The sequence below is a fragment of the Talpa europaea genome, assembly GCF_964194135.1.
Source record: "Talpa europaea genome assembly, chromosome: 9".
In the NCBI taxonomy this organism is placed as follows: Eukaryota; Metazoa; Chordata; class Mammalia; order Eulipotyphla; family Talpidae; genus Talpa; species Talpa europaea.
This window is the reverse complement of record NC_140076.1, coordinates 15,024,701-15,095,697: the sequence shown is the minus strand read 5'-3', so window position 1 is coordinate 15,095,697 and position 70,997 is coordinate 15,024,701. Positions and strand designations below refer to the sequence as shown.

At 50.9% G+C, this 70,997-nt stretch overlaps 1 protein-coding gene across 4 annotated transcripts; it reads right to left on the bottom strand.

Annotated features, from left to right (window-relative positions):
- Window positions 1-29,027: 29,027 nt before the first annotated feature.
- RPS6KA1 (ribosomal protein S6 kinase A1) lies at window positions 29,028-61,695 on the bottom strand (the record flags this gene model as incomplete). Of its 4 annotated transcripts, none has more annotated exons than XM_084241526.1 (22): window positions 29,028-29,269; window positions 29,622-29,759; window positions 30,717-30,834; window positions 31,091-31,167; window positions 31,335-31,496; window positions 36,732-36,890; window positions 37,252-37,341; window positions 37,507-37,632; window positions 38,662-38,792; window positions 40,215-40,317; window positions 40,493-40,557; window positions 41,527-41,615; window positions 41,906-41,976; window positions 42,368-42,510; window positions 42,854-42,891; window positions 43,577-43,683; window positions 44,679-44,758; window positions 44,924-45,004; window positions 46,635-46,716; window positions 46,972-47,088; window positions 55,316-55,360; window positions 61,633-61,695. In XM_084241526.1, the coding sequence occupies 22 exons, from the start codon at window positions 61,693-61,695 to the stop codon at window positions 29,147-29,149; spliced, it is 2,208 nt and encodes a 735-aa protein (XP_084097652.1). In that variant the 3' UTR covers window positions 29,028-29,146. The 4 variants fall into 4 exon arrangements, with proteins under 4 accessions (XP_084097652.1, XP_084097653.1, XP_084097654.1 ...); XM_084241527.1 differs by having other exon boundaries at window positions 41,906-41,943; XM_084241528.1 differs by lacking the exons at window positions 55,316-55,360; window positions 61,633-61,695 and adding an exon at window positions 49,668-49,727.
- Between the last annotated feature and the right edge of the window lie 9,302 nt (window positions 61,696-70,997).

Below are 70,997 nucleotides of genomic sequence, written 5' to 3'. Positions count from 1 at the left end.
CGTATTCTATGATATGCTAAATGTAAGTATTGTGGAGAAAAAAAATAAGCAGAACGGAAATGAGGAGGAGAGAGAGAAGATTTTACATTTAAAACTGAATGGGCAGGGCTTCCCCCATGGCGCAGCGGTTGAGCTTTCCACAGCCACTACCAAACGAGTTCCATCCCTGGTCAGGGAAGAGCCCCATATGGAGTAGCAGACCTCTCCTGTCTCGCCTGCTGCTCTCCTTAGCAATGTATTTCAGTGCCTGTTCTGTTCCCCACTCTGTCTCTGGTGAATCCTCTTACCCCCTCCCCCCACCTCTGGCCTGTACCCCAGCTCTTGTATGCATAAATAAATAAATCTTGAAAAAAAAAGTTTAGCTGAACATTTTATATCCAAATGCAAATCTTATCTTTGCGCTTGAAAGCCAAATAGCACTACCATAGTCATTTAGAGTTATGAAAGTCTACCCCCACCAGACCAAGTAAATAAAATTTCTTATAGTTTTCAACTGTAAGATAGTCATTTATGTTAAGCAATTACTTTACAAATTTTATTCACAGGAATAATTAGACATTGAATTTTCAACAAACTATTTGTTTAAATAATGAGAAATAGTGTCTCTCATTTGGTTCTCAGGTTGTGAAATATGCAAAGCTGGTATTACATTCAGTTTATACACAAGGATGCCAAGGCTCAGGAGATTAAGTGCCTTGCTTTAGGTCACACAACTAATCAGTGGTTGAGCTGGTGTTAAAACTCAGATCTTTTGACTCTAAATCCATGTCTCCCCTCTATCATAGCTGCCATTTTATTTCCCAGATTAGGAAAACAGCTATACCACAGTTTTACTTATAGAATTTAAGCAACCTCTAGATGCCCTGTGAAACCACATGTTATCTAGAAAAGAGAAATACTAACAGTATACTGGAAAAGCTAGTTGTGAAGTTAAATTTAAAACCAAAGGACAGACAGCTGGCATCAGTTCCTAAGCCCAAGTTTTAAAAGCTGGATCTAAATCACAACAGAAAAATTATACCTTTCTGGGCTCTGATACAAAGAATGCTTTCTACCTCAGGCAGAGTAGATGCTGAGAAGTAACACAATGATCCATTAAGTACAAAAATTTATCAATACCCAGTTTAGGCAAAAGTAGACATAGACAAAAAGAAGTGGTTATATTCCTGGAATCTGGTTCTTTCCTCCTGTTTCCAAAACTACTCTAGTCAGCGTCTTTGACATTTATTTCTCATGTTTCTGCAAAAATCAACTATCTGGTTCTCCTAACTCTATTTCTCCCCCTTTCCTGATGTCTTTCCCAAACCCTTATTGTACATTCTCCAGACTAACCTTCCTGAATCGCTGTTACTATTTTACATAAAAATCTTTAATGACTTCAAAAGGCAGCTCATTTTAAGAAAATGAGTTTCAAACTAGCATTCAATACCTTATCTAATACAACATACTAAAACTGACACAAGATGAAGTAGAAAATGTGAATTGTCCTATATCTATTAGAGAAATTAAAATTGTTATCAAAAATTTTTCCTAAATTGGTCCTCCCTGGTGGTGCTGGGGTTAAAGTCTCAGCACTCTCAAGCCAATGCAGTGTGAGTTAGATCCCCAGCCAAGGAGCTAGCCCACATGGTGCAGCAGACCTCTCCTGTCTTGCCCGCTGCTCCCCTCAACAGTGTATTTCAGTAGATCCACCTGTCCTGCTCCCCACTGTGTCTCTGGTGAATCTTCTCACACACACACACTCACATCCCTGGCCTAGACCCCAGTTATTCTACAAATAAATATAAATCTTAAAAAAAAGTCTTTCCTAGAGAAAGTTATAGACTCATATAGTTTCCCTGGTAAGTGCTATCAAGTATTCAGAGAAGTAAATCTAATCTTACACAAATTCTTTTAGAAAATTGAGGAGGGAACATTTACAATTCATTAGACCTTATCTAGCCAACCGGGTCTTTGATACTCTTTCCCCAACTACCAAAAACAATACATGTTTCCTAATTATCCCCCATACAACATTGCTGCATGCCTTTGCTGACACTTTCTCCTTTCAAGTACTTTGTGTTTTATTTTATTTTATTTATTTTTTAAAAAGATTTATTTATTTATGTATACAAGAGCTGGGATACAGGCTAGAGGTGCGGGGTGGGAGGGCGAGAGGATTCACCAGAGACAGAGTGGGGAACAGAACAGGCAGGTCCACTGAAATACACTGCCGAGGGGAGCAGCAGGTGAGACAAGAGAGGTCTGTTACACCATGTGGGTCAGCTCCCTGGCAGGGGATCAAACTCGTTCAGTAGTTGCTGTGGACAGCTTGATAGTGCTGAGATTTTAACCCCTGTGCCACCAGGAAGACCCCACCTTTCAAGTACTTTGGATGAATAAGAGTAAGAATTCTTAAATGATCTAAGCTTAGGTTCCACTCACCTGTATCTAAAGACAAGAACAGTCCTGAGATGCGAACACTAAAAATAGAAGAAATCAGTGTACTTAGTGTACAAGGAAAGTAAATCCAACATAGGGTACACAAAAGAAGAATCAAGGGCTTTTCTGATTCAACAGAGAGAAGTGTTTCCATTTAGCAATGAAATGCAATATGAATTGTAAAAGCTCCAGTGTGAAAGTGCAATTAAGAAAGAAAAAGAGGGGCCTCCCTGGTGGTGCAAGGGATAAAGATGTAACCTATGAAGCTATTCGCAGCCACTGCAGCATGAGTTCAATCCCTGGCCAGGTAGCTACCCACATGGCGCAGCAAACCTCTCCTGACTCGCCCGCTGCTCCCCTCAGCAGTGTATTTCACTCAGTCTGCCTGTTCTGCTCCCCACTCTGTTTCTGGTGACTCCTCTCACCCCCCACACCTCTGGCTTGTACCCCAGTTCTTGTATGAATAAATGAATAAATAAATATTTAAAAAAATAAAGTATACAAAAAAAAGAAAAAGAACAGCAGCAGAATACTAATAAGAGCCTTATATGTCACTCAGCCTTTCAACAAACATTTATTGATGATCTACTCTGAGACAAGCACTGTGCCAGGCATTGAGTATAAACTTGGTGGTCCATGTCATCATGGAATCTAGAGCCTTGAGGAAGATTCAGACAGGTGAATGAATAGTGTTATTAACTGGTAGAAACCAACTTTATTTATTATTATATTTTTAAAAAGATTTATTTATTTATGTATTTATTTATCCAAGGACTGGGTACAGTCAGAAGCACTGGAGGGTGAGAGAATTCACCAGAGCCAGAGTGGGGAGCAGAGCAGGCAGAAGGACCAAAGTACACTGCTGAGGGGAGCAGCGGGCGGCAGGAGAGGTCTGCGCGCCATGTGGGACCCTCCTGCGGTGGCTGGGGAGCAGCCGGGGATCGAACCGGCACTGCAAAGGCTGCGGGCAGCTTCGCAACCGAGCACTCAACTGCTGCGCCACCGGGGAGGCCTAACTATTTATTTTTAAAGATTTATTTATTTATGCATGGAAGAGCTGGGATACAGGCCAGAGATGTGGGGGTTGAGAGGATTCACCAGAGGGGAACAGAACAGGCAGGTTGACCTAAATACACTGCTGAGGGGAGCAGCGGGCGAGACAGGAGAGGTCTGCTATGCCATGTGGGTCACCTCCCTGGCTGGGGATCAAATTCCTTCTGCAGTGGCTGCTGACAGCTTCATAATGCGGAGACTTAACCCCTTGTGCCACCAAGGAGGCCCTCAGGGTGTCTTTCTTACCTCTTTTTTACAAAGTAAAAAACTGCCCAAACCATAATCTCCATTTCCTTTAATTCTGTTCTGTGATTCTGCATAAGCCTATTATTATCATTTGATTCACTATGTTTACTTATGTGTTCATTGTTTAAAATGTAAGTCCTGGACCCTCCCTGGGTTAAGTCTCAGCACTATGAAGCTATCAGCAGCCAGTGCAGCAGGAGTTAGAGCCGAGGCCAGGGAGCTACCCACATGGTGCAGCAGACCTCTCCTGTCTGGCCCGCTGCTCCCCTCAGCAGTGTATTTCAGTACATCTGTCTGTCTTGCTCCTCACTCTGTCTCTGGTGAATCTTCTCACCCCCCACACCTCTGGCCTACACCCCAGTTCTTGTATGCAGAAATAAATTTAAAAAAATGGTTAAAAACAAATAAATAAAATAAACAAAAATCTTATGATAAAGGAATAATTTAAAAAAAATATAAGTTCCCTGAGGACAGGAACTTTATTTTTATGTTCTTAGAACACTGTTTTCAGCTCCTAGAACACTGCCTGGCATGTAGTAGGTGCTTAATGAATAGAAAACAGGTGACTGAAGAACAGAACCTATTTGTTCAATGACTGAATGAACAGAAAGACAAAGTCATTCTGAGGATGGGAAAGCGTTTTGTAACTAGGAAGTGGTGGAGAGGTTGTTTTTTTTTTTTTTTCCAGTTGGTTCTTTGGTTTCTACACCTTAAGAACCACTTCTGAACATCTTAACTAAATTGAGTAGATCTAAATGATCTGGGTTTACGCAGTGCTGACTTTAGTAGGCCACCAACTACATAACTGGGTATTGCCAAAGAACCCAGTCTTTCCATCCTTGCCTTCTCCAGTTCATTGTCAAAGCCAGTGAGGACCCCTTCTCTTTTCTAAGGAATCCTTGCATGGCTCTGAAATGAAATCCTTATCATTTTTTATTCGGGGCAATGAAAGTGATGGTGGGTGCCCGATCTGTGGTTGGGATTCTATACAGGGAAAATCATTCCATTAAATCAAGCAGTATTGAATTCTTAATTGACACAAATGAGACAGACAGACAGCTGGGGGAGTGGGGGGGAGACAGGGAGCAGGTGCTCTGCATAATGGAGAAAGAAGAGGGGCAGAATGTAAATTCAAACTGACGGTGGAGAAGAGCCCTCGTAAGTCTAGGTCTGTACCACAGAACGGGTGAAATTTGCCACCGTTTACATACAGTGGGAAGGATCCAGCGCTGCCTTTGCCAAAGATAAGGCAACAGGTTCCAAAAGCTTGTGCCATTTTGGCTGCCCTTATGGCCAAGTCTGCCTCTTTCCAAGTACTGTCATTTGTGAGAATCATTTTGTGAGGTCCAGGTTTTTCAAGATAACCTTATCAGATAAGCTTTGAATAAAAGAAGGCACTTCTAAAATTCCATTTCTCAAACAAAAGGATTCTTAACACAAAAGTGAGGAAGGTGAAGGAAAGTATATTTCCAGATCGCCAAATGCCAGATACAGGGGCTATGCCTGTGGAGAAGGCATGTCCTTGACAACTCAGGAATTTCCTCTGAGAATGTTGGGACATTTTTCCTCGCTGCCCCCTCCTGATCTGAGCTTCGACTCCCCAGCTCAGACAATTCTTCTCTGTATCCATGGGAATTGCTCCCATAATTAGCAGTGTCTCCTGCCTGGAACACAGACAAGTAAATGTTCAAACCTGGCAGCTGATCCTGGGAAGGAGAGCTGATTAAATCTTTCCTGTTGAGAAGCACCTCTTTGATTTGAATGTGACACCTACATACTCCACCTCAGGTCTGTCTGAGAGAAGCGGTCTCACCCATGCCTTCACAGGAAGCCCTAAGATTTAAGGCCATGTTGAATCTTAAGTCCACTGGGGTCCTGAGTCCAATGACTTAGAAGCACGGGCTTCGCCCCTTGTCTCCTGCCCTCTTCTCCAGTAAACACTGCCCTGCACTTGGTGTGGCAAAAGCTCCTGGGGCACAGGTATCATCAATGCCAGAGACCTTGAGAAATAAAGGCATTCAAACAGCACTAAGTACACATATGTATTAACTACCCTTGGAGCAGTTAAAGAGCAGCAAACCTTTTCTTTAGAAACTGTGATAAGACAAGCTGGAACCATCAATCCCCAAAGTGAAAATATTTGGTGATATTCCATTCCAGGAAAGCTTTCTATGGGAGGAGGTGTATTCTTATCTGGATATTCCTGGGATTAGGTACTACCATTCAAACACATTTGGGAGAGACAATATCCGTTTCCCTCTGACATCAAGGCAGTCTTTTTAAGTTGATCTAGATTTATTTTGGTTAGCGAAACAAAAAAGTCAGGTTGGAGAATTATGTCTAACAAAAATAAAGCCATTGTAAGCCTAAAGGTTCTCATTGAAAGCCTGTCTGGGGCCTTCCTGATGGTGCAAGAGGTTAAGTCGCAGCACTGTGAAGCTACCCACAGCCACTGCAGCATAAGTTCGATCCCCGGCCAGGGAGGAGCCTCACATGGCATGACAGACCTCTCCTGGCTCGCCTGCTGCTCCCCTCAGCAGTGTATTTCAGTCAATCCACTTGTTCTGCTCCCCACTCTGTCTCTGTCTCTCTCACCCCCCCGCACTTCTGGCCGGTACCCCAGTTCTTGTATGCATAAAGAAATAAATCTTTAAAAAAAAAATCTGCCTGTAAGGCAGTTTCCTCTCTTTGGGCACCTCACGATACTTGCAGGCAGGCAGGTTGCCTGTGAACAAAGCAAATTTGCTTTACACACAAGTAACAGCCCTAAATCTACACCCTCAGCATGAAAGTTTCCTTTAGCCATGTTTTCTACATGGCTCTGGTTAAGGGCCATTCACTTACCTCCAACCTTTCTCTTGGGAAACAAAGGCACCTTTGGGCTGAAGTGACAAGAGAGAGTTACAATCAGATTTGTTATCGACATTGCAGCCTTCAATTTCAGTAAGAGGCTAAATCTGTCTATTTCAGCTACAGGAAGGCAGTCTTTATAACCCCTGGAGCACTTGGCCAATTATGCACCTGCAAATATACCATACAGGACATTTCAGACTTCTAAGCACTTTGAAAACCGATACTTAAACAGTCTCGAGGGATCCTATCACCCACCTCGGATAATAGCTGCTTTGGAATTTGTTGTTGGCACCAGAAAAAGAAAGAGTCCTCTGAAGTCATTCTAAAGCCATTTTTATTGTACGTTTTCAAACAAAGAACCCCACCAAAAGAACTTGTTACAAAATCAGGGTAGAAAGTCAAACTCATCTCATCCAAGAGTCAATTACCCTGGCAATTTTGTGAAGGGATGGGAATAGGGGTGGGGGGCTGGGGTGGGGGAGGGCTTTGGGGAGCGGTGGGATTGGCTTTTAAAATCCCCTGGGTGAGGAGGGTGTTCTCACTGACTCTGACTGCTAACAATACAACAGAAGGGCCTCTGTGACTTTCTGGCTATAAACTTTATGATTATTAACTGGGGAAATCTAGAATATGTGGCATTTTCACAATTGGCTTTCAATCTCCATTTGCTTCTTTCTGAAAAATTTGTTTTTGCACTATGTTAACCTAAGATTCAATTTACGTTGGTTACCTTGCTGAAAAGCCACCTTCTTGCATATCTTACTTCCAATAAAGAGGCAGATGCCCTACATGCTGTTTATCTCACTAAGGAAATACATGTGGGAAAAGAAGCAATTTTCTTCTCATTGCAATTAAATTAAGTCATGACCACCTGTTGTGGGATTATCCTGCCATCTGCTGTTCAAAGGAGGAACTACATCAGAATAACCTGACGGAAGTGGTGAAATGTTGGAAAGCGGAACTCAGGCTAGTCCCCTAGTTGAAGAAGGGTTTTGGTACAGTTAAAATCTTCATTCTTTTAAGGGTCTCTCTCTCTCTCTTTTTATTAAAGTGAGGTAGAGCAAATGTGATTAAAGACCAAGAGTGCTGCTCGAGTATCCAAGTAATGTGGGTACAATATTTTTTGAAAAAAATTGGCAATATTTCATCAAAAGTCAGAGAATGTTCTTTGCCTTGACCTAGTCATTCTACTCCTGGAAACTTGATTAATGAATGCATTAAAATTTTAGAAAAAGCGGGCCTCCATAGTGGCTGAGGGGTTAAAGACACAGCACTATCAAGCTATCACCAGCCACTGTGGCATGAGTTCAATCCCTGGCCAGGGAGGTGACCCACATGGCAAAACAGACCTCTCCTGTCTTGCCCTATGCTCCACTCAGCAATGTATTTCAGTGGATCTGCCTGTTCTGCTCCCCACTGTCTCTGGTGAATCTTCTCACCGCCCCCCCCATACCTCTGGCTTACACCCCAGTTCTTGTATGCATAATAAATGTTTTATTTTTTTTTTAAGATTTATTTATTTATTTATTTATTTATTTATTTATTTATTTATTTATTTATTTATTTATTTATTTATTTATACAAGCACTGGGTATAGTCAGAAGCGCGGGAGGGTGAGAGAATTCACCAGAGCCAAAGTGGGGAGCAGAACAGGCAGAAGGACCGAAGTACACTGCTGAGGGGAGCAGCGGGCGGCAGGAGAGGTCTGCGCGCCATGTGGGACCCTCCTCTGGTGGCCGGGGAGCAGCCGGGGATCGAACTGGCGCTACAAAGGCTGCGGGCAGCTTCGCAACCCAGCGCTCAACCGTTGCGCCACCAGGGGAGGCCCCATAATAAATGTTTTAAAAAAATTTTAGAAAAAACTACATATGCGAAAATGTTCTTCATAATAATCATCTTCTGTTAAAAAATTTGAAAGAAGCAACTCAAATGTCCACCAATTAGTAAATGGTCAAAACCAACTACTTAGTAGAATATTCTCAAACTATTAAAAAATAATCATATTAAAATTTTGTGACTACAAGATGAAATGTTTACATTATAATGCTACCTGGAAATTAAATAAATTGAAAGAGCAGATTAAAATCTAAGCATAGGCCCTCCCTAGTGGCACAGGCACTTGAGTGCAGCTCTGTGAAGCTGTCCGTAGCCTCTGCAGTTTCGGTTCAATCCCCACTGGCTGTAGAGCAACCCACATGGTGAGAGAGACCTCTCCTGACTCTCCCACTGCTCCCCTCAGCAGTATATTTCGGCCAGTCTGCCTGTTCTGTTCCCCACTCTGTCTCTGGTGAATCCTCTCACCCCACTCCCTGCACCTCTGGCCTGTATCCCAGTTCTTGTATGCATAAATAAATAAATCTTTAAAAAAAAACCCTAAGCATAGAAAACAAACAAAAGCCCTACAAAATATTACTAGTAGTTCCTTTGTGAGGCTATGAAATGTTTTTTCCTAGTTTTTTTTTTTTTTAAGATTTATTTATTTATACAAGAGCTGGGGTATAGGCCAGAGGTGTGGGAGGGTGAGAGGATTCACCAGAGACAGAGCGGGGAGCAGAACAGGCAGACTGATTGAAAACACTGCTGAGGGGAGCAGCAGGCGAGACAGGAAAGGTCTGCTGTGCCATGTGGGACCCTCACCGGCAGCCCGGAATTGAACCCATGCTGCAGAGGCTGTGGACAGCTTCACTGTGCTGTGCTCAACCGCCTGAGCCAATGGGGAGGCCCTTTTCCTACTTTTTTAGTCCCATTTCAAATCGTCTCTACAAGCATATATTAACTGTGTAATGGAGGAAAAACATATTTCCCTTAAAAGATGCCTGGATTCTAATTCCCTATATGTCAAAACAAACAAACAAAAAGACAAGAAAAACCCCCACCAAAACAAAAACAAAAACACATCAAAAAAACAAATCACTTCAGCTCTCTGGGGTTTAAGCCTTTCATCCATCAGTTGCTCCCCTCTGTCACCCAGGGTTGGTGAGGAGCAAGTCAATAATGGCTGTGAAAATGCTTTGAAAACTTATTACATATGACTTATTTATCATTTCTTTTGCCCATGGGTCTCCCCAGTCTTAGTCCTATCTCTGGTTTCTTGTCTGAATCAATGGAAAATATAAAAACTTTTATTTCTCCTCACTTTTGGCAAAATGCTAATTTATAATTTTGGTAGAAGATTCTACTTCTATTCGGTAATCCAAGCGTTATGGGTGCCTCCTTTGAGCTTTTTTTTTTAAAGATATGTTTTATTTATCTATGCATACAAGAGCGGTGGTACAGGCCAAGGGAGGGGTGGTGGTGAGAGGATTCACCAGAGATGGAGTGGGGAGCAGAACAGACGGATCTTCTGAAATACACTGCTGAGGGGAGCAGCAGCCAGACAGGAGAGGTCTGCTGCGCCATACCAGTCCGCTCCCTGGCTAGGGATTGAACTCGTGCTGCGACATAACCCCTTGTACCACCAAGGAGGCCCTCCTTTGAGCTTTTGATTGGCCACTCTAATTCTCTCCCGACTGGACTCTCCCTAAGGCATTGACTCCACTCCTGCCAGCCGCAGCATCACTGGTGCCCGTGATGGTTCTCACATGCTGGCTGGCCTGGCTGTTCTCCCGCCCAGACCCTTTCGATGACTCCAACTGTTTGATGGGAGTCTGGGCACCTGGTCTTGCCACCAAGGTCTCTGCGCTGACCTTTCAGGCCCCCTGGGGTCAGGCTGTTGCACACCTCTGTAATTTTGCTCCTGTGTATCCTCTGCCGGCACTGCCTTTTCTGACAGTCTGCTGGCAAAGCCCGCCCCATCTTTTGACTCTCAGTTTAGGTGTCAGGTGCTCTTGAAACCTTCCCTGACCCCCTACTCCTTGTTAAGACTGGACAATCTCTTCTGTGTCACTGCTGCCCGCCACCCCCGCCCCCACTTTAACAATATCGCATTTATCACTCAGGAGGGTAATTTTCTATTTCCTTATCTGACTCCTGCACTAGATTAAAAGTCCCTTAACAGTTTAGAATTTGCCTTAAGGTGTGTCTCCCATCACCTAGTACCGTGCCCAGTGTATCAGTCTAGAAACGCGGTAAATGCTTGTTGAACAAAGAAAAGAATGTATCGGACATTTTAACTTCCAGAAGGCTTTTGTTCTATTGTTCCATAGGATCCTGGTAAAGTGTGGACTCAGCTTTTCTAAGAGGGAAAAAACCTAAACCCTGTAGCAGATACTATTTTTGCCTGGCCCAGATTCTCTCAGATCTACCAGTTCCTTCTGCCTTTCCTTGGTGACTGTTTGTTTCCAATAACCAGGACCTGAGGCTCTCTGAGGAGGATGGTCCTCAGGCTACCAGAGTGGCTTTGATCCTTCCCACTTTTCTAGTCTCCAGCAAATGCCTAATTGGATGTGGGAGTTTGAGCGCCTCATTTACTTGTCTACTATTATGGTAAAATTTGCTCTCCTGCGTTCCCTTTGAGATTGAGATACTCTCTCTGGGACTGCCTGAAATCTCAGTTTTTTGGTTTTTTTTTTTTTTTTATAATGCTAGCTTTTTTTTTTTAAAAAAAAAAGATTTATTTATTTATACAAGCACTGGGTACAGTCAGAAGCACAGGAGGGTGAGAGAATCCACCAGAGACAGAGCGGGGAGCAGAACAGGCAGATGGACAAAGTACACTGCTGAGGGGAGCAGCGGGCGTCAGGAGAGGTCTGCGCGCCATGTGGGACCCTTGCCGGTGGCCGGGGATCGAACCGGTGCTGCAGATGCTGCAGGCAGCCTCGCAGCCCAGCGCTCAACCTCTACGCCACCAGGGGAGGCCCAAGATTTTTTTTTTTAAGATTTATTTATTCATTTACACAAGAACCAGGGTGCAAGCCAGATGCGCAGGAGGGTGAGAGGATTCACCAGAGCCAGAGCGGGGAACAGAACAGGCAGACTGACGATATACACTGCTGAGGGGAGCAGTGGGAGCGACAGGAGAGGTCTGCTGCGCCATGTGGATCGGCTGGGATCGAACTCATGCAGTAGTGGCTACTGATAGCTTGATAGCACCATGACTTTAATTCCTGTACCACCAGGGAGGCCCATCTCTTCTAATTCAAAATCCAGTGTTTTTCTCTTTGTAAAGAGTGCATGCAGAGGTAAGGTAAAATCTGGCTAAGGTAAAATCATTTGGTGGGCGCTATCATTTTTTGGTGTTTATCTACATATTTGGTTGACTCATTTCCAAGTTTATGCAACTTTTAGTAATGTCAGATGAAGTGGCAAAAATGTAAGAAACAAAAAGAAACCTTCACCAAAGTAGATTCTTTTCTTTTTCTTCCACTTTAGGATTCCTCTAGATTAATCACAAATTACTCTAAAGAGTGTGATGTCTGGCGAGTTTCCTAAAGAATCTAGGCTTCAATTTTCTTATCTTTAAAGTGGGGGAAATAAGACAAAACTACCCTATAGATAGATTAATGAAAAACACTTAGAATAATGCCTGACACAAAGTGTGCACTCAAAAAAATGTTGGCTGTGGGGCCTCCCTAGTGGCACAGGGGTTAAAGTCTCAGCACTATGAAGCTATCCGCAGCCACTGCAGCAGGAGTTTGATCCCCGGACAGGGAGGTGACCCACATGGCACAGCAGACCTCTCCTGTCTTGCCTGCTGCTTCCCTCAGAAGTATATTTCAGTAGATTCTCCTGTTTTGCTCCCCACTCTCTCTCTGTAAAACCTCTCACATACACCCCCAACTCTGGCCTAACCCCGGCTCTTGTATGCATTAATAAATAAAATAAATCTTTAAAAAATGTCAGCTGTTATTATTACTACTACAGCTGTCATTTATGAACAGGTTATTCTCTAAAAGGCTGTTCGTAAATCCTTTTGTTTCTATTATCACTACAGTATAGTGCTCAGCCACAGAGACTCAGGATGAAGGAAACATTAGAAATGAATCACTCACATAAGCCTTGTGTGTGACAAACTAAAAGGAGCTGGTTGCTCAGATATCAATATTGTTATTTCCAAGTGGATAGATGAAAAATATTATTACGCTCACAAACTACCAGTAAATTCCCATCCCCCCTTGTGGTGACTCCTGGAATTACCATGACCACTTAAATCATAGACAGGATAGCACCAAGCACACAAGACTTCTGAGAGGTCATATTTCATTCCAAGCTTCCCAAGTTGGAATCCCAAACCCCTGCAATGTCAAAGAAGATGCTAATGAGTATTTTCAAAATTTCAAAAAGTCTAGCTAAAACCATTCAATACCTTTCACAATACTTTCACATGCATTAATTCTTTCTTTTAATCCTCATAATAATCGTTTGATGTAGGCACCACAATTATCATTCCCATTTTACAGATGGAGAAATTGATTCATAAAGACATTGAATAACTTGCCCAGGAGAGCAAACAGCACAGATGGATTTGAACGCAGACTACCAGCTTCAGGGTCTGTCCTCAGCTACCCTGCCACATGGTTTCAGTACTACTACCGCTGTTGCCCCAGTACCTGCTGTGGGTCGGATCCAAGCTAAGCTCCCACCATACACTGTCACAACCAAGCTGCATTTTGCAGATGGCAAAGATCAGAGTCCAAGGGGCAGGAGGAAGTTTTGGGGGTAAGGGTTGGAGAGTACATCTTTTTTTTTAAAGATTTATTTTATTTATTTATGCATGCAAGAGCTGGGGTACAGGCCAGAGGTGCAGGGCGGTGAGAGGATTCACCAGAGACAGAGGGGAACAGAACAGGCGGATCTACTGAAATACACTGCTGAGGGGAGCAGCAGGAGAGACAGGAGAGGTCTGCTGTGCCACGTGGGTTAGACTTGTGCTGCGGTGGCTGGTGATAGCTTGATAGTGCTGTCTTTAACCCCTGCACCACCAGGGAGGCCCAGGACACCACTTTTAAAAATGAAGAGTGAACTAGGTGGATTAAACAGTCATATCAATTAGTCACTTTTTTCTCTTAGCTAATTATAAAATATTAATGGTGGTGATGAAAAAAATAAAGTGGTGGATTATGTGTCAAACACTCCAAAAAAAAAAAAAAAAAAAGAGTGAAGGGCCTCCCTGGGGGCGCAAGGGGTTAAGCACCGTACTATGAAGAAATCCGCAGCCTCTGCAGCTCGAGTTTGATCCCTGGCCGGCCAGGGGGCAACCCACATGGCACAGCAGCCCTCTCCTGACTCACTCGCTGCTTCCCTCAATAGTGAGCTTTGGTCAATCTGCCTGTTCTGTTCCCCACTCTGTCTCTGGTGAATCCTCTTGCCCCCCCCACCCGCATCTCTGGACTGTACCCCAGTTTTTGTATGCATAAATAAATCTTTAAAAAAATGAAGAGTGAAGCCACAGACTGGAAGAAATTATTTATAATAGGTATTTCTCTTTTTTAAAGAAATATTTATTTATTTAGCAGCAGGTGAGACAGGAGTGGTCTGCTGCACCATGTGGGTTAGACTTGTGCTGCACTGGCTGGTGATAGTTTGATAGCTCTGTCTTTAACCCCTGCACCACCAGGGAGACCCAGGACACCAATTTTAAAAATGAAGAGTGAAGCCACAGACTGGAAGAAATTATTTATAATAGGTATTTCTTTTTTTTTAAAGAAATATTTATTTATGCACACAAGAACTGGGGTACAGGCCAGAAGTGTGTGTGGGGGTGAGAAAATCACCAGAGACAGAGTGGGGAGCAGAACAGGTGGATTGACTGAAATACACTGCTGAGGGGAGCAGTGGGCAATATAGGAGAGGTCTGCTACGCCATGTGGGTTAGCTCTCTGGGCAGATATTGAACTTGTGCTCAGAAGCTGTGGACAGCTTCACAGTGCTGTGCTTAACTCCTTGTGCCACCAGGGAGGCCCTATAATAGGTATTTCTGACAAAGTAACTGTGTCCAGAAGATGTAAAGAATTCACCTAATCAGGGGCCTCCCTGGTGGCACCAAGAGTTAATACACAACCTATGAAGCAATCTGGAGCCACTGAAGCACAAGTTTGAGTCCCAGCCAGCCAGGGAACAACCCACATGGTGCAGCAGACCTCTCCTATCCTACCTGCTGCTCCCCTCAGCAGTGTACTTTGGTCAACCTGCCTGTTCTTGTCCCCACTCTGTCTCTGGTGAATCCTCTCACCCCCCCACATCTCTAGCCTGTACCCCAGCTCTTGTATGCATAAATAAATAAATCTTTTTTAAAAAAAGAATTCACCTAATCAGTAAAAAATTATGCAAAGAAAAAGAAATGATTTGTACAGATGATTTGTACAAAAAAATGATTTGTACAAATTCCTTCTCAAAGATAGAAGAATATGAAGAGATGTTTGACATCAATTAGATACAAGGTGTGCAACCACCCCAGGCCGGGTAGGTTCACCATCAGTTCTAGCAGTTTGAAAGAGAATGTTGGAGCCTTTGGCATCATCTTCACAGGTGTCAATAGTAAGCAGGGGAAGCCAGCCAGCAGGGAGACAGCAGCTTGAGCTCCCCTCCCCCAGGTGATACCACCTTTTATCCCCTCCCTCCTAATCGCAGGTGTGCACACTTGCACATGTGCACACACCATGCTCTAGGTGGCCACAATGAGGCACATGTGTTCCACACCCACACACTTTCTGCATGAACTCAAGGCCACAGGTGATAGCCAGAGGCTAGTGGCGTAAAAAACCTGATTAATTCATTTTCCCTACATCAGGGAAATGCAAATTTAAACCACATTGAAATATCTATAGACATTCACTAGAATAACTATAATTTAGCAGACTGATAATACTGATTAGGATGATGAGCAACTAGAACCCCACATGCTGCCATTTTGAAGGAGTTTGATAATTTCTTATACAGTTAAACATGCACTCAACTTATGACCCAGCAATTACACGCCTAGATATTCACTCAAGATAAATAACTACAAAACACATAACTACAAAAGTCCTGGATATAAATGTTTGTAGCAGCTCTATTCATAATAGTTCCAAACTGGAAATGACCCAAATGTCCAACAGGTAAATGAATAAATGAATTGTGCTATCATAGGATGGAATACTGCTCGGCTATAAAAAGGAATAACTACTGATAGTATATGCGGGGAATCTCAAAGATATGCTAATGAAGGAAGCTAGACCAAAAAGAGGACACTCTGTATGATTCCATTTACATGAAATTGTAGAACACGCAAAGTTCCCGTAACAGAAAGCATATTTGTGATTTTCTTCAGTTAGAGAGGTCACCAACAAAGGGAGATGAGACAATAGGTGTGGGGGGCTAATGTAAATGTTCAATGTGTTGCTTGGGATATTTTTGCATGGGTGTATGTCAAAATTCATCCAACTGTATATTTTAAATGAGTGCATTTTATAGCACGAAAATTATAATAGTACCCTTGATTTTGAATGAAAAAGGAAGACAACAGTGAGGCAAGAGTAGAAGTTAGGGGAAGAGGAAAGAGAGGGAGGGAGAGATGCTGCGGGCTCAGAAAGGGGCAATAACTAACCTGAGGCCACACAGCTGTGAACTGTGAGCTGCGATCCCAATCTAGGTCTGACTTCAAATCTCCGTGTCTTCCCATTGTGTCCATTGGCAGATGTGGTTTGACTATAGACACAGGATGAGTGAAGGAAAAATAACAAAAAGGGGGCCTTGGTGGTTTTTAAACCAACAGAGCCATTAGTTGGTTCTTAATCCTTCATTTTACAGATGGGAACCCTGACATTCAGAGACGGAAATGACTTGCCCAAGGTTACACAGCTTGCAAAAAACACCACCATTCACCTTCCATGTTCTGCTGATTTCTCTATGAGACAGCTTTTCTCCCACCACACTCCTTCATTTCTCTCTGTCTCAAAGTTAAGAGAAGTACCTCATTAAATGAGTTAAAGCATTTAAAACCCTTAGTAAAGTGCCCAGGGTGTGGTAAATGGGAAGAAGAACAGAGATTGCTTTTTAACAAACATGAAACCAAAATTAGAATTCTTCCCTCCAAAACATTAGATGCTGGGTGGGAGCCCAGGAAATGTTTGTTGACTGACAAATAAGCAGATGCCAACATCACTGCAATGTGTGGTGTAATACATATATTTCATCTTTCTAAAATATGTTGCTTCTGAGGCAGTCAAAACAATCACCTGTCCCTCATCAGAATCGCCCCTTTTCTTCAATTCTTAGGACACACACTTGGGGCAAGAAATGTGAAAACACATACGTGCACATACTTTTTTAATGTATGAGTTTGTGGCTTTTTTATTCCTCTAAATCCACAGCTTCATTTTAGAACATTTTTCAAGAATAAAAAAAGGCACAAAGAAGAAATCATTGTTAGTATTTTGTTGTCTGTCATTTGTTTCTATACATACAGCACGTGAAAAATAAATTGACCTCATACTACACATATACTTGCTTTTTTTGATATATGATAGCATTAATAATTTTCCATAACAAGATTTTATTCATCTTCATAATATATCACATTATTACCATAATGAACCTGTCACTTCATTGGTATTTAATTAAGTTTGGCCGATTTCTCATCAGTAAAATAACACTGTGGCATACACCAGCACATAATTTTTTATAATCATTCCTAATTCTCTCCTTAACATAAATTCAGGGTCTACTGGAACCTATTTGTACTGGCTCAAGAGAACCAATTGTGCTGTCTCTTCCCAACTACACATTCATGTTGAATTGAAATTGGCTGTCGTGGGAACATTTACATGGCAGAATCAGCAAAGGCTACGAATCAGCACTTCCTCTTCCTGCCAGTTGTTAAACATTTTCCAGCGTGCTGCTGTATAAGCTCCTCAAAGTGGTCTTTAAGAAGCAAAGAGTAAGTGCATTTTACACACATTTTAAAGATTTTGTTATTGCCACATTGCTCTCCGGAAAGTTGAGTCCCTTCTAACAACTTAAGAGAATGAGGCCTGGCAGAGTCGGCATTTTAATCAGCTTGGAATGGAGGGGCTAAGATAAACCTTGCAGGTTTTAAGAGCAGAAATCAATGAAATAGACAATAGAAAATACAAAAAATAGAGCAAGCCAAAGCTACTTCTTTGAGAATATTAATAGAATTGATAAACCTCTAGCCACACAAATCAGGAAAAAAAGAGAGAAGATACTAACTGTACAACCGAGGCATATGCAGTGTTGGTTTAACATCTGAAGTTAACCAATGTAATTCACCACATTAACAGACTAAAAAACAAAACACCACCTCAATAATCACCAAAAAATTTGACAAAATCCAACATCCATTCATGATGAAAACTCTCAGCAAACTGGGAAGAGAAGGAACTTCAGTTTGATAAAGGACTTTTGGAAAAACCCACAGATAATATCATACTTAGTGGTCAAAGACTGAATGCTTTTCCCCTAAGACTGAGAACAAAGCAAGGTGTTTATTTTTTTAATTTAATAATGTATCAAAGATTCTAGTAAATGCAGTAAGCAATGAAAGTAAACAAAGGACATTCAGATGAGAAAGAAATAGGTAAAACTATCAATTAGCAACACGATTGAAAATTGGAATTTAAGAAACCATGTCATTGACAAAGTTATTTCAAAGTTTCAAATACTTACCGGTAAATTCCCCAAAGGAGATGCAGGGACCGAACACTGCAGTCTAAGCAAAACGTAGCTGAGAGAAATGGAAGGAAACCCATGTAGATGAAAACAGGCTGAATTTGTGAGCCGGAAGACTCAATAGTAAGGTGTTTCTTCTCAAATTAACCTACAAATACAGTGCAATCCCAAGAAAAATTTTGTAGGGCTTTAAAATTCCCAGACTATCATCTGGTCTTAAAATTACAGAGGCAGCAAAACAGAGATGCGAAAAGTGGGGAATTCCTGAATTTAATCCTAACACTGTCCCTTACCAGCTGTGTGCCCTTGAGCAGGTTATTTAACCTCTTACTGTTTTGGTTTCTTCACCTTCTAAGTGGATATGATGATTTGCCTCTGTGCAGTCACTCTGATTAAGTTAATTAATTTATTTTTTTTAAAGATTTATTTAATTATGCATACCAGAACTGGGGTATGTATAGGCCAGAGGTATGGGGGGGAAGGCGGGTTTGGTAAGAGGATTCACCAGAGACAGAGTGTGGAACAGAACAGGCAGACTGACTGAAATACACTGCTGAGGGGAGCAGCAGGCAAGTCAGGAGAGGTCTGCTGCTCCATGTGGGTAGCTCCTTGGCTGGGGATTGGACTCGTCCTGCAGTGGCTGCTGATAACTTCATAGGTTGCGTCTTAACCCCTTGTGCCACCAGCGAAGTCCTGATTAAGTTAATTTAGCACAGTGCTTGTGCCAATTCTCAGTAGTTGTTAGTATAATTTTCATTAAAATTATGGATTTCCCTCAGAAGGAAAATTTTATAACTATTAGAGAGGTAAAGCACTTGTTAGATTGGGTGGTGGGGAGAAAAAGGAAACAAAAATTAAATTTTGAGAAATACATGAGACTATGTCAATATCAGAAACTTCTCTTCAAATGAGATGGTAAGTCACAGAGTGGAAGAAAATATTCACAATATATTTGACAGAGGTTTTGCATCCAGAATAGACAAAGACTCCTTTATCATCTGTAAGATAATTAATCTAATTTTAAAAATGGGACAAAAAGATTTGAATAGACAAAAGAATGTGTAGGAACAGCCAATGAGCGCATGAAAAGATACTCAGCATCATTAGAGAAATGCAAATTAAAACCACAAAGGAAAACCACTTTTTATCCACTAGAATGACTAAAGTTAGAAGGATTAATACCAAAGATTGGCAAGGCTGTGAAGCAGCTAGAACTTTCATGTGTTGCTAGTCAGAGTATAAGATATACTCTGGGAAAGAGTTTGGTAATTCTTTTTTTTTTTTATTTTTTTATTTTATTTTATTTTTTTTTTATAGAGGCATGTTTTATTTATTTGTTTGTTTGTTCGTTTTGTTTATACATGCACTGGGTACAGTCAGAAGCGCGGGAGGGTGAGAGAATTCACCAGAGCCAGAGCGGGGAGCAGAGCAGGCAGAAGGACCGAAGTACACCGCTGAGGGGAGCAGCGGGCAGCAGGAGAGGTCTGCGCGCCATGTGGGACCCTCCTCCGGTGGCCGGGGAGCAGCCGGGGATCGAACCGGCGCCGCAGAGGCCGCGGGCAGCTTCGCAACCCAGCGCTCAACCGCTGCGCCACCGGGGAGGCCTCTTTTTTTTTTTTTTTAAAGATTTATTTATTTATGCACACAAGACCTGGGATATAGACCAGAGATGCGGAGGGTGAGAAGATCCACCAGAAACAGAGTGGGGAGCAGAACAGGCAGATCTACTGAAATACACTGCTGAGGGGAGCAGCGGGCGAGACAGGAGAGGTCTGCTGTGCCATGTAGATCAGCTCCCTGGCTGGGGATCAAACCCATGCCACAGTGGCTGGTGATAGCTTGATAGTGCTGTATCTTTAACCCCTGCACCACCAGGGATGCCCAAGTTCAGTAATTCTTTAAATAGTTAAACATACATTCTGTGATACAGCAGTGCCACTCATGATATTAACCCAAGAGAAATAAAACCACATGTCCACACCAAACTCCTACATGAACATTCACATTAGTTGAAAACTAGGGGGAAAGCCCTCCCCTAGTGGTGCAGGTGGTTGAGCACCACGCTATGAAGATGTCCGCAGCCTCTGCAGCGCCGGTTAGATTCCGGCAGGTCCCACATGGCATGGCAGACCTCTCCTGTCTCTCCCGCTGCTCCCCTCAGCAGTGCCTTCAGTCAGTCTGCCTGTTCTGTTCCCTGCTCTGTCTCTGGTGAATCCTCTCACCCTCCCGACATCTGGCCTGTACCCCGGTTCTTGTATAAATAAATAAATAAATAAATCTTTGGAAAAAACAAACAAACTAGGGGGGAAATGCCCAGCCACAGATGAATGTATTAAACAAATGGTGGAATGGAATATTGCTTACTCAGGAACAAAAGGGAATAAGCTACTGATATGTGCAAAACTGGATAAATCTTCCCAGACATTATGTTGAATAAAGGAAATCTGACATAAATCATATATACAGTGTAGTTCCATTCATACAAGTTCTAGAAAAGGCAACACAAATTTATGCTAACAGAAAGCAGAATAGTGACTGCCTTTCATGTTTTGGGGATGGAGAAAGAGCTCAAGGGAAACCTCTGAGAGATAAAATCTGTCAGAGAGTGGCATGGGCATCGCAGGTGAACACATTTGTTGAAACTCATCCAACTGCACATGTGAAATCTACACATTTTATTGTATGTAAGCGACATCTCAGTGTAGTTGATGGAAATGTGAATGCGAATTCCCTCACGGTCTGCCAGCCTGTGCTAGGGTTTAGAAAGGGAGACCCCTCCCCGAGTCCATCCAGAACAGGGCTGGTCACAGCAGATAACCTGCCACTGGCAGGCAGTACATCAGCGTGGCCAGGAGGGGTACCCCTCACTCAAATCTGCTCCTTCATTGTGACTCCAGGGCCTTTCTTGAGCAATGCTGGCCTTGGCCAACAGAGGGAACTTGAGTGAACCACAGACCAGGGCGGGTCCCTCTATGGAGATGCAAGGTGGTCAGCTCTGTAACCAAAGACAAAGATGTAGGACTCTGTTCCCAGCAGTCAGCTTCCTTCAGAAGTGTGCGACCTTGGCTAAATCACGTACCCTCTCAAAAGCTCAGTGCTCAGAAGGGCAAGAAGATTCCATCTCCCTATCTTCATTGCCTGGAAGATGACGTCTGCTGGATGAACAGAACACAAATCTAGGACAGACAGGTTGTTCTTAATACTTGTTAGTTATCCGCTCCCCCAGGAGAAAAGATTTTGAATATTTTGGGGGATCACCACCTCCTTTGAGAATCTGATGAAAATCCTATACCCTTTCCTCCCAGAAAAATACACACATATACTCAATTTTACCTTTAATTTCCATGTTCCTGGGAAGCCATGGAGCCTGACTTCATTCACATCTCCTGGTTCTGGAAGATCGTGCTCAGTTCTGAAGTTTCTGTCCTTGCAACCCAACTGCTACTTGCTCTACACCTAATCTCTGCCAGAACCCTGAATCCCATTATTTCTTTCACCCCCTCCACAACCCTCTGAGCATGGTGTGCAGATGATGGAAATGAGGTTCAGAGAGACCAAGTGATTTATCCAAGACCACACCGTTAGTCATGGCTGGCTTTCTGGTGTCGATTTCATGCCTTCTGATTCCAACTCTCCACATTCATCCCCTTCAGACACTCTCGGAAACCCATGCAAAGAAGGCTCTGCAGGGATAGCAGGAGCGGCTTGGCCCACATTCAGTCCTGGTAAGATCCTGCCATGGGTGAGTGACTCCAGGCCCATCCCAGGTACAGGTCACATGCTCTGCTCAAACATGTGTCATCTGCCCCTTGATTTCTCAATTCTGCCCACAGCCTGGGGGGTGGGTGTGGAGCGGAAGAAAGGACGAGAAACAGAGGAAATTACTTATAAAAAGAAGTTTCAGATTGAGTCACAAACATGCGTTACAACTCAGAGAGGTTCTGGGGTAGGAGGAATGAGAAAGAAAGAGCCTATGAGAGGGTTTCCTTTTCTCCCCGTGGGGCAAAGATGCTCAGACGAGTAGGCCTCTCTCCAGGGTCTGGCCGCGGTGCCCTCTGATTAAAACAGGGAGAGAGCTAGAGAAGGATGAGAGAGAGAGAACTGAAAATTTGGAGGTTGCTCTGCAAAGAAGTGGGTAACAGCCAGCACATGTTAAGCACTTTTTTGGGGAAAGAGAAAAATACAAAAGAAAGTTTAATTATTCCATGCATATCTTTTGTATATGTGGGAGAGATCTAGAAAAACTGAGTAACTCACAAGATATGCTGTTAAGACCTTATCGTGTCAGGCTTGTGCAATGTGCTTCTGATGCAATTCCTTATTGCACCTACACCAAAGAGTAGACACTACATTAACTCCCGCTTTAAAGAGAGGGAAATCAGATAGGTGAAATGACTTGCCCAAGGTCATACAGGCAATTAGTCAAAGTTGGATTCTAACCTAGTACTGCTTATACTCCAAAGAAAATACTAAACAACAAAATCAGGCCAGTCTAACCCAGAGTCTGCATCGACCACACAGCTCTAGGCTGCTTCCTATGTCTTGGCCGCGGCTTGCTTTTCACCAGGCAGCTCTGCGGATACTTCACACAACTTTTCCTTTAGTCTTGCAGTAGCCCTGTTTGACAGTGGAGGAAACCTCAGAGCAATGAAGTGACTCGCCCAAGGTCAAACAGCAGGCCAGCATTGGGGCTGGGCTATGGTGACAGATCTGTCTGACCCCATGGCCAGCGCCCATTACCCGCTCAGAGGAGCTGGACAGGAGCAGGCTCTCGGGGGAGTGATAGCCCATGAGGCCTCCTGTTCAGGCTCTTTAGTCCCACACCTGTGCCTGCCATGCAGAGCCCCTCCCTGGGGGTTGGTGCTCATTTAGATTTCCTGCCTCCTACTATTGAGTCATTTCTCCTTCCAGTCCCGAGGAGTTGGTGGGAACCCCCCAAGAAATGGAAGCTACTCAGAAGACCTCAATTCAAAGTGGAGGAACTTTCCAGCTGTGTAAGGGACAGTCTTGTGATGTGGTGGATTCTCCAGTGCTGGTGGTATTTGAGCTGAAACTGGATCGGTGGGAGAGTCCCGTCGTGGGTGGAAGTTTGGCCTACGAGCCCCTGACTGTGAGATGTGATGAGTCACCGTGGGGTGAAGTTTAGCCCAAGTGGCAGTGTGGCACAGTATGAGACCTGGGTTCACATTCTGACTCAGCCACCTCCTTGCTGGGGGACTGTGGGTAAGTTTCCTCTATTAGCCTCAGTTTCCTGGTCGTAGATAGAAATTTAATTTTTTTATTTTAATATTTTTTCCCGCCCTCCCTAATACAGATAAAAATTTAATATGGGGACCTCCCTGGTGGTGCAAGGGGTTAAGTCTCAGCACTATGAAACAATCCACAACCCCTGCAGCACATGTTTGATCTCCAGCCAGGGAGCTACCCACATGGTGCAGCAGACCTCTCCTGTCTCGCCTGCTGCTCCCCTTAGCAGTGTATTTCAGTAGATCCACCTGTTCTGCTCCCCACTCTGTCTCTGGTAAATCCTTTCTCACACACATACCCCCACACCTCTGGCCTACATCCCAGCTCTTGTATGCATAAATAAATAAAATAAATCTTTAAAAGAAAAAAAAAAGAAATAGGAGGAAAAAAAAGAAATAGGAGATTGCTTTGAGTATTAGGTACGATGTATATGTCTATCTGTCTGTCTGTCTCTATCTGTCACTACACACACACACGCACAAACACACATCACTTCAAACACATGTATCATACTTAGTGTGAAGCAGGAACACAATAAATTGTGGCCATTCAATAATAGCCAAATTGCAAATTGGCAGGTTCTTTGGTGACCTTTTATTATAGGGTTGAGTGAGAGAATTAAATCCATGTGTTAACCAAAGTGCCAAATGTTTGGATATTTAACATATGTAGGAAGCCAGTCTTGTCTCTGAGGGCGCCTGTCTTGGAGATAATCATGGAAAGCACGATGCCTGAGTGGGGAAAATGCCAGAAATGCTCAGGGACTTTGGTGCCTGTGCCAACAACCCAAGTCTCTGACTCAAGGGGGACATGTGAGATCATTTAAACAGTCTCCAACCGGGAACAGGAATTCCTCTAAGACCTTGACAAGCCTCCTCAGTCCTCTCCGTGTGCAGCTCAGGGGTTGGGGAACTCCCTGCCTTCTGAGTCCAAGCATAACAAACTACCCAGATTCCCAGCCTGTTCCCTATTGTTTGGGAACTGGGAAATAGAACTTTCTAACAAGTACCAGTAATGACCAAACCCTAGTGTTACAGATCTCTCGAGGACCACATGGCTGGCTGGGGGGAGAGTGAACCAGACACATCTGTCGCCCACACACGCGTTCTCGGGGGCAGAGAGCTGGGACAGCAGGTGAGAGCGAGCTTTGGAATCACTCAGACTTTGAGCTCTGCTCTGCGTTTACCTGTGTGCTTGGGCGAATTACTTAACCTCCAAGCCTCAATTTGCTCATGTGTGAAATGAAATTAGTCATATGTCTACGAGATCAACTGAAATAAGGCAAGGAAAACACTTGGCATCCAGCACATATGCCATGTTCTGCCATAGATGGGAGCCAAGACTTTTTGAAAAATATTTTTTATTTCTGCATACAAGAGCTGGGGTGTAGGTCAGAGGTGGGGTGTGTGTGAGAGGATTCACCAGAGACAGAGTAGGGAGCAGAACAGGCGGATCTACTGAAATACACTGCTGAGGGGAGCAGCAGGTGAAAAAGGAGAGGTCTGCCGTGCCATATGGGTAGCTCCCTGGCTGGGGATCGAACTCTTGCAGCAGTGGCTGCCAATAGCTTCATAGTGCTGTGACTTAACCCCTGTGCCACCAGGGAGGTCCAAGGAGCCAAGACTTCATGGGAAGGCTCACCCTACTGGGCGGGGTCTCGGGGAAGGATAGTTGTTACTTGAACATGAAAGGGAGGAGTGACTGGAATTTGGGGACATCTAGATTGACCATTTATTCCCATGGGTTATTTCTATCAGTGGGTTTTGCTCAGGGAGTCAGCACCCAGAGGGGTTAAGTTCCTGGCTGAGATGCTGGTAGTGAGGAACTGAGTTTTGGGAGTCCATTGAATTCTTGGGGGGCTGCCTGACCTTGTGAAAATGATAGCGAGCTTATCGCACAAGCAGTGCTTTCCACCTGCTAATCATGTTTATGTGCTCAAGTGACTGAAATGGGCACAAAACAAGATCCCCATTTGGCAGGTGGGGAGCCTAAAGCTCAGGGTGCTGAAGGTGTTGGGGTTTAGAAACCACCTATGGACTCCCACCACGCCTGTTGCCATTTCCTGGTTCTTGAATCTTTCCTGTGGTGCCTGGGCAGGACATTAACTGCCCTGTGCCTCAGAGCACCAGCTTCCCTTCCCCTCCCAGAGGTCCCTCCAGGCTCCAGCAAGCCTGCAGGGAGTTTCTGTGCTCCCCCCAGCATGAGCAGGTCCGCTGTTGCTGCCTTCTCTCACTCACCCACTCAACATTAGCTGAGGACCAAAATGTTATGTGCCAGGCCTGGTGTTGTTCTTAGGATACAGAAATGAACAAACCATAGTCATACTCTCGAGTTCACAGATAGGTGGGGAAAAAACTGTTACCTCCAAAGCAGTGTGATGTGCCGAGATGGGGCATGCAGGTGCCTGAGGGGGTCTCAAAGGAGGGTGGCAAACCCTGGCTCCGTTGTCTTAATTGGCTTCCTGGAGACGTCATTTGAATTTTCTGCAAGGATGAGAACTTAGCGAGGTGTCATAGGAGGGGAATCCAGTGGAGGCCAGAACATGGCAAATTCAGGCTTTTAAGTTTGGGGATAAGTTATAAGAGCTGATATAGGGGCCCAGCAGGAGGCCAGACCACGCAGGACAGAGGCAAGCAAGCCTGGGCTGTCTGGTGCGAGTGAAGAGCCTCTCCAAAGCAGATGCTGGGTCGGAGTTGATTATAAATGGAAGCTGCTGGGGAACTAAAGATAAGGGAACTGGTAGGCTTTGGCAAAGGACAAAAATGAAGAGGCCTGGGAAGGTGGACAGAGATGGACTATTTAGGAAACAGAATTAATGGGGCCAGGAAGCAGATAGGCTGTGGGAAGTAGGGGGAGGCAGGGATGAGGCTTAGGGTTCCAGCTGGGGTAATGGGTCCTGGGTGGACAACCTTAGGTAGCAGGGGAACAGGAAAGGTTGGCTTTACTGCATAGATGGGGAAACTGAGTCTCAGAGAAATGGGACACATCCAGGTCAGGGGCTCAGTACTGTGAGTTCAGTGGGTATTCAGGAGGGCGCCTCAGCTCCTGGTGCTCTGACACAGCCTTCTCTGCTCCAGGGGGAGCTGCTAGCTCGGATCCTGCATGCACAGGCCAGCTCTGAAGCCCACCTACAAGCGTCATGATGGGGCGTATTCACCTCTCAGGCCCTGGCTTTCTTACCTGTGCAGTGGGGAGGCTGAGGAGAAACAGGAGCAAAGGCCCTAGTTCACAGGGCTTTGAACCTTGTCAGACTGGCAGGTCCCCTGCCCACTGGTTATCTCAGTCTCCGCCAGCCCCTCCCCCCTCCTCCAGGCTCTCTTTCAATGTTGGTAAAGCACTGGGGCTCAGCCACAGTCCCCCTTTTTTCCATGCTCTCAGTACCTAGAATAGCACCTCTCAAACCACGATGAGCACCCCGATCACGTTCGGGTCCTGTTAAAAGCAGAATTGGAGCAGTTCTGGGATGGGCCTGAGAGGCTGCATTTCTAACAAGCGCCCAGATAACACGGATGCTGCCAGACTCTGGACCACGTATGCACGAGCCCAGGCTCTTGGCTCTCTGCAAACTCTCTCCAGGCTAATGACTCGCAAATTTGTACTTCTAATCCAGACCTCGCTCCAGAACTCCAGCTTCTAATTACAACTCTTATCTGATATCTCAATTTGGATATTTAAAAGGCATCTCCCACAGAGCCCTCAAACCTGTTCTCTCCAACTTTCCCCTCAACTGCTTGAGTCAAAAATCGAGAAGAAATCCACGAGTCTTCTTTTTCTCTTAGCCTCTACATCCAAACTGCCAGCAAGTGCTGTCTACTTGACCTGCAAAGCAAATAGCAAATCCTCACCCTGTCCGCTCCCACCCACCTCCTCTCCTGCCACCCTAGTCCAGGCCACCTCATGTATCGCCTGGGCCACTGCAGTAGCCACCAACCCGGTCACCCTGCCTCCTGCCCACCTTCTCCTCTGCTTCCAGTGAATTCTCTACAGTCTTTAGTCGGGGTACAGGCCAGAGGTGCGGGGGGGGGGGTGAGAGGATTCACCAGAGACAGAGTAGGGAGCAGCATAGGTGGATCTACTGAAATACACTGCTGAGGGGGGCAGTGAGTGAGACAGAAGAGGTCTGCTGCGCCATGTGGGTAGCTCCCTAGCTGGGGACCAAATTCGTGCTGCAGTAGTTGTGGATAGCTTCACAGTGCTGATGCTTAACCCCTTGCACCACCAGGGAGGCCCCTTAGTGAAGTTCTTTTTGGAGCTTACATCTCACTTAGAAGAATCCCTGACTGCACCCTAACCTGCCATGCCTTGCATGACTGGCCCCTGTACTCCTTTCCAACATCACCTTGAGCAAACCTCTGGCCTGACATGACAGCCACATCTGCCTTCTCCCTGGAGCAAGCACCCCCAGCCTGTTTCCCTCTCGGGGCCTTGGTCCCAGCTCTGCCATCTGCCTCCTTGTCTTAGCTGGCTTCTCATACTTCCTATCTCAGGTCCCCTGATCACCCCATCTCTCGCCCCAATTTAACTGCACACGTGTGATCAGTAGCTGGGCCTTGGTTTGCTAACTGACTGTTTCCCCTATCGTGAGGTTAAGACTCATGATGACAATGACCTTGGTTCACAGCACTTGGTGCAGGACCAGGATGGGGGCTGCACGTCATTGTGTGAGACGTCATTCCTCAGTGCCCCACCTGTAGAACAGGGCTAGCAGCATCCACCTCACAGGGTGGCTAAGAATAAATACACCTACAAAGCCCATCACCACGGCTAATAACGCCACTACTGTTAGTAGCATCGCGGCGGAATCCCCTGACAGGGATGCGTGGGCAGGGCCCACAGCTCCCCAAGTGACCTGTGCTCCAAGCAGCTGGACGAATTGGCCCTGGTCCATCTCTTGCTGCTGCCAAAGAGCTTGGCACCCGACAGCAGGAAGCAGGCAGATGGGACGACAAGTGCAGGCGAGCGGGCTTCAACTCAACTGCAAATTTATTAGAAAGGCCATAGAAGATAACCCTGAGTTACCAGCTGAGGAAGAAATGAACAAAAGCCCAGCCCACAGGCCGCCTGCGAGCTCTGTCCTGTGGCCGACGCCAGCAGAAGTCGGCCAGAAAGTGCATCCGGGGCCCTCCTCCAGGACTGTCCAACTGCAGGGGACCCGCAGGGGCCCAGGTGGATACTGGTGCCTGGAGCTGGGAGCCACAGGGCCTTGTCCTCTCCCCCAGCAGGGAGTGGTTGCAGACCCCCAGCAGAACAGAGGCAGAAGGAGCAGCGCGTGGGCAGAGGAGTCCCGCGGAACAGCCAAGCGCTCTGGACAGCAGCGCGGTGGCACCTCGCCTCGGAGGAGTGTGTGGGTGGCTCCAGATGGCTAGTTGTGGGGGGTCCCCAGGGCAGGGCCACAAAGCTGTTCTAGGAGTCTCTGCCCCAAAGAGTCCTTGGGTGACTCAGTGCCCCTCCTGGGGCTACACTGGCTATTTCTGTTCCCAGAAAGGCAAAATGGATCTTGTCAAAATCCACGGTGGTTGATACCATTTTTCTCTTGGAAAAGACAAGAGGTTGTACAGTGAATTGATTTCAACCAGCAGAGCCTGAGCCGAGAAGAGTCCATCCTGGGGAAGGAGAAGGCACTTCTCACACCCATGCTGGGGTGGCCTGGGCCGGCTGTGCAAGGAGCCCCTCGGGGCTCCAGATCCCGCTGGTCCTGCGACTCAGACCTGCTGCCTCAAGGAAGTCAGCTGCCTCCATCGAGCTAGCGCCGCCCTGCGGCCCGGGCACCGGCCTCTCACAGGGTGGTAGATGGCAGCTTCCTCACCCGCCGCTGGGCCAGGATAGATGATTCAATGGGCTTCAGCTGGGGGGTGGGCTTGGAGCTGTTTAGCGCAGAGTATGTGGCCGCCATGGCTCCCTAAGAGAGAAGGTGGGAGGTGAGTCTGACTGTGAAGAGGGACAGGGGAGAGAGGGATCCATTCCAGGGCCAGGCCAGCCCCTCCCAGTGTTTCACAGCCCACCCGACCCTGCTAATCCGGCCTGGGCGGTCCCTCATGGTTCTATGTCCTGCTTCCCCCATCAGACTGGAGGTTTCAGAACCAGGGGCTGTGTCTCCCAGAGGACTGAGGGCCCAAGAGTGTACTGTTGACACCCCTGATGACAGACTAGGGCTCCCTGAGGACAATACACATGGTATCTCCTGGCTCTGCCACCCCAATGCATGCCCATGGACCTTGGCCTGAGTCCCTGGATGCCCAGGGTGGCCGAACCTTCACAAGCTGCAGATCCTGGTGGGACAGCTGGCTCTGGGGAAGCTTGTCTTTCTGGGTGATCCACGGGTGCTGCAAGACTTGCTTAGCTGTGAGGCGCTGGTGGGGGTCCACGTGTAGCATCTTGGACACCAGGTCCTGGGGGCACAGCAGGCAAGGGGGTTGGTGGGAGGGACCAGCAGGGAAGCAGATAGGTGCATCCACTGAAGGGGAACGGGCTAGGCCACCATCTCCCAACATCCAGGCATCAGCTCTACGCAGCCTCACACCCATTCCCCATACTGCTCCAGGGCCTTCCGGGGCACAGCCAAGGCACGCCCTTCTTTGGAGCTTCTTCTTGGAATGCCCTTTCCTTTCTCTTTCACCTTCTAGAAGCCAAGCAGGAAGATGGGAAGAACCTAAGGTTGGGGTTGGGCAGACTCAGGTTCCAAACTTGACTCTTTTGCTCATCAACTGAACACCCTGAGGAAGTTACTCCAACTCTCCGAGCCTCGATGAGACAGGGATAACAATGCCTGCCCCGGGAGGCTGTGTGAGGAGGTCCTGTTCATGAAGATCTCAACCCAGTGCCTGCACAGAGGCCCCATACTGGGAACCACCACTACTATTGAAAGTTCAAGAGCTCCACGCTCTGGGGCGACCTTTCTGCTTGGTGAGGTCAGATGCTCTGTTCTGCAACTCCACTGCCCAGGGCCAGGAGCACCCAGCTCTCTCCGTGGCCTCCGTTCCTTGTGTGCAACCTTGAATTTCCCCCAATTAGTTCCCACAAAGCAGGGTCTTGATTATACAGCCTGTGGTTCCCTGCAAGGCCCCGTACACAGACTGGGCCTGCACGTGATCCCCAAATTGCCCAACAGGCTGCGTATAGGGAGGGCACCTAATTATCAACAAGGCTCAGATCTCTGGCCCCAGTGCAGAACTTTCTGGGCTCAGAGAGCTGGGAACATTGCACCCGGATAAACAGCAACAGGGGCTTGGGGAGCACTGCCCTGGGGGAATGAGGCTGCAGGTCACCTGCTCAAGAAGAGCCGGAAAGCCCTGGGATCTCCCCCCTTGCCACCCCAACAGCGCAAGGCCCAGGCCTCCCAGACCCACCTTGGCTGTCTCTGAAACCGTGTTCCAGTTTCCCCCGCTGAGGGTGAACTTCCCGCTGCCGATCCGGGTCAGGATCTCCTCGGGCGTGTCGCTGGGTCCGTTGGCGAATGGAGTGTATCTGGAGAAAAGCCCCCCAGTCTGGTATAGCCTCAGGCCTCACCCTGGGGCTAGGGGTGGACGAGTGACTGTGTCTCCCCCTTCAGCCTGGGGGCCAACAAGGACAACATCTTCCTCCTCATGGGGGCCTCCCACGTGCCACAGGGCATGTCCCTATCTTTAGACCCTTTTGAGGCAGGGCTCTGCCATCACACAAGCACCAGGGTTGGAAGGAGGGGCAGGGAGACAGGCGGGACCCGGGCCAGTGGGGTGCTCACCCTGCCAGCATGGTATACAGCAGGATGCCCAGGCTCCAGATGTCGCAGCCTTCATCGTAGCCCTGGCGTTTCAACACCTGGCAGGAAGGAAGGTTGGGAGGGGGTGGGTGCCAGGGACAGTGCATGTGCCCCATGTTGGCCTGCTGCTCCCTAAAGGGTAAGACAAGAGTCCCGGCCTTGGACTGGAGCCTCCCTTGCTACTTGGTCCCCCCACCCTCGCAGCCAAAGGCGGCAGGGCACGCACCTCGGGCGCCACGAAGTTGGCTGTGTAGCAGGGCGTCATGAGCAGCCCATTCTCAGCCCGCAGCTGCTTGGCAAAGCCAAAGTCACAGATACGCAGGCACTCAGGGTTTCCGGACTCGTCCACATACAGGATGTTGCTGGGCTTGAGGTCCCTGTGCACGACCTGGGGGCAGAGGCTGGGGGGTCAGCTCTCCATGGGCGGTGGCCGCTAGTGGCCCAGGTCAACAGCCAGGAGTGGGACAGTTAGGAAGACAGAGGGAGGGACAGAAAGATCTAGAATCTGAAAGGAGGGGAAGGGGCTGAGACTGGCCTTAGTGCTGCTGGAACCGCCAACATGAAATCTCTGTGCCAGTGTCTAAGAGGCAGCTCTGTCTTCACCTGGACAGCTGAACCCCTCCTTTCTCCCTCCAACCTGCTTGTCACGCAAGCTTACCTCCTGGCAACTCCACCTTCCCGCTGCTTAGGTCAAAGCTTAAGAGTCAATTGCTCCATCAATCCAGCAGCGAGCTCCGCCGTCCCTCCCATCCAGATGTCCAGGCCAAGCACTTCTCGGCATTCGGACCCCATTCAGCAGCACTCTGACCCCAGGCCCTGGGACTCTCCCTGGGTCCCTGCAGCCTCCTCCTCACTGGTCTCCCTGCTTCTGCCTCACCTCTTGGTCGGCTCTAAACACAGCAGTCACAGGGAGCCTACTGAATGTAAGTCAGACTGGGATGCTCCAGTTTCTCCTCTTAAGATGGCCTACTTGTGGCCTCCTTTGATCTCTCCCCGGCTCCTCACCCTGTCTCTTGCACTCTCTCTTCTTCCACAACTCTCCTCCTTGACAATCAGCTTTAGTCACACCAGCCTTCTTGCTCTTCCATCAACATGCTGGCACATTCTTGCCTCAGGGCCTTTGCACGTACACTCCATCTTTCAGACATCTGCCTGGCTCATTCTCGTTTTGTTCAGGTATCAAATGTCTTTCAGGTCTCAAATGTCAAATACCTATAGTATTGCAATCTCTGGCCAGTACTCCTTAGTCTTCTCACCCTGCTTTCACCCTCTGCTCCTCCTTTCAGGTGAAACACCTGCTCCCCTACAGCACCCACACAGAGCAGGGGCTCAGTAAGCTTTATGCAGCAAATGACAATCACCCCTCTGCAACACACAGAGACCTTGCAGGTTAGCTTGACCGAGGCTGCAGAATAGTCAACTTTATCAAGATGGTTCTTTCATAATCCCAGTGAGCCCGGACCCCTCCAGCAGAGCCCAGCCCCTTAGGTGCTCTCCTTCCAAACACAACCACATGGCCTGGGGACAAGCGCAGGCCCTCAAAAATACAGACTCATCTCCCCTTGCCGAGGACCAGCCAATCTGCTCAGCATGGCTGAGGATACCAACTATCCTGTTACCCTGGTTTACAAGGTGCTTCCCTGGCCACAGGGCACTGGGTCTGTTAGAGTTCAACCCTCATCTCTGCATCTTACAAGAGCAACTTATGGCCTCATAATTTTATGGCCATTCCAGTTCAGTGTGGCACAGATAACAGTTTCGGGCAATAGCGGTATGGAGGTTTTCTAACCTTACCCCACCTTAACAACACAAAGCGACAACAAACTCCTACTCACCATGACAGGAATCCCCCCGGTTGTTCTGATACCTGTCCCCCAGGTGGGAGGGGTGAACATCATCTCAGCTCTCACTGCACTGGGAAGTGAAACAGGCTGGGCAGGCCATGAGTGCGACCAGGCCAAGCGGGAGCCCTGCCAATCTGTTTGAAGGGGCAGCTACTCACTCCACTCACAAGCACTATGTGCTAACTCAGGCCCAAGTTTCAAAAGCAGTCAAATTACCAAACCAAACCAAATCCAAAACAACAACAACAAAAAACACCCCACATCTTGCAGGCCAAACAAAATATGTGTGTGGGCCAAAAGCAGCCACAGTCAGTAGGTCGTGGCCTCTGGGAGCCTGAGGCTTCAGTCAGGAGTCAGGCAGCCAGTGCATGAATCCTGGCTTTGCCAGAGGTCGCTGTGTTATCTTAGGATGCCAGTTAACCTCTCTGGCCCTCAGTTTTCTCACCTGTAAAATGGAGCTGATAGAGCTCAGCTCCCAGGTTGCAGGGAGGTATACATATGAGTTATGTGCCAGAAATGATCTGCCCAGGGCTTGGGAAATGACAGCCTTGGTCCTAGGAACCCCAGCATTCACTAGGACTGAACCCCACCATCACGCTGGATGTTAAGAAGCACTTAAAGGCTAAAGGTCAGGAAGGACAAGGCAACCGGAGGACAAGCTGTCCAAAGCAGTGAATGGTCACACACCAGCCTGAAGCACAGACCATGGAGCCAGATTAGCTGTGATCTTTTTTCTTTCTTTTTTTTTTTCCCAAAGATTTATTTATTTATTTTTTTAAAGATTTATTTATTTTTATACAAGAGCTGGGGTACAGGCCGGAGGCACAGGAGGGTGAGAGGATTCACCAGAGACAAAGTGGGGAACAGAACAGGCAGATTGACCCAAATACACTGCTGAGGGGAGAAGTGGGCGCGACAAGAGAGGTCTGCCGCGCCATGTGGGAATCTCCCTGGCTGGCTGGGAATTGAACCCACGCTGCAGAGGCTGTGGACAGCTACACAGCGCTGAGCTCAACCTGCTGTGCCACCGGGGAGGCCCAAGATTTATTTATTTATACAAGAACTGGGGTACAGTCAGAGGCATAGGAGGGTGTGAGAGGATTCACCAGAGACAGAGTGGGGAGCAGCACAGGCAGACGGACCAAAGGCACTGCTGAGGGGAGCAGCGGGCGAGACAGAGAGGTCTGCTGCACCATGTGGGAATCTCCCTGGCCGGCTGGGGATCAAACCCATGCAGAGGCTGCGGACAGCTTCATAGCGCTGCACTCAACCCGCTGCGCCAACAGGGGAAGCCCGATTTTTTTTCCTAAAGCAGGAACTTTACTTATAAAATGGGCCAGGGAGAGGACCTTCCTCACAGGTTCACTGAAACAGCTAAGGGAGTTGACATGTAAAATGCCCAGGACTCTAGCCAGGTAGTGACGGCTGCCATCAGTGGCAGCACCTTTATTGTCATGTGCCAGGGCTGTGAGGGACAAAAAAGGGGTGAGGACACCCCCCCAAACAGTCCTGGCATGAGGGGGACTCTGTAGAGACACAGGAGGCTGGACACCCAAAGGGTTTCCAGATAAATGAAGAACTTGCAGGGCCTCCCTGGTGGCGCAGGGGTTAAGCACCACACTATGAAGCAATCTGCAGCCTCTGCAGCACAAGTTCAATCCCTGGCCAGCCAGGGAGAAACCCACATGCAAGGCAGACCTCTCCTGTCTCGCCCGCTGCTCGCCTCAGCAGTGTATTTCAGTCAGTCTGCCTGTTCTGCTCCCCGCTCTGTCTCTGGGGAGTCCTCACCCCCCGCATCTCTGGCCTGTGCCCTAGATCTTGTATGCATAAATAAATAAATCATTTTTTTTTTTAAAAAAGAAAGTTCTTTCTTATGCTTAGCTTCAGATGACCCTCTGGAAATGCACTGATTCAGCTCTGTCTTCTAAAATACTTCTTGGGGTAATTTGAACTAGTAGTCACTTGAGAACAACACAGGAAAAGGAAACACATTTACTGCCTGACCTGGTCTACTACTCTATTTGCACTGGCCATTTCAAAAACCAAAGCCACTTCAAACCTGGCCATTAAAAGTACCTGTGGTAACCACTGAAGCTCTGGTTGCGAGGTCAAGTTCCTTTTTTTTTTCCCCACAAAGAACTCCCACTAATAGGACCTCCCTGGTGGCACAGGGGTTAAAGTCTCAGCACTATCAAGCTATCACCAGCCACTGCAACATGAGTTCGATCCCCGGCCAGAGAGCTAACCCACATGGCGCAGCAGACCTCTCCTGTCTCGCCCACTGCTCCCCTCAGCAGTGTATTTCAGTCGATCCGCCTGTTCTGTTCCCCACTCTGTCTCTGGTGAATCCTCTCATCCCCTACTGCTCTGGCCTTTACCCCAGTTCTTGTCCGCATAAAAAAAAAAATGAAAAAAAGAAGCCCCACTAATAAATTAGAATCAGACATTACCATTTTTGCAAATGAAATAACTGATTCAGGCAAAGGTTCTAGAAAGATGAAACCATTATGTGAAAGGCTGGTGAGCACATTTACAATATTCTATCAGGTCCACCACCCCCACCTCCCCACCCTACCACCCCCAGAAGGTACCTACTGGCAGGGGTGCACAGTCTGTGTGCTTGGATTTGGGGCCACAGGAAGCACACTGCACCTCCCATTCTGGGACTCCCTGCTCCCCCAAAGAATATGATGCAGAATCTAATAAAGGCTCTGCAGCGCCTGGCAGTTTACAGGAAATATAGGCCACAGAGAAACAATTTAGATGATGTCATGAGGAAGCAAACAGGCAAATTCCAAAAGGGGGATATTCCACAGAACTGACCTCTTCAAGTCAGTGGCATTAAAAAGGAAGGCTTTACGAGCCTCCCCAGTGGCACAGGGGTTAAGTCTCAGCGCTATCAAACTATCGCCTGCCACTGCAACATAAGTTTGATCCCCAGCCAGGGAGTTGACCCACATGGCACAGCAGACCTCTCCTGTCTTGCCCGCTGCTCCCCTCAGCTGTGTATTTCAGTCAGTCTGCTTGTTCTGCTCCCCATTCTGTCTCTAGTGAATCCTCCCCAGTCCTTTTTTTTTTTTAAAGATTTATTTATTTATTTATACAAGCACTGGGTACAGTCAGAAGCGCAGGAGGGCGAGAGAATTTTCCAGTGCCAGAGCGGGGAGAAGAACAGGCAGAAGGACAGAAGTACACTGTTGAGGGGAGCAGCGGGTGGCAGGAGAGGTCTGCGTGCCATGTGGGACCCTTGCCGGCGGCCGGGGATTGAACCGGCGCTGCAGAGGCTAAGGGCAGCTTCATAGCCCAGCGCTCAACCACTGCGCCACCAGTGGAGGCCCCCGCACCCCAGTTCTTATATGCATAAATAAAAATAAATCTATATATTAAAAAAAAAGCATCACTCTCCATCTGCAGCTCCCTGGCCAAAAATTTCAGTCTGATATTCTGGCTCCCTTCATCCCTGGCTGCATGACTTTGGACAAGTGATACCACATCTCTGTGCCTCAGTCTTCTGACCTGTAAAGTGGGCCAATAATAGCACCTACCTCAGAGGCTTGTGAAAATCAATAGGGTAATGTAAGGAAAGAACTTGCCTTGTTCTGGTATCTAGCAGGTACTGAAAAAATGTTCCTTTTCACAAGTGGCCTCAATGTCTCCCTCTCTCCCTCCCTTACCTCCTTCTATCCACTCACCCTAGTCTCCCTCACCTGGCTGGTTGGGATGGCCACTGCCTAGGCCAGCCTGGGGGTCATGCCCTTGGTAACCTCCTCCAGACTCACCCCCTGGGAGTGCAGGTACTCCACGGTCTTGCTGATGGTGTGCAAGACGAAGCTGGCCTCCCGTTCTGAGAAGAATTTCTGCCGCAGAATCTTGTCCAGCAGCTCCCCACCTCGCATCAGCTCTGTCACCAGGTACACGTGTTTGCCATCATCATACACCTGCCAGAGACCTCACCATCAGGTCCCTCCATTCAGGCCAGGCCTGGGCCCCTCAGACACCAGCTCACAGGCCAGGCAGAAAGACACGAGCCTGGAGCGTGCATTCTGCTTGTGCTGGGTGGCCCCGGCAGGGCTTGCATCTCTCTGGGCCCATCATCCCTAGACAGGAGGATGCTGGCACTGATGGAGGAAATTCCAAGGCTGAAGTGGAGGGCCCGGGGGGCGCAGTCGGGCAGGAGGAGCTGAGAGCCTCCCCTCCCCATGAGCAGGGGGCGAGGGTCAGTGTGGAAGAAATCGCGGCCCTGAGCCAGTTCCTACACTGCAGTACCCAGTCCTCACCCCAGTCAAGAAGCCCACTCACATCTTTCAGAGTGATGATGTTGGGGTGCTGCCCGTACCGCAAAAGAATTTCAATCTCTTCTGAGGGGTCCCGCTTGCTCTTGTCAATGACCTGAGGGAATAGGGTGCATGTGGCTGTCAGGGGGACAGACAGTAGAAGCGATCCCTGTCCCGGAGTCCATACCACAGGGCCTGGTCACACTCTTCACCCACCCAGAACCTCAGGCACCTCCCCTCCCCGCCAGCAGCCTCAGCCGAGCCACACTCAGAGGCCCACCTTGACAGCATACTCCATGTTGGTGGCCTTGTGGACACAGCGCTTGCACACAGAGTAGGAGCCCACACCGATAGTCTCCTTTACCACATAGCCATCGCTGAAAACCAGGTTCTTCCCGTGGAGTTGCTGCGGGAAACCAAGAGGTAGAGCTGAGCCCCTGCTCCAGCACCCAGGGGTCCATGGTTGTCCCCCTGGCTCAGTGGAGACCAGGCAAGGACCAGAGGGCCTGGGGGAGTGTTGGCTGTGTCTCCTCAGGCAAAAATCTGCATCTCTCTGGACCCATTCGCTGACCCTGTTCTCTGCTCCCAGCCTGCCCGCAGCAGCCAGAGGGTGGCAGGGGAGACAGGTGATGGTCACAGCACGAAGTCTGGCAGGCCTGAGAGGGACACCGTGACCTAGAGTGTGCTGGCTGCCCTCCTGGGGTGTCACAGCCCACCTGAGGGGGTACCGCAGGCTTTGAGGCCCTAACAACTGAAAATGCTCCCGTGGGCCTGGTGTACAGCAGGCACCCCTCACTTTCCACGAGGGGGACACACGTCCTGTGGACGGTGCTGGTCCACACCTGCTGTCCTTGCATCCCATCTGGTTTAGCATTTGTCCTGGACTAAGAAGTCCCAGTTGGACATTAACTTACACAGTCGCCTTAACTTACACATATTAACAAATCTAATCCTCACGAGAACTCTATGGAGAAAGGTTCTATCATCACCTCCATTTGTATGGGGTACCAGAAAAGTCAGTCCCCTCCTTATCTTGTGAACTCAGAACCCACATAACCAGCTCTAGAGTCTACATTCTTGCCTCTCAGTTCCAGTTTCCCAAGGAGCCAGGAAAGTGCACAAATGGCCGACAAGTGTGAGTGCCACTCGTCCCTGGCAGCAGTGTGACACCCCAGCACCACCACCCTGGGCACCCCCAGCACTTCTCCAGGCCCTACAATGTCCTGCTTCTGCACTGGTAAACTAATACCCAAGCTGTCATCTATTTTACAAATGGGGAAACTGAGGCACAGGGTGGTTGGAGGCTTAAAGGGCTTCATCCGGCATCAAGGTTTGAACCCAGTGCTGTCCAACTCCAAGCCTGTGTTCTAGACATTCTGCCCTGTGGCTCTTAGGAGGAAAAGGACAACCAAGCAGCAGCCTCCTGCCTCCTCACCTGTACCACTGAGTTCAGTGGTGCCTGAGTGGTCCGAGGCTTGCCATCGTCCTCCATCAGGCCGGTGGCCACGAAGCTGAAGCCACGGAACAGCTGATGGGCGCCAGCGCTGGGGGGGATGCCCGGGGAGTCTGTAGGGGTGAGAGGGGGATGTGAGCCTGAGGAGGCCCCCTTGACCCCACGGTAGTCTAGCAAAGGGCGGCCACAGGGCTTTGAGACTCCTCCTAGTGGTAGGAGTGTGAGAAAGGTTGCTCCACCCCCAGGCCTCAGTTTGTCCATCTGTTCAGTGTTTAGACCAGCCCACTCTGACATGCGGAGAACTTAAGACTCCCACATCCAGTATCTGGCTCAGGTCAAGACACTTTACTCCTTCCCTATAAGGCCTCACATCCACCCCTTCAGGTCCAACTTCAGTGGAGCAGCCAGAGGATTGGTTCTCGTCTCAAACCCACCATCCTGCCCGTGCCCCCCAAATGCTCCTCTCTGCCCTCAGGACAAAGCCCAACTCCCTCGCCTGGCAACTGAGGTTCTTGTGATCTTTGCTCTCTCTCTCCCCACTCCACAGCTCAGCAACAAGCAGACTTTTCAGAGCCTTTTTAAAGGGGTCTCTGAGCCACCACATATGCTGTTCCCCCTGACTAGGTGATCACGCTTTGTCCATCCTTGGAGGCCTGGCGTATGCCATCTCCTGAGAAGCCTTGCCTGCAGCTGCTCCCCAGGCCCCACCACTATTAGGTTGCACTTGTCACGCAACCCAGGAGCTATTTTCATGTCCCACTACAACCAGGACCCCATGAAGGAGCCCCGGGTCCATTTTGTTCACCCTCAATCCCCCAGTAGCTGGCACACAGCAGGGCCCTTGTACATTTTTGGCAGGTAAATGAATAAAGATTGGACGCACAGCGGGAGAAGTGCTGAGCTCCCCACCCTCGGAGGTGTGCAAGCCACTGTGGGAGAAGCACCCGCTCTGCTGCGACCTGCCTCTCCAGGGGGCATCCCAGAATTAACATGCCCCCCAGTAATCTGGTCAAAATTTTAGGATCTACCAAGCTCTCGCCCAGGAGCCCCTCCCCTTGGGTCCTCACTGAAAACCCAGAGTGATCTGTGACTCGGCCACGTTCCAGATGAGAACCCTGAGGCCCTGCGGTCAGAGAGGCCAGAGCTGGTGCCCACAAGTGCCCCTGACCTGTGGGCTCTGTCGCCTCTGCTCTGCCAGGCTGGCTCCACTTCGTGTTTGTGCTGGGTCAGATTCTTTAGCCCTGATGTAAGGGAGAACCTGACTGATGTATGTGGTATTCCCAGTGGGCTGGAAGTTGCCTGGGGCCAGGGTCCTGACTCTTCTATTGTGGCCTTAATCTCCCACTCCCCCACCCTCTCACCCACACACAAAGAAGCCCTTAGAGCTCTGGAACAGGAGAATCAGGCAAAGCAATAGACAAAGACCCACCCTTGGCTGCCCACACACCTGGGGCTACCCTGTTGTCTCTGGGGTGCCCCACTGCCCAGCTTCCCTCCAGTACCAGCCCAAGACAAATCAGACAAGGGGTGTGCACCTTTGGGTGTGCGGGATGTGAACTCAGTGTCAAAGTAGAAGGTGTCATCAGGTTGAGCCACAGCCGGCTTAAAGGGTGGCTTGATCTCACGACGGTACAGCTTCTGCAAGGCGAAGTGGGCACTCTGGTCACCACGACACCCCCAACAGCCCGCAGGAGCAGGTAAGAAGAGCTGGCACTTAGGCAGACCAGGCAGAACCCAACCAAAGCCCTGGAGAGGACTAGCTGTCCCCAACGCCTCTGAGCCCTGGGTAGGCCCGGGGTAGACCAACACTCACATTCCAGTCGATGGTGGAGTAGAAGACGTGCCGTTTGATTTCCTCTGCGCCATCAGGGCCCGAGCCTAGAAGGATGCAGACAGGGTTGGCCCTGGATGCTCCCACACACTCGTCCTGTCTGCCAAGCGGCACCCCCCCCATGTCTGGGCCCAGCAGCTAGAGCAGTCCACTCAGAACGAGGAGGAAGAGGTTGGACTCAGGTGCCCCAAAGCCACCCAGCCATCACCCCAAAGCCTACTGTCCATTCAGCATTTTCCACTTGCTGGAGCCCCTTATGCTCAAGTGCCAGTGTCCTCATGGGAGAAGGTGAGGCCATCTACCAAAGCCACGTGGTCAGGACAGGGGAAGACCTGTTCTGAGACCTGTAAGGTACCCCCTACCCCCAACCTGTGTCTCATCTCTGCTGTCTTATCCCCTTGCCCTTGACACCACGAACAGGCTCTCACTTCACTGGATCCCGGGGACCTGGACTGGACCTTACAAAGCTGGTCACAGTCCCGGTGCCCCTGGGGGCCCAGAGCCAATACATACTGAGCAGGCTCATGTACTAGGCTCATGTGACTTCACCTACTCCACATGCCCTGCGAGCTAGCTGGAAATCCTCACCTCCTGTGTTGCCGGAGGTGAGGCCCACTGTCACTCAGCTCACCGTGCACTCATCCATCCGACAAGTATTCATGGGGGGACCTCTGGGTGCCAGGCCACAGGGACCTGACACGGGGTGGAGACTGGGACCTGAGGCTTGTGACTCCAGAGCTCACGCTCTCTCATGCCAGCAGCCTTGGCAGTGGAGCTGTGTGGGGGCCTCTGTCCTTGTCCCCAGGGGGAGTAGGAATGACTCAGTTCCTGCCTTCCCCCTCCACACACAGGTCACCCCCCTGCCCCAAACACCACACATGGAGCCAGAAATCAGGGTGGCCGGCGGCATTGTCTGCCCACACAAAGGACAACAGCCCCTTTCAGTCCCAGATGTGGCCTCATGGCCTAGGCTGCAGCTGTACCCCACTCCCCGCCCCTGGGCTGGGGCTGCTTACCGAGCCGGTTGGCAGGATTCCGCTTGAACAGGGCCCGCAGGAGGCTCTGGGCTTCCGTGCTCAGAAACTGGGGCATGCCTAGCTTTGCCCTGAAATAGCCCGCGGGTCTCATGAGGGCTGAGCCCCACCCCAGAGGCCCATCTCCCCTCCTCCCTCACCCAGTCTAGCTTCCAGCTCAGTCCAGACAAGTCATCTACTCACTCACCTCCCAAAGACTTCAGGGGTCCCTCCCACAGCCCTGGGGGATGAAAGGGAGCCCTGGAAGGCATAATATATTAATGGAGGCATCTGAGGCAGGTACAGGGTATTACTCTGGCCCCCAAACTGAGATTGTGGACGGAGGGAGGCCCTGAGGTGTCAGGGCAGGGCTGGTGCTTACTTCAGAATCATTGTCATGGTCTCCTTCCGGTCCTTCCCCTGGAAGGGCAGGGAGCCCGTCAGCATCTCAAACTGCAGAGGACAAGGGTCTATTCAGGCTCTGGTCCCTGACTCCCACGCTCCCTGCCTCCTCCTGCTCAGGCCGCTCGGCTCCATTCCCAGGACTTTTGCAGGCCTGCTGGAGGCCCAAGTCCACCTGGAGCAAGACTTGTGCCTGTCCCTCGCCTCTGTCAACAACACCCCTCAGAGCAGCACTAGGGATCAGAGGCTGGGAGAGGCTGGGTCCCTACCTTCCCCCTCAGGTGGAGCCAGCCATGGGGCCCTTCCAAGGAAGGGTCTGAGCTGAGTGGATGGTGAAGTCAGTTCAGCTGCGAGAGGGGAGGAGGGAAGCCCCACTCACTGTACACATGAAACTGAGGCCAAAGGCCTGGCCCTGATACTTTACCCTGGCCTGGGCGCTTACCATCAACACCCCATAGGACCACCAGTCCGCACTGTGGGTATGGCCCTGGCGGTTGACGACTTCAGGGGCCATGTACTCCACCGTCCCGCAGAAGGAATAAGCCTTCTTCTCGTGGTCAATGGCCTCCTTGCTCAGACCGAAATCTGTGGCAGGGAGGGTAAGAGGACACTTCAGGATGCCCTGCCTCGCTCACCACCAACCCCTGCAGCTCCACCCCACCCCCAGCCCAGAGGCCTGAGGGCATCACCTCCAAGAAACTTAAGAACAAGCTGAGGCCCAGGGAGATTAACTTAGTCACCCAAGGCTACAGAGTGGGGAGCTGGGATTCAAACCTAGGCCAGTCCAAGTCTGGGGCCTGGGCTTTTGACCACTTTCAAGGGCCTGGCACAAACTCTCAAGAAGAACAATCTGAGGTACTCAGCCCCAACAGTTAAGAGCCCAACCTGCCCTCCCCTGTGACCAAAGGGACAGGTGTCTCCCACTCACCAGTGAGTTTGATGTGGCCCTCCTCATCCAGAAGGATGCTGTAATAGAGAGGTAGGAGTTAGGGCCCCCCAGCTGTGGCCCCTTGGTGAGTTCTGGTGACACCACGGGGTTGGGCCTGGCCCAAAGAAGGTGCTCTGCCCAGGTCCATCGGATGCCTGAGTGGGTGAGGTGAGGCAGGGCTGGTGCCACATGGGTGCTGCCTGTCCTTTTTGCTAAACCTTAAAACAACTGTGTGTGGCTGGTACTATTATGGCCCTATTTAACAGTGGGGAAACTAAAGCTCAGGGAGGCTGAAGTAACTCCCCCTGGTCACAGAGCTAGTAGGTAGTGGGGAAAAGATCTGAATTTGGATCTAACTCTAAAGTCAGATCTCATCCCACCCCAGTACCTGCCCTGGTTCCCGGGTTACATCTGAGATTATTTAGATGTTAAGGAAAATTCTAGAGAGGGCCATATCGAGGAATGACTTTCAGTGATAGTATTTCAGATATCATATCAAGTTAGCCCACAAGGTAGGCACTGCACCTGTATGGAGGCATAGTGATCAGACAGCCCCACGGCAAGCCTGCTGCCACCCACCCTCCCATTCATGGGACAGTTCAAGAAGGGGCTTTTAGGGGAGTCACGCCCACATCTGTCAGGGTGGCCCTGTCCTAGAAGAGACTCAGGGTCTGCCTCTGTACCCCCTTGGCAGGCTGGAGTGGGGCTGAGGACTTCACTCACTTCTCAGGCTTGAGGTCTCTGTAAATGATGCCCAGGCTGTGCAGGTGGTCCAGGCCTAAAGCCAGCTCAGCCAAGTAAAACTTTACGTCCTCTTCCGTGAACATAACCTGCAACAGGCGGGAGTGGTGTCGCTGGGGCACTGGGCAGTCAGCAGCAACTTCCTGGTCCAGAGGGCCCACCTTGGGGAACAGCCTTAGAGATCCCGTACCAATGCCCTTCTCTTTACAAAGGGATTTAAAATACAAAGTGACTAAAATACAAGTCACTCACTGTGGTATTGTTGGGAAATAGCAAAAAGCTGGAAACAGCTCAAAGCATCAAACAGCAGATAACCAGAATCCACTGCCTCTCCCCAAACAACAATAACAGAATATTACACAGCCATGACCTTCAACAAGGAGGTCTCCAGGTTCTGAGATGGATCCATCTTTAAGATAACCTATCTTGCAAAAAGCAAGGTACAGAACAGTATATATAAAATCCTACTTTTTATGTAAGAAGGTGGGGAGATTAGTTTGTATCTGCAAAATATGGGAAGTTTAGACAAGAAACCAGTACTGGGGGTGGAGGGGGTTGGGGTAGGAGGAAAACTTCTCAATGACTATTTTTCTTTTCAATCATGTAAATGTATGACCTATTCAAAATTGAAATAACATTTTAAAGATTTCTAAAAATTGGTGCTCTTTTAAAATTTGGCTTGTACTACCAAATAGTCCCATTTGTATATCTGACTCAAATCCTTTGCAACATGATGTTAAAGCATCTAGCTTTCTGGGTGGCCCTGGGCTTCTCCCCATCCTCATCGCCCTGCCTAGGGCCGTGCTGGAAGAACGGAGACGTCAAAGCCACCCTCATCTCCTGGAATCAAGCTGGCATCAGACCCAGGACCTGGTCCTCTGTGGCCCATCATGGGGACACACTCAGGGGCTTTGCTAGGGTGTGGGCTGTGACCAGGGTGGGTGTATTTCCTGGGTCAGGACTGCAAGGCTAGCTCCCGTGGTTGAAGGTCCAGGACACACTGAACATGCTCTTCATAGAATGGTAGACCTCACTGTCCCCCCAGTTCCATCCAGGGGCTCCTGGCACTGGGGTGTCAGCTTACCTCTTTAGATAGCCGTGTGAAGAGGTCCCCACCTCGCAGAAAGTCCAGAATAAGATAGAGTTTGCCTTCTGTCTGGAAGGCTGGGGGAAGGGGAAAAGGCCATAATGCAGCCAGTTGGGCCCGAAGCCCTGCCCCGCTGCCCCCAGCAACCCTAACCTGCCAGGTGGGTGGTGGGGCAGCGGCCCCCACCAGGGAGAAGCAAAGGCTGGCAAGGAGTGGGTGCTTAGGGAGGGTCTGTGTCTCACCATAGTGCAGTTTCACCACAAATGGGTGGTTTACATCGGCCAGAATGTCTCTCTCCATCTTGGTCCGCACGCGGTCACGCACTGGCCAGAGGAGAAAGGTGGTCACCCACCCAACACAGACACCCCGGGGCCTGGCTGAGCAGGGCTCTCTGTCCACTTTCTCCTCACCCCTCATGGCAGTGCCCAGGGCTGGACCCTCAGCACACTGCCCATCTTCCTAGCCCTGTCTCCCACAAGCCCCATGGAGGGTCATTCAGTCTTGCCAGCGCGAGCAGCCTGTTCCTCGCCCATGCTCAGCCTTTGCCCCTGGGGCTGCCCTAGGAGGTCGACACCCGCCCACCCTCCATTTGCAGAAACATCCCCAATCCAAAGTGGTGAGGGCAGTGACCCGGGGTGCTCGTCAGAAAGGCAGATTCCTTGGCTCTAAAATTCACTCATGCGTCTGAGCAAGCACTGCCTGCCCCCCACCCTACCCACTTTTATCTTTTTTAAAGAAAAAAAGTCCCTAGGTCATTCTGATCACAGCAGGTTCTCCTTTGACTCATTTCAGGCTCCACCTCCCCTGAGAGTCCTCTCTAACCTGCTAGGTTGAGTTAGGCCACGGACAGGGCTGCGCTTCCTCCTTTAGACACATTTTTCCCTTTATTTAAATTTCTGATTCCCTTCCCAGACCCAGCAGGGGCCAAACTGAAGTTAACAATCCTAGTCCTGCTTCCCAAGTGCACTTCATCTTTCCAAACCACCCCCACACTTTTGCTCAGGCAGGCAATTCCTCCTTGCTGGGGAGCTTTCCTCCACTCATCCTTGAAAGCACCGTTCAAATGGTGACACCCTGTGCTGCCGCAGGCCATGGTCCCTGGGGTCCTGTCACACACTGACTGCTCTACTCTGTGGGTCTGCTCAGCCTCTCCACAAACCCCCATCCCCCAGGCCTTCCCAGCAGGACTGAGTCTTTCTAGCCTCTCTCCATCCCTCCCTGGGCCAACCTACCAGGCCAACCTCAGGGCACTAGTTATGTCACCCCACAGACAGTTCATGGGCCACAGATGCCTCACACCCCCAAGGCTGACACTGCTGACTCCCACCTCACCCCAGCCAGGGCCTGCTCCACCTGGCAGTGGCTGCACTGGTTCCCAAGCTGATCAAAGAGTTGCCCAAAGCCCACCACCAAGCACCTTCACACCCTTGATGAGTACAGAAATTCCAGGCCTGGGCTCATCCTCCTTCAGGACCTCTCTGCCATCCATCCCTGTGGCTGTCTAGTCACCTTCTCCCCCTGTCCAGCTGCCTCCTGGGTTCCCTGCCTCTTCCCTCACGCCATCCTCCCTGAGGTTTCCCTCAGACTCCTCCACATCAGGAAAGTCTGCTGACAGAGCATCCACCCAACCAAGCAGCTGCCTAATACTCAAGGACCCCCAGGACCAACACTGTGCCTACCACCTCCTTCCAGAAATTTACTTTCAACTATGGTTGGCATTTGCTTGGGAGTTGGGTGGGTGGGCTTAATCCTTGGACTGGACCTTGCTGTCACCATCATGCAGGGTTGGGGGTAAGGGGCAGCTCAGAACAGGCCTGTTTCTCTACCTTGAGACCAGGTGCCCCTGGAGATGAGGCTACTGCCTCCACAGACCCCAGACCCTTAAGAGCTGGGCTGACTCCCTCAATCCCATGCCCAGCCTGGGTTCTGTGCGGGGAGGGGCCCCCTACTCACCTTTCAGTGTTGCCTTCTTCAGTACCTTCATGGCATACAGGTGCCCATTGTCAGGCCGGGTGACCTTCCGTACCAGGAAGACCTGGGAAGGCAGCAGGGGAGGGAAAATGGGGAGAAGCTGGGGAGTGCGCTGAGCCTCCTGGCTGTCATCCTTAGTCCCAGGCCAACCTCTAACTTCCCTGAGCCCTGAGTTGACCTTGTGCCATTTCTGTGTGCCAAGCTGACCTCCCCTCCTCCCACAGACCCATCAACCCTTGCCCTCTGATCCTTCAGGTCCCAAGATTGCCCTTCACCCCCACTTGTATGCTGCCTGTCCAGCTGTGGGCTCAGGACTTACTTTGCCAAAGGATCCTTGACCCAGAACCTTGAGGAGCTCAAAATGGGATGGGTCAGCCTTCTCAGAGCCAGCCTTGACGTGGTGCGTGATGGAGATCTCCTTGAGGACACCCTCATCCTAGGGAGGGATAGAGCTGGTGGGCATGGAGGACCCCAACCAGGCCAGCAAGGGGCAAGTCCCCCCACCCAAGTCCACTCCCACCAGACCTCTGCAGACAGGCCCAACAGACAGCTACCCTGACAGGCCAGCCTCCAAGGTCAATACCAAAAGGGCCTCAGAGGTCAGGGATGGTGCTGCTCCCTTTGCTCTTCCTGCTCCTGCCTGGTCAGGCACAGAGGGATGAGCAAGCAGGACAAGGCCGAGCCAAGCCCAGGTTGGGGATGATACCCACAGACCTACCCCAGGCTCCTCTGTGGGGCTCCCCTCCCCCGCTGCAAAGGGTTTAGTTTTGCCACAATAGGAAGTAGAGTCTGTTCTTATTCTGGGGAGATAAAGTTCGGCTTTTGTTTTTCATCAGGATGGATGACGGGATCTTTCTTGCCAGGAGATGGAGCTCAGTCACACAGGGACACAAGAGTCACCGGGGACTCCCCCACCAACCCAGCCAATGCCGGGTCTGGGTGGGTAGGAGCTAAGGTCAGACTCTGAGCCACCCTCCAAAGTTCCCTCATACATGTCTACTAGAAGCTCCTTGCAGGCCCTAGTTGTCGAGAACCCCTCTGTCCTCCCTCCTGTCTGCCTGTCTCGGTGCCCTGGAGCCTGTGACTGAGAAGTGTCTCCTCACTTCCCTGGGAAGCAAGTCTGGGCAGGGTCCAGTCACCCAGCATGGCTGGTCCAGGCTAGCAGAGTCCAGTGCTAGCCTAGGCCAACTGGTTGCCCAGGCACCTGCTTCAAGGGCCACTGCATAGCCAGGACCCAACATCTGGGCACACTCACCGAGTCCTGCCTGGGGCCAGAGCCAAGGCCAGGGGGAGTCAGGGTGGTCTGGCCGATCCTGGGCCTCTGCTTCCTGGGTAGCCAGGGGAGCAGGGCCCAGAGCCGCAGACGGGGCGGCTTTGGATTCTGCTCCATCCGCCCGGCAGGGCCAAGGCACCATGGCAGGAGCAGGCAGCGTCCAGGGCTGCTGCGGAGGTGGCCAGGCCCAAGGCGGATGTGCAGGGTAAGGGAGGGGGCAGGGCCCAGCCCGGGGCCACCAATCACTCAGGGCCTGTGGTTTCCCAGCTTCAGGCCTACACCCTCACCTCTGTTCCCTTCCTCTCTCTCCCCCCCCACAGTTGCCTGAGGGCTGCCCTCAGGCCCTCCCCCAACCCTCCGCAGGCTACAAAGGGAAAGTCCCTTGCCATCCCAGCTGCTGAGGAGTAAATAGGTGCCCGGCAGGGGAGAGGGGAGCCTAACATGTTGAGGCAGATAAAGAAGGACACCCAACATGCTGGGGCAGGCGCCCAACAGGTGAAGACAGATAAAGGGGGACATCCAACAGGCAGAGGCAGGAGGGTGTACAGACCCAACAGGCAGAGACAGCTGAGGACATACACCCAAAAATGGAGGCAGGAGTGGACACAAAGCTAACAGGCAGAGTGGTCAGACTCATACCCAACAGGCAGAGGCAGATGGGGGTTGCATCCAACAGGCAGAAGCAGATGGGGACCCAACAGGCAGAGGCAGATGGGGACACATACTCAACAGGCAGAGACAGAAGGTGACATGAACCCAACAGACACTCAGCGCATGACAAGCACCCGATAGGTGAAGGCAGACATTCGTGACGTGAAGACAGAGGCAGGAGCCCGACAACACAGGCCGGTGGTCAGAAGAAAGCCAGCGTCAGCAAGGCCCCAGGAGGCTGGCAGGTATCCAGGCAGACACACGGGCAGGAAAGGGGGGTCAGGCCTGGACTTGTGGGCAGAATTCTGGGTTCCTGCTGACCTGCCTGAGGCTGGGAAAGAGGTGAGGGGACATTGCCTGTGAAACCTCAGTCCCTGGGAGGGCAGCCCAGTGTCTGCAGCAGACCTGTCTCTGAGGTCTTCCAATATTCTGGGATTTTCTTCCTCTGCAAGGGCCTGAGGGGGCTAGGTTGAGAGGGACATCTCCTGAGTGCAATCTGCGGGCTTTGCCTCTGGTTCAAACGTCTCAAAAGTTGTTATCCCCATTTCGAGAACAGGAAACTGAGGCCAGAGGACAGTGAAAAGAAAACCAGTGGCAAAGCTGACTGGAACCCAAGTCCTTTCCCTGGTTACTGCCTGGCCTGGGTCAGCAAGCCTCAAGTGCAGGAAAGGGTGGGCAAGCAAGTCAGCCAGAGCCATTTCCTGTCCACCCAGCACGCCCCCTCCCTCAGTAGTAGCATCAGTCCGGAGACTTCCCACTCCAAGTTTGACCCTCAGAGACACAGTCCCAACTTCAGGGGACCCTGCCTGACAGGTAAAGGGCTGCATGTAACAGCCACAAAATGCTCAGGCCCCTGAGCACGACCCCTGGGTGGGACAGGCAGAAAGCCAGGCTGCAAGAGGGGCTGGGGTGGGCTGTGGCCACACAGCAATCCTACCCACTACACTCTGAGGTCTGACACTCTGTCTGCCTCTGACAACAAGCAACTCCCTGGAGACAGAAGCAGTCGCCCGGAAACCCCAGGGGACAGAGCCACCCCCAAGCCCAGAGTCCTGCTGACAGACCTGGAGGCAGGCCAGCCCTCTGCTCACCTTTCTGGGACAGGGGGCCAAGTCTCTCTCAACCCTGGGGAGATCTGGCGGGGTCTGCATGGTGGGGCTCACGGTGGTGGCCAGAGGGCCCCGCTACTCCCCTTACTTCTGCTTTTTTTGGGCTTACTGGCCAGAAGGCAGGGTCCCTAACCACCCCCCTTCTCACTTCCCTCTCTGCAGGGAGGAGGGACAGAAGATGGGTCCAGTGATGAGGAGGGGACAGTGTAGACCCCAACATCATGACTCCAGGAGGGTGCCTAGGGATAGAGCCCTCCTTGTCTCCTCTGATCCTCCTCTGGAGACTGGAACACAGACAGAAGTCACAAAGCGATGAGACAGTGGCAGTGTGGACCTCCCAGCACCTGTAAAGACCCCCCTCCGAGAGAATGGGGGGCAGAAGGTAGGGAGGTCACAGTCTCTGGCTGCCCTGGCCCAGAGCACAGACCTCGCTCACTGTCACCTTCTGGGGCTGGGCCCACCCAAAATGGCGGCCCATAGAGCAGGCACCACCAAGCTCAGTTCTGCCCTGAATAAGTCTGCCCGTCCAGGACCCTGAGAGGGTGAGGGGGGCAAGAATCTAGCAAGGCCCTCACTGAGGTCTGAGAGGAGTAGGATCTGGGGCTGGGGTTCCTGACCAGGCCCAACCCCTTTCCACGTGGCCTCAGCTTATCGCTCACACCAGCACACCCACAGGAACTGACACACAGACGAAAACACATAGCCAGTGATCGGAAACCCTGTCCACAGACATCCCCTGTGTGGAAACACACCCCCCATGTGCACACGGACTTCCCCTTCCCGTCCTCACAGGCCTCTTGGAGCAGTGTGGTGATGGCTACAGGGAGTGTGAAAGGTACTCTTTAGTCAGAGGCCTCTTACCATACCCCTACTTCCACAAGCAGGGTCTAGAGGCTGGGGCAGCCCCAGGAATCCTAAAATTCTTAGGTCCAGGGTCAGATCAGTCCCCCAGTCTTTGAGTCCCTCAGGAGAGGAAGACTCTGTGGCAAGCAGGGTACAGGAAGGAAACAGTCTCAGAAGTGCCCTCACTGGAGGGTGTGTGGAGGCCTCCTCTGGCGGCAGGAGGGGGGAGCACAGGCACCAGCCCACATCCCTCAGTCCCTGCCCTATTCCCCTATAGATACTTCCTCTTTTTTTACTTCCTCCCAAAGGCAGCTGGGAGAGAAGCCCTGAGACCCCCACCTACCCAACCAAGACTAATCCCTGGCCCCAGGGTCCCCACCCCCACCCCCACCTCCTTCTACCAGCTGCAACCAAACCCACCTGCCAAATCCCTAACAGACCAGGTTAGCAACTTCCCCTTCTCCAGCGGGCAGCATCTGCAGGTTCCCTCAGGCACTGCCCCCTCTAGTGGAACAGATGTCTCCAGAAAGGTCTCCCAGCATGCCTCTGGGCAGGTGAGGAGGGGTCCACAGTCCTTCGACACCCTGGAGGGGGTCACTAGGCCTGGACAGGCATGAGTGATAACGTTGTGTCTCCTGAACTTCGCGCACAGAACCATCTGTTCCTTCAACCTTGGCTGATGTGGATTCTGCCGGGCCCTGTGCTTCAGCTCCAAGGAAGGAGATATCACCCCATTTTCAGATATGTGGAAAGTGAGAAAATGACTTGCCCAAGGCCACCCAGCTAGAAGAGGAAAGAGCCACTCCATTTGTGTCCAAAGCCTACATTCTTGAGCATTTCATTCTTGCCTTCCCTGCAAGGACTTTGGACATCGCGCATAGCCACCAGCTCCCTGCTGCGCCCCCAATCCAGGAAGCAGGCACGGGAGGCGCACACGTTAAGGCTAGCTCTGGTCTAGACCCCCACCAAATAAGTCCACACTAACTAAACACCACTGTCCCTCCTCAATCATGGATGCCCAGAGAAGGTCATATCTGCCCCGTGGGCTCAAGAAGACCTTCCAGAGAGGGGCCATGCAAATGGACCCTAAAGATGAAAAGGAGTCAGCAGAGAGGAGGCAAAAAAGAGTTCGTGGAGAGCCACCAATGTGAGCAAGAGGCTGAGGCAGGGAAAGATCCAGGGTAGAAAGTTAAGAACCGTCCACTTACTAAGTTGAGTGTTCCCAGGCAAATCTCCTACCTGAGCCTTAGTTTTCTCCTCTGTAAAACTGAGGTTAAAACCAGATACTCCACCCTCAAAAGGTTGTTTCTAGAAGCAAAATGGGCCACAGAGACAAGGGAACATTGTAAACAGAACTTCTCCTTGGATTAGCTGGGAAGACTTACTGTCCAGGGGTCTCCTCTGGGCAGGCAGAAGGGACAGAGCCCAGCCACGGGGGCCCAGGTGCTGGGAGGGTGGGTTGGCCTACCCTGGCCAAGGGCCACTCCCCCAACACCTGAGATGCCCAAGGCTCCCCAAAGTCCAAAGTCACATCCTGCCTGAGCTCCAGCCAGGGGAGCATGAGGGATCCGGAGGGATCAGGGTTTCATAAACAGGAAGAGAGGAGGGGAGGGGGCAGACACTCAGCTCTCAAAATAGACCTGCAGGCGCTTCAAAGGGGTCCAGCTCCGGAGATAGCTGGGGGAGGGGTGCCTGGGGTGCCCAGTCCACCCCAGGAAGGGAGGGAGGGTGAATGAGCCCCAGTGTGCCTAAGGGTCCCAGGTGGCTTGGGGCTGAGAGGGTCCAGGCAGCTCTGGACCAGCTCCCCACGCCATGGCTGCTAAAGCCCACTCCCCCTTCTGCCCGAAATGAGTAAAATAAACATGCATTAAACACCAATCTTGCAGGAGCCTTTGCTTTCTAGGCATCACATTCCCTCATCTGGGTGGCCTTGAGAGGTGGACGCTGTTCTAATGCAAGAAAGAATCTGAGGGCCTTCTCAGTGGCGCAGCGGTTGAGCACTGGGCTGCGAGGCTGCCCGCAGCCTCTGCAGCACCAGTTCGATCCCCGGCCACCGGAGGAGGGTCCCACATGGCGCGCAGACCTCTCCTGCCGCCCGCTGCTCCCCTCAGCAGTGTACTTCGGTCCTTCTGCCTGCTCTGCTCCCCGCTCTGGCTCTGGTGAATCCTCTCACCCTCCCGCGCTTCTGACTGTACCCAGTGCTTGTATAAATAAATAAATAAATTTTAAAAAGAAAGAAAAGAAAGAAAGGAGGGAAAGGAGGGAAAGGAGGGAAAGGAGGGAAAGGAGGGAAAGGAGGGAAAGAAGGAAGGAAAGAAGGAAAGAAGGAAAGAAAGAAGGAAGGAAGGAAGGAAGGAAGGAAGGAAGGAAGGAAGGAAGGAAGGAAGGAAGGAAGGAAGGAAGGAAGGAAGGAAGGAAGGAAGGAAGGAAGGAAGGAAGGAAGGAAAGAAAGAAAGAAAGAAAGAAAGAAAGAAAGAAAGAAAGAAAGAAAGAAAGAAAGAAAGAAAGAAAGAAAGAAAGAAAGAAAGAAAGAAAGAAAGAAAGAAAGAATCTGAGCCTCAGAGGGGCAAAGCACTGGTCCAGGCAAGAAGGCCAAGAAGAAAAAGGGGTTGATTCCAAACCTAGAACAGCTGACTCCCCAGTTCCCCTTCCTGCCCCTTCTCCACCTGGAAGGGCCACTTCCCTCTCTGTTCACAACCTGCCCGCTGAGGCCCAGCCAAATGCCCACTCTGCAGGGGAGAAGGCCTGGTGCCCCAAAGCCCACCCTGACTCTTCTGACCCCCGGAACAGTCAGCGGCGGCCATCCGTCTGTCCCTTCAGCCCTGCGCTCAGATGCCACTGAGAAATGCGGGCACCTGGAAGGTGGTGTATTTCTCTGTCCAACGTGGGACCCGGCGCAGAGTGGCAGTTCTACGTGCCCACAGCTGCATTCTCCCCCATCACGGCACCCACCACACAGCTTTCCTGTTTCCACTCTCTCCCCAAGACTGAGGGTGGGGATGCTTCCTTTATTCTGGGCTCTCCCAGACCCCAGCAGGGTGTACAGAAAGTCTGCTGGAGCCCAGGGCCCGCAGGCAGCTTATCCCACTGCACTCCATGATGCTGTGCTGACCTCAGGCTGTGTACCCTCTGGGGTGCTGAGCCCAGAAGTGGATTCTGGGATTTTGGTGGCATTGCGGGGGTCCTCCTTTTCAGCATTCCATGTTCCCTGGGCTGTGAGGAGTGTGGGTTCTGGGCCAAGCAAAAGCTGCCCCCATTGCCCACTAGCTATGAGACAAATGAGTGTCCTCATTTGTCAGCTGAGGTCGATACCAATCTCTCCCTCCAAGGGGGGCAGTAAGAACCAAATGCCAAGCTCTGATGTGGTGCCAGGTAAGGGTTAAGCCCTTTCTCTTCCTTAGTGTGGCATTGAGGCTCTCCCTCACCACCCATCTCCAGCCCTGTCTCCTTTCTCACCCCAGGACCCTCTACCCGAGAGCAGGAGTCATAGAGTGGGGACCCAATGTTGGTTACCTGCCTGGGTGAGCTCCGGTCCTGTCCCAAGCATCCCCTCCAGTGCTTTAGGTGAGAAACGTAATCATTACCAACTCCCCCAGAGCTGCAAGCTCCCTGGCAGGCCCCCAGAACCTCAGCCCCAAGATCTGAATATCCCAGTTCTTTCGTGGAAGCCTACAGCCCTTCACTGTGTTCCAAGGCAGCCAAGGCAGCTACTTGTGAGAGAAGATTCTCCAGACATGGGCCAAGACACACCGAGGGCCCAGTCCACACCACTGAGCCTGCTGGCCCACGGTTGCCAGGGTAACCAACAGAGGAGGGAACAGGCGTGACCCCCTTATCCAAGGAGGCTGAGTCCAGGTAAACAACAGGACCAGACCTGGGTGTATTTCAAAGGTCGAGTTTATGGCAGCCCTGGCGCCCAGGAGGACCCCAGCCTGGAGGGTGAGGCCCCGGAAGGAAGTGGAGCTGAGCAGTTCACACTGCTGGTGCTGAAGTGCTACATGTCAGGCCGCTACTACCTCATCTGTCCTCACATCACTCCTGTAAGGCCGGCACCATCTCCCTGCCTTTCACATAAGGCAAGACTCAAGTTTGAAAAGCTTCACGTTCGATGGGCAGGGAGAGCCGGGACTTGAACCAGGTCTGCGCCACAGTCAGAGCCCGGCTCTGTCCTGCCCAGGCAGCCTCCAAAGCTCCAGGCAGCAGCTCTGTGACCTAAGGTTCTCAAGAACTGAACTGGGTGTCATCCTTCTCCACCTAGAGATGAGCCAGTCCTGAACCGGGGGAACCAGGATGCACCGAAGCTTGTAACAGTCAGTCAGGCCCTTTCGTCAACGCACAAAACCAGCCATGGGGAGGAAAGGGACCACAGGGAGGAGCCCAGGGGAGGCAGAGAGAGCCCCTCTTCAGGCCCAGTCCTGCAGAGGAGAGCAGCATGGCCGACCTGAGCTCTCCCTCACTCCTTCAGCCTCTCTTCACACCGGCCTACAGGAGCAGATAGGCCAGCAGCACGGTCTGGCGTGGGAGACCGGCAACCACAGTTCCAGCCTGGATTTTGCTCCTGACCCTTTGTGGGCCACAGTGCCCTCACCTGATAAACAGGAAGGTTGGAGGAAGCGATCTCTATGCATAGGATTGCCTTGAGGATGACAGGGGACCAGGGCAGGAAGGCTGAGCTGGGCAAAAGGCCAAGAGGCCAGGGCCTTTACACTCAGACCTCCTTCTTCCTTCATGGCCACGCAAATTGTCCCGCCCCATTCTCAGCTCAAGAAGGCAGTCCTGGGTCTCACCTTGGATGGCTGAAGTCCAGCTTCTTCGCCCGAGGCCTGTCCATTCTGGAAAAGAAAAGGTAGATTGGGGAACATTGTCAGAACTTACCAGTGTGGGACAAAGCAAAGCCAGACCCTGAGGGAACCCTTCCCAGCCCTCACCCCCCAGCCGTGGTTGCCCCCAACAACTTGGGGGCCATGGAGGTGGGAGTTCTGGGTGAGTCCCCTCAACTTTCACTTTCCAGTGAAGGGACAAATATGGAGCCTCCTGCATAGCCCCTCAAAACCCCAGCAGAGCATTTCCTGACCCTCCCTCTCTCCTGCTCTGTCCGGCAAACAGCATCTCCCAGGAAGAAGAAAAGGACTAGAGGCAAACTGTGACTCTGAGCCAACTGACCAACAAGAGGCCTGTTTCCCAATGGGCAACACGGGGGTCATCACACCCACCTCCCAGAGTTGCTGTGAGGATGGAAGGAGACCAAGCCTGGGCAAGTGTCCAGCCCAGACATGGCGGAGGCCCTGCCCTGGCGCTCCCTCACCCTTGCCAGGCAGAATCACCACCATGCCCCTTCACTGTGCCGCCTGTCACACTACAGGGACTATCTACACACAGGCCTGTCCTTCCTGAGAGGGCAGAGGCCAGGGCTTGGTGCTAACCGCTGTTTTCTCCCGCGCCCCTGCCACATGCCAGGCATGGGCTCAGTGACTCACATCTGTGGCACCATTAAATCCTTAGGACCTGGGTGGGGGGCAACCAGTCCCCATTTGTCAGAGGGAGAGACTGAGGGGGCCTGGTGATGGCACCTAAGGTCATACAACTGATCAGTGGGATTCAAAATCTGGCCTCTGACGAGCAGGAGCTCTCTGAAAAGGCCAGCTGAAGAGCTGCCCCCACCACAGCCGAGGAGTTACATGCGGGGGAGGGGCCGGGAGCCCACCTCTGGGCACTGCTGCCTCTTCCAGCTCAAGACTGCGCCTCAGATGGGCACTGTTCAAACGCACCCCTTTCCTGAGCGGCCTACTCCGTCTGGGCTTTGGGAAGCTGGAAGGAGCTGGACCCACCCGGCTGCTGGTGTGTGGGGCAGCAGACGGTCCCTGACAGCCACGCAAGCCCAGCCTAGATGGCTCAGGGCTCTGGAGCCAGGGGCTGGGTCCATGGGACAGCTGTGCCATTGCTTGCAGCAGCAGGCACAGCTGTGCTCTACCCATTACATAATCTCCCTGCCCGAGCAGGCACCCCCCTCGCCCCCGCACCCCCAGGACACCCTGCACCCAGGCCCCTCCAACATCCCGAATCCTCCCCAGGAGCCAGTGTCCTGCAGTCCCCTCACCACACACACAGCTACTCAATCATCTCCCAGCAGCCTGGGGAAAGGCTGCCATATTAGGGCCAGGTTGGGGGGGGAGATGCAATGCAATTGTAGATTTGAGTTCTGCCTCACCCAGCGTTCTAGACTCTTGCTCTTATTCCCACAGGTGACAACAGCCTACACGACCGCCCCCTGCCGAAGCCAGCCCACGAGAAGCCTCACCCCTCCTAAACCCAACTGTGATCCTTGCTCTTGAGTGACCCACTGTCTCCTCCACTCGCCCCGCAGCGAGAACCTTCCATGCCCAAGCCCCAAGCACTGCCATGGCTTTAGATAAAAGTCAGGGCCTCCCCGGTGGCGCAGCGGTTGAGCGCTGGGTTGCGAAGCTGCCTGCGGCCTCTGTGGCGCCGGTTCGATCCCCGGCTGCTCCCCGGCCACCGGAGGAGGATCCCACATGGTGCGCAGACCTCTCCTGCCACCCGCTGCTCCCCTCAGCAGTGTACTTCGGTCCTTCTGCCTGCTCTGCTCCCCGCTCTGGATCTGGTGAATTCTCTCACCCTCCCGCGCTTCTGACTGTACCCAGTGCATGTATAAACAAAACAAACAAATAAAATAAATAAATAAATAAATAAAACATGCCTCTATAAAAAAAAAAAAAAAAAAAACTAGATAAAAGTCACCCCCTGGTGACACAATGGGGTTGAGTCTCAGCACTATGAAGCCATCAGTAGCCACTGTAGCACAAGTTCAATCCCCAGCCAGGGAGCTACCCACATGGCGCAGCAGACCTCTCCTGCCTTGCCCGCTGCTCCCCTCAGCAGTGTATTTCAGTAGATCTGCCTGTTCTGTTCCCCACTCTGTCTCTGGTGAACCCTCTCACCCCCCCCCCCACATCTCTGGCCTGTACCCCAGCTCTTGCATGCATAAATAAATAAATCTTTTTTAAAAAAGTTTAAGAGAAGTTGCGCTCCCCTGCTGGAACCTCCAAGACAAGAATGTGGGTTCTGGAAGCTGACCTCACAGGTTCCCATTCTGGCTTCTACCACCTGAATGACCCTGAGAAGGTGACTTCATTTCTTAGGGTCCCAGTTTCCTCATCTGTGAAGTGGGATAAAAGTAACGTACCTCATCAGGTGGTTGCAAGAAGCAAATAAAACGGTGCCTATAAAGACATTCACCTGAGACGTAACTGATCCACAACCAACGAGGCCCTATCTGGAGCTAACCTGAGCAACCTGAGCCCCTGAACAGCGTCACGTCGTCCTTCTACTAAGAAAATCCTTCCAGTTGCTGACAAACTCCTGGTCTTCTTGCACGACTCCATTCCAATGTCACCTCCTTTGTCCAAACAGCCTCAAGGTCTTTCCTCCCTCTTCTGCCTCCCACAGTGCCCAGCAACCTGCAGGCTGACTCTGGAAGGAGACACGCTTGTCCACACCCTCTCCTTGGGACCCAGCTCACAGTGTAACACGGTTATGAAGTGAAAGCCAACTCAGCAGAGAGCAAGGAGGCCAGAGCAGGTTCTTTAACATTCATTTTCAGACAAGGCTCAGAAAATTAAGGGACTCACCTGAGGTCCCTCAGACTAGCAGGTGACAGACATGGGGCCAGAACACAAGTTACAAGGCTTCAGGTTAAATCCCTGCTGAGGGAGGGGATGAGGAGGTGCATGTACCCAGAGGTATGGGTTTACTGAGCAGAGGTCTGGATGATTCACGGGACCCCACGGTCCCCGTTTGACTGCCTCAAGTCTGGGTGCCAACCTCACAGAAACCCAAGTCTGCAAAAGCTGAAGCACAAAGTCTCCAGTGAGGAGTGGGCAGCCCTGAGCAAAGGCCTGGGAGTACACAGATGGCCACAAGTGACCTCCCCCAGAGTTTGGGTCTGGGAAGGCAGTGCTCATCCGCCCCCGGTGCCTGGCTGCTGCATGGATGACAGAAAGAACACAGCTCTGTAGCCATGAGACATGGCTGCTCAGCCAGGCTCCCAGACACCCACTCCGACCTTGGGTTCGTCACCTCACTTCTCTGGACCCAGTTTTCTCATCGGTACCATGCAGGCAGGTCTGTCTTATTCACAGTTACACCCTGTTTCTTGGAATAGTACTTGTCCCATAAGTGCTCAATAAATATTTACTGAGTGAATGAATGAATGAATGATTAACTGCAGGACACTGAATGAAGGACTCAACTCAATCTGTCTAAAAAGTCTGGCACAGAAGGGGTCCTTTGTGTTAAGAGCACAGAGACCTGCTCTCCTTCTTTCCTCAAGCTCTCCTCACGGGGCAGCTGCTCAGGGGCACCAGGCCTCTGCCCCTCCCCAAAGGTCAGAAATGGTCCTAACAGGAGACCTGACTTCCCACACAAGCAGCTCGTCTTGGGAAGGGCAGCAGATGGACAAAGCCAGCACAGGCCCCACAGGCAGGAAGCAGCCCCAGGAGCTGGGTTCAGAGCCCAGCACTGGCAATCATCACACTGCTGGAGGCTGGGGGCCAGGTGCCAGGGCCGGCTGGCACCACCAGCCCTCGGGAAAGGCTGGACAGGGGCCCCGTGGGACGAGGAGAGTGTGCCAACATCCGGAGCCTCTCTTGGAGCACCTTGCACCTGAGCCAGTTTGCTCCCAGCCCTTACCCCTTCTGCAGCCTCCCCCCATGTGGCGGAAGACAGCACAGTGAGAGGTCTGGGTTCCAATCCTGGCTTTCACATTAAACTCACAGGCCGGCACCCTCTGAGTTCAGTTGTCCCATCTGAAAATGGGGGTACTAATCCCTAAGTTGAGAGGTTGTTTTAAGAATTATTTTAATAGGTGACATAGGTGAAACCGGGTGGTGGCACAGAACAAAGCTCTGTACACAGTAGGGCTAGGCCTGGGGACAAGGCAGTGCTCCAGCAGTGCCAGGAGGAAGGCTCAGCAGAGTCCTCACCCTCACTTTCAATGGTTTTACTCCACCTGGGCCACACCCTGGGCCAAGCCCTGCCTCCCAGCAGCCCATTTTCAGAAGCCTCATGGGGAGGGCACGGCAGTCCAGATCCCAGGCCTCTGCCAAAGGCCCCACCAGTCCCTTGCGTGCCTCCTTCCCAGTCAGGAGCCAGCAGCAGCGCCTATACCTGCAGGTCAGGTCGCTGTATCGCTTACATGTCACCTGGGCTAAGAACAGCGAGGCCCTGTTCTCCAGTGAGAGCAGCCCAACCTGCCTGCCCCATGGTTCCTGTTACCCAAACAATAACACCCAGTCACCTGGCACCTCCGAGGGGTGGGGGTGGGGGATGGGCAGCATGTGCCCAGGGTTTTGAACTCTTACGGCCCCAGGAAGCAGAGATTGAAAGCCAGCCCTGGCCACTATAGAAACAGAGGTCTAAAGAGGCTAAGGACTAACTGAGGGTCGCACAAGGTTTCTGGGGTGAAGCTCATGGAGAAATCACAGTCCCCCTTAATGCTGGAAAATAAGCCAGTTTTCTCCTTTCAGTTCCGGTGCAGTAGTGTTCAAAACTGAGCTGAGTTTCCCATTTAAACCTGGCCCTTTGGTTAAGCTAGTCCCTACCCCCAGGACACCCCAAAGGGAAGCAGGAAGAAGTAGTGCCCTGCCCTGGACTGTGCATTGAGCCCTCCCTATTAATATAACCCAAGGTGAGTCCTTCGGTTAGGTCCCTCCCTGGCCTCTCCCAGTCAACCTTCCTCCAGGGAGGCCTAAGTGGCAGAGGCGTGCCAGGCAAAGGAAATCACCTCTGAGCCACCCCCACCCCCACCTCTGGCCCTTGTGCCCCAGTCCTAAGGGGGAAGGGGAGACAGGGGCTGCAGAGGGCAGTGTTCCTCACCTCGGAGGGTGAGTCAGCGAGAGAACCTCCTCCGAAGGCGAAGCTAGCAGGGCCCGTAAAAACCCCATGGCAAGGATCCCAGAGCAATTTACTCCAAATTGCGCCTTCAGGTTGGTTACCTAATCCTGCCGCGCCCACCCTCCAATAGCCAGTGTTGCCATGACCGTCCCTTTAAAGGGGCAGCACACCCCAGGTGCTGGGGACCCGAGGTCCTCCCTCTGATCTCGGCCTATGGCCCAGAGAGGCAGGGCTCTTCATGGCTGCCCCTGGCAGGAGAAGGCAGAGGAGGAGACCTAGGCAGGAGAAAACCACCCTGGTGCCCAGGCTCACTGAGGGCTCCATTACCCTCCCTGCACAGAGCCCCTCCCCCTGGAAAGGGAGTACCACCTGCCTCCTTCCCAGCAAGAAGCTACGGGGAAAGTTTGGGACCTGCCCATCCACGGGCTTGACCTTGACCCTGAGGATCAAAGTGCACAGGAAGAGCTGGCCTACTGCGCGCTGGGACCCGCCGGGGGCGGAGAGGAGCTGCTCTAGGGAGAAGCTTGGCTGGCAGAGGCCAAACTCCTCAGGGGCCCAGCCCATCCTTTGGGAGTGGGGACAAGAAGGGAGGCAGAAACCAAGGTCCTCCCCCCTTTCCACACCCCTAATAATAATCTTCACAGTCTGAGGGGCTTTCCCCCCACTCTTTCCACAGCCTAGGAGGAGGGGACACAGGTTTCTGGCACTAGCCTTGGGGCAAAGAAAATCAAGCGTTATGGCCCCAGACAGGCAGTGTCACCCCATGTTCCACAACCGCCAAGAGGGTCAATCCTCCCGGGGTGGACAGCGGGGAAGCGGGGAGCTTTCGGAGTAGGGCCCTGGGGGGGGTCAAGAAGTGGGGGCCCGGGACCCGTCCTGCCTCTTGCAGCAGGCATCTAGCCCCGGCCCTGCCTGTCCGGCCGATGGCGACGCTCCGACAGCTCCCGGCACAGTCCTGTGCGCTTGGACAAAAGGGGTCCTCTCTCGGCGCCCCGCGGGACCCCGCTCCCGGCTGGGGGCTCCTGGGGCCGGCAGGCTGTCCCCGGCGCACGCACTCGGGGCGCGGGGGGTGCTGCCCGAGAGGGCACGAGATCGGGGGGCACCCGCGCCCTCGAGGGCGCCGCCGGGCTGCCGCGGGGCCCGCCCCGGGGGCCAGGACGGTCCAGGGCCGGCGCCGCTCCCGCCCGCCGCTCACCTCCGGGTCCAGCGGCACCAGCTCCATGAGCGGCCAGGGCTCCTTGAGCTGGGCGAGCGGCATCGCGCCGCCGCCGGGCCTCCCGCGCTCCTCCCGCGGCCCGGGTCGCGCCGCCTCCCGGGTCCCGGGGTCCCGGCTCCGCGCGCCCGCGCCCCACGCCCCCCGGAGACCCTCGCGCTCCGGCTGGGCCGCCCGCGCCGCCGCCGCCGGGGCACTCGCACTTCGGCTCGCTCCGTCACCCGGCGCCGCCGCGCCCATTGGCTACCTGGGCGAGGGGCGGGCCCGCCGAAGCCCCGCCCGCCCGCCGAAGCCCCGCCCCGCCCCGCCCCGCCCCCGGCGCGCGGCGTTCCCGGCGCGGACCCCCGACCCCGCGCAGCGCGGGCGCTGGCCCCGCCCCCACCCGGAGCCCCTGGCTGCCCTTCGGCCCGCCCAGAAGAGGCCCTCCTGCTCCTGCCTCCCAAACCTGGCTCCCCTCCCCCGCCCCTCGCCCCCGCGCCGCTGTACCCCTTAAGCTTGTTTGGAATCGCTGCCCAGTTGCGCCTTCTCCATCAAGTAGGAGGGAAGCCCCAGTTCTCTCGACCCAGCGCCCTCCCACCCCACAACATGCCCCCACACTGAACGTCCCGGGTCTGACCTGATTGAGACTTGAATGGAGCCTGGGCCCACTCCCCTCCGGCCCTCACCTCTTGAGACCCTAGAGATCACCATAAAGAAATCAACAGTGGGGGGGCCTCCCTGGTGGCGCAAGGGGTTAAGATGCAACCTCAGCAGTATGAGTTCAATCCCTGGCCAGGGAGCTACCCAGTATGAGTTCAATCCCCGGCCAGGGAGCTACCCACAGGACGCAGCAGGCCTCTCCTGACTCACCCGCTGCTCCCCTCAGCAGTATATTTCAGTTAATCTGCCTGTTCTGCTCCCCACTCTGTCTCTGGTGAATCCTCTCACCCCTTGCACCTCTGGCCTGCACCCCAGTTCCTGTATGCATAAATAATCTTTTTTTTTAAAAAAAAGAGAAATCAACAGTGGGACCCCAAGGGGATCTCAGCATCGCAGTCCCAGGTAGCTTCCAACTCTTGAGTCACAGTCCTCAGAACCCACAGTGCCCCCAGGAATTTCTTAATATGGGGTACATAGTCTGGGTGGTTTCCTTCTGAGCCAGTGCCTCATCTCTCCAGCTACAGACCCAGCTTTGGGCAGCGCTGGGCTTGTGCCCTCTCTCTATGGAGGGCAGACTGAGGACCATGTTCCAGGGGTACACAGATGCTTGGGCTGCACTTGGGACGACAGGCCAGGGAGAGGGACTCCCCCCGGGAGACATTCAGCCTCTACCAAAAGAGACCTTAGGGGTCCAGGTGTGGTGAGATTTACTCACACCTGGTGGAGTGGAGGGATGGGCTGGTGGGTTTCGGGGAAGAAGGGCCAGTTATTTGCAAAGCTGTTCTAAGGCAGGGAAATGGAAAGTATTGTTTATCAAAAAACTTCTAAGACTCCACCAACATGGGATTTCTTTGAATCCTGACCACCAGGATTAAAATGAGCCTCTCTCATGGCACAAGAGGTTAAGACTCAACACTGTGAAGCTATCCACAGCCACTGCAGCACAAGTTCCATCCCCGCCCAGGGAGGTGACCCACATGGAGCAGCAGACCTCTCCTGACTTGCCCACTGCTTCCCTCAGCAGTGTACTTCAGTCAGTCTGCCTGTTCTGTTCCCCACTCTGTTTCTGGTTAGTCCTCTCACCGCCCCCCCCATGCCTCTGGCCTGTACCCCAGTTCTTGTATGCATAAATAAATAACTCTTTAAAAAAAAAAAGAAAGATGAGATGACTTACTCAAGGTCACTCAGTAGAGAGAGAACAGATTAGGACTTTAAAGAATCAAAGTGGGTGAGGATTCCCCCTAAGTCTGGATATTCCCCTTATTCTGTGACTTTCCCAGGGCAGCACCTCAGCTGCTGAACTGAATTGAGTTTTGAGTGGGAAAGGCTTAAGACTTCAGAACCCAACAAATCTGGATTTGGATCCCAGCTCTGCCACTTCCTTAACAAGGGGAAATGCATTTAATGTCTTTAAACCTCAGTTTCCTCTTCTGTAAAAGTGGAATTATAATCCAAATAATTCAGGTATATATTGGAGACTAAGTTCATTTTAATTCAATAAATATTTATGGTTATATATTACATGTCAGGGCCTCTACCTGAGCCCACCTTGTAAACCAGACCTATAAGTTAGAGGCTGAGCAATGAATAGAAACAAAGTTCCTGCTTTCACAGAGTTAACCTTCAGTCTGCTGTGATTAAATAATTAGGTAACACTAACGTAAGGCTAAGGACTGGCTGTTCTAAGCACCTTACTTGTATAAACTCATTTAATCCTCACAACTACCTTATGAGGTAGGTACTGTCATTATCTCCAGTGTACGTGTGGGGAAACCAAGGACAGAGAGGTTAAACATCTCTGGGTTCCTCTAAGGTCACACATCTGCAAACGGGAAGAGCTGGCAGACTGGGACCGGACTTTGTTATTTGGTTCATGGGCTCACTCTATACCTCCCTGATGAGGGCTGAACCAAGGGCTTAGCGTAGGACTGCCTAGTTGGCAGCCATAAATTTTTTTTCAGATTTTTTATTTATTCATACAAGAACTGGGGTACAGGCCAGAGGTGTGGGGGGTGAGAGGATTCATCAGAGACAAAGCGGGGAGCAGAAAAGGCAGACTAACTGAAATACACTGCTGAGGGGAGCAGCGGGTGAGACAGGAGAGGTCTGCTGTGCCATGTGGGTAGCTCCCTGGCTGGCCGGGAATCGAACCCAAGCTGCAGAGGCTGCGGACAGCTTCACAGCACTGTGCTCAACCCGCTGGGTAGGTGGCAGCCACTATTAACATCAGTGTTAGAATCATCCAGTTCATTTGCTTTGAATCACTTTGCAATCCTCCTGCTCCTCCGGGCTAGCCTTTAGATATTTGGACATAGACTGGAAATGTGTTGTTTATCTGAAATTTAAATTTAACTGGGTAACCTGTATTTTGATCTGCTAAATCTAGTGATCCTGAAAAACAAAATCTAGTGGTCCTACTCAGGGCTCAGCATCCATCCACATAGGTGTAAGTCGGATTTAAGTTAGACTTAGAAAGAGGCCCTGGGATCCAGAGAGTGAAGGCAAAGGACTTGGGATGGGGTAGGTGGGCGGGAGTGGAAGAGGTGAGTGAGCAGGAGTGATTTTGCCTTCAGTCTGTCTCCTTCCTGGCGCCCCTGTCCTCTTCTTTACCCTCCCAGGAAAGGATTCCTCCCAGGAAAGGATTCTCTATGAAGTGCATCGTCTCAGCCTCAGGACTGTGTAGTGATTGGTGACTGTGATTGTGCTTTCCTATGAATGCCTCACTTCCGTGTTCCCTCTCCCAAAAGTATTGGAGAGGCAGTGGGTCATGCTGGAAAGGGGGTGGGGAACAGATACTTAGGCCCTGCCTGGGATCTTGACGAGCCAGTTTGCCCATCTGTGCTGTAGGGACAGCAGTCATTCAGCAGAGAGCTAGAGACCAAACTGCAGCCTACAAAGCCCTGATCCTGCCATAGCCTCAGCTCACAATTTTCCCATTTCTCTCCAGACTCCAGCCACGGTGACCTTTCTCCAGTTCTGCTGCCACAGGCCCTTTGGACATGCCATTCCTTATGCTTGAAACTGTCTTCTCTCCCTCTCAAGCCAGCTTATCTCCACAATCACTTCTCCCACGACATGTTCCCTTACCTCCCTACTACACACACTCATAACTTGTATTCTTCTCCTTAGCCCTTCTCAAGGGTGTGCCTTTACTTGTGTTATGTGATTATTTGATTAGCTGATCAGCTCTGAGAGGCCAGCATTTGGATCTTTTTGTTCTTGTCTTCCGGGTACCTAACACACTGCAGGAGCACAGTGGGCGTTCTTAGAGCTAAGTGACATGTCCAGCATCACCGGGCTGTGAAACAGAACATCCAGGACTCAGACCCCAACAATCTAATCTCATACTCTAATGCTACATTCTGAAGCAGTGGATAAATGCTAGCTGTTATTATTAGTAATAATAGCGAGGTTAGAACAGGCTGTTCTGGGTGATCACTTGAGGTGTTTGTTAAATGAATGACTCATGAGTATGAAAGGCTTTGCTGGACATAGTCAGGTTATTATTTCAGACCCTATTGAAGAGATTATTCTGGCACAGAACAGGGGCCAGACTGACAGGGGCTGAGGGCTGGGTTTGGGGTCCCTTACTGCAGCCTGGGCACATGCTTGCAATGATGTTCAAGAGCACAGGTTCTGGATGGGCCCTGCCCCAGGGAGAGGGTCCATCATTATTCTTCCTTGGCTTTCAGTAGAGGAGGGTGTTGGCACATGTGTCTCCTGGCAGCAGGTGGAATGAGGATGGATGAGTAGAATAATCATAGCGGCAGCAACCTTTACAAGTGATTACAAAGTGCCAGGAATTGGCTAAGCATTTAAATAGTAATAATCACCGACTATGAAGGCCTAGTGAGAGAGCACTATTGGCCTGCCTGGTGCTGGGTGTTTTACAGGCAAGAGCTTACCCCAGCAACACCATGAGAGAGAAATGATTGTCCGCCTTTCCAGGGAGTGCGGGGTCTGCTGTGATCAGTCCAGTAAGTACTGCAGCTGGGTTGGGAACCTCGTTCTCTCAGCCTCCAAGTCAGTGCCATTAATCACTTCACGACAAACCCAGAAGAGGATCGGGGCCCTGGGTGCAGACTGAGTAGTGGTGAGGGTTGGAGTCTCTTGTCTGCTCATCCTGGTCTGAGGGTTGGGGTGGTGTAATTTCCTTGCTTGAAACCCTCCTGGGGCTCCCCATCAGGACTTCACATAAGCCCAAAGAGTTGTCACAGTCCCACAGGGCCTGGCCCCCAGCTCTCCCTCTTACCACCCTTCCCCCCAGCCCCACTGGGCATTCCTGCTGCTCCCTCCACAGACCTTTGCTCCTGCTGCACCGGCCATCTGGAAATGCACTTTTCCCAGCTCTGAGAGTTCATTCCCTTACTTCTTCCCCCTCTGCCACATGTCACCTCCAGAGAGGACTGTTGTCTTTCTTTTTGCCATGCTTCCTATCAGCAATCACACTGTCTATTTACCTCTTCGTTTATTGTTTGTTTCTCCCGCTAGAACAAAGCTCCAAGCAGGACTTGAATCTTTTATTTACTGCTGTATCTAAGGATACATCTGACATATTGCAAACAGATCCTCGAAATATTCTTGTGGCTGGAACCACACCAACCTGGATGCTAGCCCCAGTTCTGCCACTTCCTGGCTGTGTGACTCAGAGGCTTCCAGAGAATGCCCCCAGCCTCAGTTTCTGCATCTGTAAAATAGGGGTGGATATGTGTATTAAATAAGATTAGACATCAAGATACCTGTGCAGTGTCTGGCCCATGATAAGTTCTTGATGAAGTTGGCAGGTAACAAGCATAGATTCTCTTCCCTCCAAATTCTTGCCTTCTGCCTCCTCTGGTGGCGCAGCGGTTGAGCACTGGGTTGCGAAGCTGCCCACAGCATCTGCAGCTCCAGTTCGATCCCCGGCTACCGGTGAGGGTCCCACATGGAGCAACAGACCTCTCCTGCTGCGCCCCCCAAAAAAACAAATTCTTGCCTTGCAAAGGAGGCGGCAGGCAAGAGACTGGGGTTAGGGGTTCACTGGGTGTCTTCTCTTTTGGTGTTGAGATGAAGATGCACAAAAGGGCGGCAGGTTGAAGGGACTCCCGTGACTGATCACTAGGCTGGTGAAGAATGAGGCCAAAGAGGAATTAAAAAAAAAAAAAAAAGAATGAGGCCAAAGAGGGCGACGTCAGAGGGGAAGAGGGGGAGCAGGAGGATACCGGGTGTGGGGGGGGGTGGGAGGTGGGGGGCGTGGGGGGCTTGAGGGGGTGGGGGGGTGGGGGATGTCAGCATTAGGGCTGCCAGAGAACAGGGCCCCTCACCAGCGGCCTGGCCTGTGGTGAGGCAGGATCCTCCGATTGCTACGGATTAAGAAGCTGAGAGGCAGCAGTTGAGGCGAATACAGTAGCAGCAAGAGAAGGGAATGAGACTGAAGGTAGAGGGCAGAACAGGAAGCATTTGGTCACCAACTGATACTTATAGGCACCATCAATGTGCCCGCGAGCACTGTTCTGGGTGCTGGGGACACAGCGGAGGATGTCCTCTGAGGCAGGGGCCACGAACTTTGGCCTGGGGCCACATCTGGCAGATGACTTTTGTACTGAGCCTGCAAGCTCAGAATGGTTTTTCCATTTTTAAATAATTGAAAAAAAGTCAAAAGAATATTTCATGACATGTGAAAATCTGATGAAATTCAAATTTCAGTCTCCATAAATAAAGTTTTATGGGAACACAGCCACGCTCTGTGTACGTATGGTCTAGGGCTGCTTTCCCACTACAACAGTTGAGTAGTTGCAACAGAGACCATATGGTCTGGAAAGCCTAAAATGTTTACTAACTGGCTCTTTAGGAAAAACGTTTGTCAACCCTGCTCTAAGAACTGACATTCTCTTTGGGGAACACAGTTAAACAAGCAGGTAAGTTCATTTCAGGGTGCTTCCCAGGACAGGCGCCAGCTAGCATCAGTCCTTCCTCACCCCCGGACCACTTTCCCCTGAAAGGCAGTGCTCCATCCAGCTGGCCCCACACTGCAGTGGGAGGAGGGGGTGTCACTGTGATCAGTGCCCTGCCTTTGAATGAGAGGATGGCGTCTTTTTGCAAGTCAAAATTCACAGTGAAATGCAAAGTCCAGCACCCACTGGATTCTCTCCCCCTTTCCTTTTCCTCCACCCAGGAACGGTTTCTGTGTGATTCAGAAGAAAATCATCACTGTTGTCATCAAGGCCCACCACCAGTGTACCTACCCCCTGCCTGTGTGCAGGGCCACCCTCATTACAGAGTCTTCTCCCACACTACCTGGTGGAATGTTATGGGGTAAGGCCTGGTTTGGGGTTATTGTTCCCATTTCACAGATGAGGAAAGAGACTTAGAGAAATAACCTGATTTACCCAGGTCACACAGTTTGAAATAGCTTGCAAGGCCAGAATTAGAAAGAGGAATGTCAGCTTTGTTTTTTTGTTTTGTTTTGTTTTTAAAGATTTACCTATCTATTTATACAAGCACTGGGTACAGTCAGAAGCGCGGGAGGGTGAGATAATTCACCAGAGCCAGAGCGGGTTGCAGAACAGGCAGACTGATGAAGTACACTGCTGAGAGAAGCAGTGGGCGCAGCAGGAGAGGTCTGTCGCACCATGTGGGACCTTTGCCCAGCGGCCGGGGATCGAACCGGCGCTGCAGAGGCTGCGGACAGCTTTGCAGCCCAGTGCTCAACCACTGCGCCACCAGGGAGGCCCAGGAATGTCAGCTTTGGAAGGGCCTTTGGGACTGTCTTAATCAGAGACCCAAACTGGTGGCCTGAGGCAGAGGTGAATCAGCTGAAGGTGGTGGTGAGTCTTCTGTGTGCAAGATGTAAGGCATTCAAGGTCTGCAGAGAATTTTGAAACATTAATTAAACTGGTTAGGTCTGCTTTATAATATTACCATGTCCTGGAAATTCTAAGCTATGTCAGTGATAAAAGCCTCCCTCCCAAATCTTTGTGTTGGTCTAGGTTCTAAATAATTGCTGTGATTATTATGAATTTTAAGCATATAACATATATGTAAGCTTCAAATTAGTACATTTTATCACCTAATTTTCAAAATATAATATATTCTGCATGGATGCTGGTTTGGAGAACTCCTAGTTACATAACTGCACCCCAATATATACCTTCTATTTGAGGTTCATAGCAGGTCAGAATCATTGGAACTCCTTTCTGGAGAGTTCATGTCCCTCTATCCCTGCATTGAAATAGCAGAATTGAAATCAACAATAGCACAGTGATGGTAAAAACGAAGAAATGAATGTTGAGTTTACATAATTCTGTCATTCTCTGAACCCTACAAAATTGCCTCTTTTGGAGGTTTTCTTTGTGTGTGTATGTTCCTTTTTGTACAAAATGCATTAATGTAACTAAAAACTGTCAGTATGATGCTTTTTCCCCTTTTGTACTGTAAATTTTATTTTAAAAACTTTTGTTGCATTGGGTGTATGTATGAAATCCAATAAAAGAAAATTGCACTGTGTTTCTTTTCTGGCAATTATTATTTCATTTCATGATTGTTATTGAGGATAATTCTATCATGTTGTGTTTTTTGTTTTTTTTTAAAGATTTATTTATTTATTTATTTATTTATGCAAGCACTGGGTATAGTCAGAAGCACGGGAGGGTGAGAGAATTCACCAGAGCCAGAGCGGGGAGCAGAGCAGGCAGAAGGACCGAAGTACACTGCCGAGGGGAGCAGCGGGCGGCAGGAGAGATCTGCGCGCCATGTGGGACCCTCCTCCGGCGGGGAGCAGCCGGGATCGAACCGGCACCGCAGAGGCTGCGGGCAGCTTCACAACCCAGCGCTCAACCTCTGCGCCACTGGGGAGGCCCTATCATGTTGTGTTTTAATGATCCACTTTGGATTCACCATTGGCCTGAAGACAGACTAGAACCCACAGACAGTGACATCATTATCTTCGCACATCATAATAGTTTATTGAGCAACTACTTGGTACCAGGCGCTGTTTTAAGATTTGACACATATCGTCTCATTCTAAGTTTTAAATAAAGGCAGGATCCCCCAGGGTCAGGATTAGGGTGAGGTGAATGAGGCCAAGTCATGCAAGTACAAGATCAGATTCTGTCTTTAAAAAATGTTGACATTTTGTTCATAATTTGTTATTGTAAAGAATAATACATGATAATACTCTCTTGATTAATGAGTCTTTTTGGTGCCCCTTTATATTTTGTACCCAAGACAATGCCTCATTAGCATAAACCTAAGCCTATCCTTGCTCATCTAAGCCTTATGCAGTAGGTGAAATAATTACCCACATTTACAGGTGAAATAATTACCCCCATTTGTGCAAAGACACACAGTTCCTAAGTGTTAGAGCTGGCCCATGAATGGATATCCCATCAAGGAAGGGGCTTACCCAATTCACATAGTACCTTTGTGACAAAACTAGCTTTCAAGCTAGGCCTGGCACTGGCCCTCAATGACAGGTGACAGCAGAGAGTGACCCTACAGAGGATGGGGGCACAGAAAGGTTCACAGACTCATATCCAAGCTAAGTCCCATTTCCCGATCACCTTGTGGCCACAAGGTGGGCATTCCACAGGGTGACTGTGTGGTCCTCCCAACAACCTGGGCCAGTCACCTTGACAACTCCGTGTTACTCGGTCTCCCTGGGAACCCCTCTTCTCACTCTTGCAGGGATTCTTTTGAACTAATGGCTAAATTTACTCACCCCTGGCTAA